The 69,256-nt window shown below is 43.8% G+C and overlaps 2 protein-coding genes across 5 annotated transcripts in view; both read left to right on the top strand.

The window, feature by feature from the left end:
- The first annotated feature begins 48,249 nt into the window (after positions 1 to 48,249).
- LOC109857623 (protein prickle-like) lies at positions 48,250 to 60,529 on the top strand. Its single transcript, XM_020434124.1, has 7 exons — positions 48,250 to 50,844; positions 52,089 to 52,395; positions 55,770 to 56,306; positions 57,519 to 57,838; positions 58,927 to 59,253; positions 59,356 to 59,783; positions 59,890 to 60,529. The coding sequence occupies exons 1-7, from the start codon at positions 50,312 to 50,314 to the stop codon at positions 60,141 to 60,143; spliced, it is 2,706 nt and encodes a 901-aa protein (XP_020289713.1). The 5' UTR covers positions 48,250 to 50,311; the 3' UTR covers positions 60,144 to 60,529.
- Positions 60,530 to 66,579: 6,050 nt separating this feature from the next.
- LOC109857634 overlaps positions 66,580 to 69,256 on the top strand; it is a 24,947-nt gene continuing 22,270 nt past the window's right edge. For 3 of the 4 annotated variants that reach the window (XM_020434137.1, XM_020434139.1, XM_020434138.1), the window contains exon 1: positions 66,581 to 66,968. The gene's annotated coding sequence lies outside the window, so the exon portion shown is untranslated. Of the gene's footprint in view, positions 66,969 to 69,256 lie in introns of all 4 variants that reach the window. The other variant, XM_020434140.1, reaches the window with a different exon arrangement.

Genomic DNA, 69,256 nt, shown 5'->3' on the forward strand with positions numbered 1-69,256 from the left:
ATCTCTTACAGATTTTTCTAAGTGTGACTAATCAATTTTTTTTTATTTCGTGACGAGATAAAATAGAATAAATGGAAGCGCACGGAAAAATTCAATTCACGCAAGCACACACAATAGTTTGGCTCGTCAAGTAAAAAGCTCGTATCGCGCCGGACCGGACTATGGCGTTTCCAGCAAAGAGTTAATATAGTTTCAGCGCGTCGAAATTCCATTCGTCTGCCCGAGCCTTCACAATAGAAACCCTTTGTTCGACAGAACCTTCCAAACGAGAAACCCATCAAAATTCGGCAAACCTTTGCAAACGCCGATGCCGTGTGCAAAGCACGACATTGTACAAAAGCGCGGCAAACGTTTTAAGAGAAAAGAGAGAGATAGGATTTATTCATACCTTAGATTTACATTTTGTTATCTCTGTGTGATTTTTGAGAGAATATATTACACAGAGAGCAAATTCTGTCGGAAGGGTTATCTTAAAAATTTGTGTTTAGCCGATTAAAAATCAAGTTTTGTTTTATTGTTTGTAATTAAACCGACACGCGCGTTTGGTTTATTTTGCTCAGGAGAGTATAGACAAAATCTATTACTAGAATATTATCTGTCGAATAATTTATTGAATTATGTATCTTGACGTCAGTGATCATTCATTGGTGATCAATCATTGACCGGATCTACTCCTTGTACGGAGTGGACAAAGAAAGAGAGAGAGTGAGAAAGAGAGAGACAGAGAGAAGAGAAACTAGACGTGCGTATAGATCGATCATGGCCAGGACAAGCAAACGGGATAAAAGACGAAGCGACCAGAACAACGCGACAGTAACAAGAACGATTGAGATAGTGTAAATATCAGTGTTTCGCGAGATATAAAAACGCAGTAATTCGAAGAGAAAGGAAGAAAGAGAAATGGGCGCGTGCGTGCGAATCGATCGCTCGCGAGAGACAGACGGATGAGATAGGGACACGAGAGGGATAGGGACCCGGTGCTAAATTAAAGGGCGTCACGGCGGACGCGAAGGCGGATGTGCCTCGAGAGTAAAACAGAGCGGCGCGAAGGGAGCGGATAGGACGGGGAGGGGGGGGAGGGAGGTGGCCGACTCCCTGCTATAGGTGAGAGAAGGAACGAGAGATAGTTCGCGCGGATCAAAGCGCGTGGCTCTGTTCTCGGCTGACGGGAATAGAGATGGAAAGCGAGATTCGCGGTGAATTTCAATGTGTTGCGCGATTCGTGCTCGGAAAGCCATTTTCGGGGAACCGGTGGAAGAGAATGAAAGAAAGAGAGGAGAGATCGAGGTCGACGACGAGCTTGACGAATCGTCGAAAGCTCGCAAAGCTTAGTCTCCGTGTTTTTGTAATCTATTATCGATTCTAATTATTCCGTTCTACATCGAAAACGTAAACCGTTTGTTCCCAAAGTTTATATTAGTTTTATCGCTCAACACAATTTTTCTCAAGTCACTATTTAAATCCTCACCTGATTTAAACGAATGTTCTTTGAAAGTATGCGAATTACTAGCGTTGTTACGTATGATCAAACGCGTCACGTTTTTTTATGACACCATATATTCAGCGTTAACTATTTTCATGAATATGAAAAAAATTTTTCTGTGCAAAACTGACGAAAAAAAAAAACAAAAGTGATTTTAGAGATGTGGTCAGAATTGTATATTGAGTGAAAATTGTGGTATGCAAATTACATTTTTTTTTTTTGCGTCGCGTATGTAATGAAATTTAGGGGACTTTTAACCAGGTGTATATACGTATATATATATACATATATATACATATATATGTATATATATCCGAGCATGGTGTTTAAATTTACCTCCGGCATTTATTACGTACATTAAAACATGTACGATGGTTGATGCGAGGTGGGAGAGAAGAGAGAGAGAGCGAAGAGAACTACGACGGGGGACGCATCGCGTATGGCGGGGTGAGAGTCGCGGCTAATAGCAGTATCTAATTACCGGGGTGTTGCTGTCGATTAATTCAAGCAGAATGTACTCGACGGTATCGTTAAACCTTTCTTGCCGTCTTCCTCGAGAGAGTTAAACTTCTTCCCTTGAGCGAAACTATCCAGTTACTCATACGTTTAAAATGCATTCAATAATAAATATAATAAATGAAAGCTTATAAAATGGTATAACATTTGACGATATTAAGCTTCTGAAAGGTGCTAAAATCACACATTTTATATCCACATTTTTGTCGTCGATTCTCCGAAAAAATAAAAAGACAAAGATGTTCTGTTTCAAAAAAACTTATCTCGTTACAATAATTTCTTAGTATGCTCTTAAATGTGCATCAAATGAGAGAGATCGACGACCAGACAGATCGACGTGCCAACATGCGCGATCATTCTCTAAATCCTAAAGATATTATTATTATATCGCGAGCGGTTGCTTATTTGCGCGTGCTGGGCGCGGCGGAGTTTCTTAAGGTAGCTCGCTCGACGCCGAATCACAGGCAACCTCCACCCCCGTCCGATTTACCATAAGAATGGTCCCCATTATCCCGTAGATCCGCGCCGGGAGATATTCCAAGTCGAGAATGGCCGGAGCCGGGGCTAAGGGGCTGGTGACAGATGCTCTGTATGCAAATTCCCGCGAGCACCACCCGTGAAAACCCCATAACACGCCATCCTCTCCAGCCGATCCTGCTCTTGCTGCCTCCCTGTACGCTCCTCCTCTCTCTCCCCCCCCCGTCCCTCACCCTTCGCTCTCACCTGCACCCTCTCTTTACCCACTCGTTTTCCCGGTGAAGTCAAGACGTTCTCGCTTCCCGTGATAAAGACTTTTCTCTCCTCCCCGGGAGTCTTGTTCGTCTTCTTCTTGCCCCTCTCCGAAAGATTCGCCGAGAGAACAAAGAAAGGGAGAAGCGTATCGCTCGGGAAGAGGCGTTAATTGAAAGGAGCCGAGGCCCAGTGAGAGATCTCGTCGGCCTACGTGGCAACAGAAACGTCCGTCGTCAATTTTCTCCGATCTCATCGAGAAAGGCGGAGATTCCTCGTTCTTTTCTCAACTAACTGACCTTCTCGATGTGCTTCACGTGGATCGCGAGAATGTTGACAGCCTCCTTCGTTCTTGATGGAACTCCGTAGACATGTAAAGCGAGACAAAATGTTTTCAATGTATATTTTGTCTTTCTCAATATTCAAGTTTTATTTCTTTACTATCATGTATTGTATCATGTATACGCGTATAGGATAAAACGATTAAAAGTTAAATGTTTTTTAATTTAAAAATATTGAAAATTATGATAAAACAATTCGAACTTTTTGCAAAGTACTAAAACATACATATATGTTGTTAAAACATATTTTCAAAAGCTCGATTTGTTTAGCGATTCGCGAAGTTAGAGCTCACGTCTAATTAACTCGAACTTTGTTATTACGGTCACGTGAAAGCCGGTGCATTGTTAGGAAACGGAGCAGCCTACTTGCACACGCACTTGGTTGGACTAATCAAGTCGACGTCGCGCATTGTAAGTAATTGTTACGGGTGCGGCGTCGGTGGGCGACGTCGACGACGATAACAACGACAGGTGCGATTAACGAGCGTTTGACTAGAGTTTGAGGCTGAACCGACCGCTAATTAAATTAATTTCAAGATACGGTCCTCCCTCAAACTGCTCGCGTGGTACGCGACAGGAAAGGGGATGCGGAGACGAAAGAAAGAACGCGCGGACGGTCAATAGACTAGATTTTCACTCCGGGGCTTGTCGATCGATCGATCGCCAAGCGATAGATGATATTATTATTTGTTTCTCGCTCGATACATCTCGTTGTTATATTTTCAAACTTTTCACGCACGGTTCCGTACATCCGTAAAAGAATATTAAATCTTTACAGCACGCGCTGCATCACCTATTTTTAAGGTTTTGTTTGAATACGCTGTTCTCTGAAAGCTCGCACGCTTTTATACATCACGCGCGTATGTTTGCGAAGCGCGTGGAGAAACACAACCAAAGGTACATAAATTCTCGTGACAGCAAAGTATCTTTCACGATACTTTGAGTCGTTGTATACTTACCGGATGCATTGTGCGCGTGGCGAGAGTTGAAGTGCAAACAATCGTTGAGAACGGCGTATTATTCTAAAGCACATGATCGCGTCTTACAAACCATATAATACACATATGAAAGGTGTCAGAAATAACGCATGAAAATCAAACTCGAAAAATAGAGAAGGAGTAGTGGAAAAACAACACGTGACTAAAGTCACGTGACAGGAAGAGCAAGAACGACAACACGTAATTAAAGTCACGTGACTTTTCTACAATCGCGTGTCTTCAAAAACGTGATTAAACTAAAGTCACGTGACAGGAAAAACAAGAAAAACAACGCGTGACTAAAGTCACGTGTCTTTAAAAATGTCACACTTCCTGTTTTGTCTTTTTTTTTTCTTTTTTCAACGCGCTCGTATGCCATTTGTCAGCAAGCATGCGAACACGCACACATTTTGGTCACACGACGGCGATAACAATGACGTTTCTGAAAACGTGAATTTCTCAATTCGAAACTTTATCGTTGCCTATCTTTAAATCAGAAGCACAAACAAAAAAACGCAAGAATTCTTTTTTTTATCGTTTTGTTCTGGAGCGAGCGAGACTAAAACGTAATTGATCGCCGGTTTAATCGTTCTTGAGATATAGCTTCAGAAAATCTCTTCATTTCTCAATCGCATGAATTTCGCGTATAAGAGGCACTACCGTGCCTCTCGATATATACCTGGATTCCGCGCACGTAGATGTGTTCTCGAAGAAAATGTAGGTATATTTGATTCGTTTCGGAAATGAGGTACTTCTTCGCTGCGACTTCGCCGCGAATACGTTTTATTCGGAAAGCTCGCTTATTCGCGCGAAGGTATGGATTGTCTGCGAGGAAGCTTGACTGGCACAGCTATAGAGAAAAGAGACACACGCAGGGGATGAGAGTCGAGTTGAGAGAAAGCTGGCGAGAAAGGATGGCTGCGAAATAGTCTCTTGACTTAATACAACGAGAGCGAGAGAGAAAGCGGGGATGAAATTTCATCGCGGGAATTCAATTAAAAGTAATATACCGGGAGGGTCGGTAGAGAAGCTTGACGAGCCCCAAGGAAAAAAAAAAGGCAGTCGCGCTGATGGATAGATAAGCAAATGCACAAATGGACGGACGGATTTAGCATCGACGTTTAATGTTCCGCGGTAATCAGCCGATCGTGTTAGCAGCGAAATGACGCGTCGATGAGCGGCTGTTCACTTCTCTCGAGTGGCTAGCAAATCTACGTCTCGAATCGGGCTCGACGTAATGAGATTTAGAGATTGTAAATTTGTTTTTTTTTTTCTTACTTTCTTTCAATGAGCTCTTCTATGTCTAATTATCTGCAGTAATATTAATTAAAGGTCTGTCCGACATTCTGACATCTGTGTGTGTCGATGGTAGTTCAGATTTATTACACAATTAAATTTGATGCGCAAAGTTTCCTCGCGATTTGGCGAAACCGCGATTGTCCCCGATGCCAAATTGAACATCGGCCAGGGAAGTTTTCACAACTCCTTATTGTTTCGATGGCAATTAAGCGACGGTGCAAAGGCGGGGACGAGCGATGAAAAGCTTCTCTCTCTCTCTCTCGTACACAGGTTTTCGGAATAGGGGGAAAGGGGCGAGTCATCGTAAATTCTCGCACCGTGAACCGACGGAAAATTCGATCGGAATGGTTTGAATTCTTGTCTCGCGAGACGAACGGTCGGTGCGATTTCAGAATACTGATGCGTCAAGCCAAGTATCAAGGGAGCGAGAAAGTCACTTGTTTTCTTTATTCCCTCGCGTTTCGCTTTCTATGACCGTGGCTTACATCAAGAACACCGAATCTTATGAATATGGGAAGTCAATGGGAAATCCAGCAGCTAAAATGGTATATAGTCTTAATATTAGAAACGTCATGAAAAAGAGAAATAAAAAAATATTTATTATTATTACAAAAAAATACTGATATATATAGCATTTCAGACTTGTTCTGCACAGACTTCGAACTTTTATTATTAATTTTAATTTGACTCTCAGTTATAATCTCGTAAAACTCCTTTTTTTTTTCGAAAATTGAGAATCGAGTAAATGCTGCCGGTTTAGGTTTATGTGCGCCAAAAAAAAAAATCGACTATAAATTGATCACACACACGATACACCCTCAGATTTCCGCCTGTTCTACCTTAAGGGCACCGTTTCAAGATCTTGTTACGTTGTCTTATTAATTATTCATGCGAAGATCGTGCCGTAAGAAATCATGTTTACATTATTGCAAAAATTTGAGGTCCAATCAGTGGCGGGTTGTTATCTCCTCGTAATATTTGTGTATAAAAGTATTATCGGTACTCGCGTATCGCGTTATCCCCGATGATTTATCGACTATCGGAGCGTTTTTCGACGACATCGTTGCATACAATGAAACGAAAAAAAAAAAAAAAAGAAACCGCGCGATACCGTGGAACCCGGAATATATACCTACCGCAGTTTCGTGCATGAATTTACGAGACAACGGCGACGATGATCTTTCGGAGGAGACCCTGGGGATTTGCAGCGCGAACCCCCGAGTTCTTTTGCGAAGTCCGCCGCCGATATCGAACAACGCGTATAATTGCCGACGTGTTTGCATTTTTATCGAGAAATTCCATTTACGGTTGTACAATAAAACGACGCGTAAATAAGGCGCCACTAGCGGGGCTTAGCGACTAATGATTTGGATCTTTTCGGTCGAAGAAACGGCATCGCTGGTTTCCTCGTCATCACATGAGCGCGGCGATAAAAAGAAAAAAAACGCGCCGATCTCCACGCAAATGAGAAATGACTTCGTGAATCGCATCCAGAAATATCGCGCGCGCGCGATACATTTTTTGTTTTCTTCCGAGAATCGATTCGGCGCTTGTGTGAGTCACACACGAGAGATGCGCGCGGTTCGGGAAATCACCGCGTTTCGAATTCCACCGTGACATTCGATTTTCATACATACATATGTATTATCAACGTAATGCGAAGATCTCTTCGAAAACGGGCTGCGATATACGAAAATCGAAATGTCACGCGGAGCATTTTCCAAAAATTTACAGTTCTCGAAATTGATACATGCGGTAGAACAGCGGCGAATAACAAGCAGCTTGTGCGGCGGATAAAGACTAACGAGCTCCGCGGTTGGCGAAAACGCCCCGGGAAACGTGACAAAATCCTCTTTTTTTTTTTTTTTTTTCGCGGAAATAGCCGACCGAACCGGCGGAAGTCGCCTCGTTTGTCACGTTCCCACCAGGCCGGCGAACCTTCGACTATTTCGTGTGGTGACGACGCAGATCCTCGCGCCGAGAAAGCCCGTGTGCGGTGTTCAATTTGAGGGGAAAGGGAAGTTAAAAATGCGTGTCGTTAAAGGGGAACGCGTGATTATTGTGGGACTTCGCGGTACGCGACGACAACGCGCGAGAAATGACGCGCGCCTCGGCATCGTAGCTTGCTCCTTGCTTCTTAACGAGGACGAAAGGCGCGCGTCCGAAGCCCGCGGGGTGCACATAATCTTCAATACACACAGACAAATCCGCGCTGATGAATCGCGCGCGTATTCACACCCTTGTCCTTCGCAAGCCGTGCCCCGTTGATAGAAACGCGCTCTCACCGCGTTAGCGCGCGTCTTTCGTCGCGCCGAAGTTTTTTTTTTTTTTTTAAAAAAACTCTATCGGAACGAAATTACTTCCCCGTTGAGAAAAGGATGTCACTGTCATCCGTTGAAATTGGTTGATAGAAATCAATACAGTCTCATTATGATTTTTGTGTCGCGACTTTTGGCTTATACACATATATAGAAATAAAACACAATTGTTCGCGCGCGATCGTTGAAGTTAACAATGTAGTTAAGTCGTATTTTACCGATGCACAATTTATCTCGCGGAATCCACAACGTGCAAACTTACGTCTACGACACGACAAATGAATCCTTTCTAATCCGAATCTTTTGTCAGGCCTCGGGAGAGGACCATTACGACGGGAATATAAAGTCTTTGTCGTCGTTAATTGCCTGGCTCGTTAATGACGACCGTGCGATTATGACTGCATAAGCGGCGATTAATAGTTCGCCGAGGGGTTGGCCAAGAAAGAGAGAGAAAGAGGAAGAGTGCATTGACCGCGTTACGAGTCTTAACTCAATTTTTATCATAAGGGGAAAGAGCGTTTTGATTGGCGGTCTCGTTTGTATCATTGGCTTATATTGGCACTCAACGTTGTTTACCGTCAAGGACCAATATACATTATTTTCCAAATATCTCGCGCGGAGAGTCGGGGAAACTAGGGGGAGAAACGTTCACGTACGGTGATTTACGACAGGGAAGGCGAGAATGCCATAAAATCCATTAGAATGCGTGCGCAATATCGAGTGGTCTTTTTCACGAGAATCCGAGAGTTTTGTATACCAATAGATTCATATAAAAAAATAAAAAATAGAAAGTATAATTTTTGTGGTTTCTCGTGGACGTTATACAAGTTTGTTTTCTGAGAGAAACTTTTCTTTTTTTTTAAAAAAAATAATAATTTATGAAAGCATACGTTATAAAATGTACTGATTGAGAGAATTTTATCGAAGTTGTGTGTACAAACGGAAATATATAAAATTACATTGTATATCTTTTACGGGAATTAAATTTAATCGGCTACTTTTGAAAGATGTGCGGTTTTCGCAGGGGTTTTCGCACAAAGGCACACTATGCCGAACGAGCGGCGGTGTATGCGTTCCCGCATAAGTGGCAACACGTCGCACTCGGCAGTATGCGCGGTTGCTACGCTCGCAGGGGCGGCACGAGACCCCTCGTAGAGAGAGAGAGAAAGAGAGAGAGAGAGAGAGGATATACGCTCTGCGTGCGCTTTCCATCAGAGCAAATAGAATTTGCGGTCGTTCGCGTCCGCGCTCGATCCTGCGGAATCGTCGTTGCGCGCACTCGACAGAGATCCCAATTCTGGGGAAAGGAAAAGGGATACACTCGGTGTTACTGGCGAAATCGAAACTGAGAAAGAGAAGGAACGGTCCGACTCGGAACGAGAAGGGAGAAATGGAGAGAGTGGGGGGGGGGGGGGAGAGAGAACCGACCAGGACTCGCAGCAGGTGCCTCCCTCGCTTTTACGACCGGTCGCCAAAGGGCAGTATACCGGATGTCGTTTACATGGGAATCGCTCATCGGGGAGGAACTCTGCGCGAGATAAACTCTAGATTTGCGCGAGCGAACCGCGCGGAAATTTATGCAAAGCCTGGCGATCCGTCGCGTTTCGTCTTGTGCGAGCGGACCCTGTACTGACTTTTCAGTCCCCCTCGGTTTCCTCGGTTCTCATCTGACGGACTGATCGGTCTTTTACAGCGCTTTTATGTTCCACTGTCGCTCGCTGGACTTTTAATAATCACGCGATTTTGTTTTTATGCGAAATCCCACGTGTTCTCGAGTATTGTTTAAGTAAAAACATTCGTCAACTTTTATAATAAATACAAAGTTGAAATATGATAATGAGAAAGAGAGGAAAAAAGGGTTATTATAACTTACCTATCATATTTCTTTCGTGTAGAGCGTAATCGATCGGATAAGAATTTTTTGTATAGTCTCTTCTTATTTGAACCTGTGTCGCGTCTCTCGGTTCTGTCAAGGAGAGACGTAAGAGTCTTGGTGGTTGCTCGAACAAGGGTTGATACGACAGGGCGAGCTCATCAGGCAAGCGTGTATCCGAGGCGAATACTAATGCGGCGAGTTTCTAGGGGCCGCAAGCGCCTATACCGATATCCATAAGCCAAACTACCCTCTTATCCGCCGTATAATGTTCAATAGCAGTTAGTTGGTAACGTCTGTCTTGAATAATTGAAGAACAGCTCAATTCGCTTCATTTCCCACCAAAGCGAGCGAATTTAATGAAAGAATTGGTTAACCTTCATATCAAAAAAAAATTTTTTACGCAAATATGTATATATGTATATATATATATATATATATATATATATATATATATATTGTATCCGTAATTACAATAATTATACAATTTGAGAAAATCTGGGTAACATAAACATTTTATTTGTTCACGAATGAACATTGTCGGAAAACTTTTTTCTCTCTCTCTCTCTCTCTCTCTCTCCGTAATGTAATCTCGCGACAAATTCTACCGCGCGATGAAATCAGCTCGGATCCGCATTTTTGCTCGATTTATCATTCTTCTTTGAGAACCTATCTCGAAATAACGGATGCGCAACGATCCGTTTCAGGATTACGTCGCCGTAATACTCCACGACTCGTCTGTTTCCGAATGACATTGATGTATGCTCTTAGCTAATCTGAAAGAAACGTACCGCCGTCTGTCGCGTCGTGTACCGACGTCATACGATTCGATCACGATGCTCTCTTCAAGTGCGGCATGTAACAAGATCTGTCGCATCATGGTCACAGATAGTGGTTTATAAAGTAAACAAGTTCTGATGGGTTTTACGCGTTACTATTTCGAACACACGGCAGATAAGATCGAACTAAATAAAAGCATAACTACAGTATCAATAAACGCATCGCTTTTCGATTGCCACAAGCGCAATCTTCTAGATGTAACAAAAGAATTATTTCATTATTTTCTTTATTCGATTATTGACAATCATTTGGTGTTTTCATTATTTTCTGTTGGTTGTTCAATAATATTTTCATCTTCCACGAGAAAAACGTTACAAATCACTTTGACACGTTGCATTTTTTACACCGATCAATAGCATTTTTAGTATCATGATGCTTTTAAACTCTGATGAAGCGAACTGCGATGTTCGCGAAACGTCGATATGAAAAATAACACGAACACGGTGTTTTAATTCTGGATATTATATACGCAGGAATTTTTATGTTTTCCGCTTTCATGATCCTGTTTATTTTCTCAGTATTTTATTCGCATTGTCAAACGCGAGCGAGATGGGCAAAGTGCCCGAGAGTCAGGTTCGAGCGGGGGTGGCGATCGGTGCGAATGATCGTAGATGGGAAATAGGAGAGGAAGAGAGCGAAGCGGCGGGCACACACAGCAGCGTGGTCGCGCGGCCACGTGCTCCTAGTCGAACGCTCGCGAGCGGCACCGAGCGCGACCGAGAGCTCGAGATTTCGTGCGCGGACCAACCGGTCGGGATACTTTGCGCCAGTCGTAGGCGCGTGCCACGTACCGTCGTATCACAACCGGATTGTTCACTCCTTTCGCATCGCTTGACGATTTCGTGTTTTGCGTTTGGCGCCGATTGCGCAAATGTAATTTTTTTTAAATCTCCTGTTCGTGAAGATGTCTCTGGTGATTTAATTGATAAAAAAAAAACGAGAGGTTTTGTCACTCGGACATTTGTCCGATACTCGGATGTATCGCGATCGATCGGCAATTTTTGAAAGAGAGTGTCGCGGATTTTTGCGTGAGAATGAAGTGCGGAGACTGTTGTTGACGAGGAGCGTACGAGAAAATTGACAATCTGGCAGAGCTGCGTGTAGCAGAAGGTAACTCACGAAATATTGGCGATTCTCGTCAATTTGTCAAGTACTTCTTTCGGTATGAATCAAATGCGAATTTCTACGCGCGCATGAATTAAAAAACGTAAAACCGATCTAAACTGTTTTTTTTTTCAATTTCAAATTGTCCTTTTAAATTATTATTTAAAACACCGAGCAAACGTAAATTGTATATTCCTTTAATTTTGTAGACGTAAGAGTTTTAGATGTTATTTAACTTAATTATTGTTTCATCAAGTTGCTGCTGTTATTTAACTCAATTATTGTTTTTCGTGATGTAACATTTGATTCAAACGCGTGTGTACATTTATTTAAAATGCAATCTGCGATGAATACATTGCGTTCCGAAAGGAATATATAAGCGGAATTCTCGCTCGACTTGCACAAGTACGCGAGCAAGTACGTAGAAGACCTACTCGCTTAGATCACTTGCCCAAGAAGGAGGGAAAGCGGTGTAACACGAAGAAAAAAATCTCCGGGAGAATGATACGTCGAGAGATGTGCCAATTAGCAGTTATGCTTTTTGCCGCTCCTTGCAGATACTGCTACTGGGGTGCATTTGCTCCAGGAAACGCGCTATCTCGCAGTACGCCCTTTTGAGCGCATCATCCGAGTCTTAATTAAGCTCGCATCCAGTTTCGTCGTATAGAGAGATTAAAAGTAGCGCGCGCGCGTTTGCGCCGTTACGCAAAGGCTCTCGGAGAGTCGAGCAAAAACATTTGTTATTGTTTTTCAGAAACAATAATTGTTTTAATTATTGTTTAACTGCGTGATAATTTTCACGATATGTTTCGAGTAACTTGGATGTTGTTGAAGATGTGAAAGAAATAATCGAGAAAATTTCGAGAAAAAACAAATTTCTCGCTTTATTTTTCTCTAGTTTTGTTAAAATATATATATATAATATATAAACAATATATACGTATATATTTTAAAACACATATTTTGTGTTTAAACGGTCAACAATTTAGAATCCTGATAAAACCGGTTGTGTTTTTATAGCCGCAATAATGAGTGCTCGGAAAACGTGACGAGCAGCAGTGGGATTTAGATTAGGAATCGCAAAGCGAAGCATGCTACCGTCGGACCACTGATAAGAACTTTTACGAAAGAAAAATCGCCGTTTCGCCGGTAGCGACCAGCTCGAATTTCGACTATTTGTTCCTGAAAGACAAGATCCTAATGGGAAAGTAATCCCTTTCGGGTAAACGGCGTAGAGAGATAAAGGCACCCGGTTCCAGAGAGGAGATTCGAAAAGATCTCCGGATCGCATGCTCGTGGCGAGTCCGAACGAGGCTCCTCCAGATGAGGTCGCTGATAAGAATCCCTCTTTTTCGGCTTGGAATTTGTCTTCTGTGAACTCACGGCCGTCGGGATCTGTCTTTGACTCTCCTAAATTTGCGACTATCCGCGTGATAGCCGTTAAAGCCGCGACGTATGAGATCCGTTACTAATCGGAGAACGCGTTGACATTTCAGCCAATCACGTAAGCAGACAGCTTTGAGGTTGTTTGATTTTTTGTTCGATTTCGTTTAGATTAATTAGGAGGGAGAAAAGTTAATAAAAATAGTTTTATATTTGTATATTTTAATATTTTATAATAATAATAATAATAATACACGACATTGTTTGTTTGTCGAATAAGAAAAATAATGATCGTAATCTCCTTTAAATCTGTACGGATGAAAAGGCAAACAAACCGTGAAAGAGTTTGTACATCACGGAACAAGATAGTCGAAACTTTTGAGCTACGCATCTCGTTTCGCTGAAGATTAGTGATTTGGATTATCCTGTTTAAGCGCGAACTCGGTTAGATACTAATAGATACGCGAACTTTCCTGGTATGGAGAGGCCAGTCGCGGTTGACGACTTCGCAACCTAGAGATTCGTCAACGTCAGATCCTATTAGCTGTAGCCCTTCGTCTGCTGTCGAGTCGCTAATTCCCTCAACGGCGAATATACTTTGCCAAGCGAGATACGCGACGCTGCATGTCGTTCTTGATCATCTTTCGCCTTTATCCTTGCTACTTGATTCCAAGATAATTATCTTTGAATTTGGCGAAGTTGAAGTTACAGAGATGATTATCTTCGAATTTGACGAAGTTAAAGTTACAGAAAAAAATATGCGAAAAAAATAAAATTTATAAAGAACCTAAAAACTTTCAAAACTTTTTACTTTCATACACTTTTCACGTTTATGAAAAACGGAAAAGTATCACAAACAAAATAAACATTTGTGAAATTAAATTTGTTTGCAAAAAACTCGAAAATATAACAGTACGCAAAGATCTTAATCAAAGGGAGATGCGTGAATTTTGTGTGTGCTAAATTTTTACTCGCACGACTCCATGTTACAAATAAAATCAGCGCGCTCGATATAGAATTTTGCTGAAAGCGTACACATACACACACACATACACACACATCTGTCGTTCGTCTTTCTCGAAACATCCAGAACAGCAACTGAAAATAATCTTATTTAGAAACCGTTTTTGTTTCCAATTCGCTGAATATATTTCTGGAACTATAAGAGAGAACAGAAATGAATTTAGTTGACCGAACTTGGTTATTGATTTTTGAGGTGAAACTAATTTTGCAATTTTATTGATAAGTCAATATCGAAGCGCGATGGCACAAAAATACATTAATTGTAGGTATAAATTTATAAAACAAAAATCATTTTGAATAAAATAAAAAAAGTGGTCATACGAAAAAAAGGTCTTTCGAGTACTAATACGTGGTAGTGTTATACTATATATAGCGCGTGTCTGTTTTTGAAAGGGTTAATAAACACCACACGCTCCCGCACGCTCTCGAACTTTGACTCACGGTTTATGTCTCGGCATGACGCGTGCCGGCAACCATTGCTGGCGCACGCGAGAGATAAAGGGTTATTTAACGCCTCTGCACGTAGGAAGGCGCGGTTTAGATTTTAACTCTTTTAGTACCGCAGAGTGTGGGTGATACCGCTTAGAATACCGTGCAGATTTCGTTACATGCTTCGTTGACGAATAAGCGCCCGCCGTGCCTGGAGACCCCCCGCTTCGATAATGTATCTCAATTCAGAAACCTTTCTCTCTCTCTCTTTATCACGTTGTTAAAACGGTTACGATTTCATGGAAATTTACATTCTCGGATACGTAACATTTTAAAACCTCGAACAAATTGTTCGAAAAACAAATATATTTTCAGTGTTTATTTTTGTTACCTCATTAACGCGTTGTAAATTTATTAAAAAGAGTTGAGATTAAATATTACGTATCACGTCTACAAAGACCTGAGAAATATTACGGCTATTAGTAGTATACGAGTCCAGATAGAAACCTTGGAAGCAAGAAGAACAATAGAGTTGCGTTTGACGGCTAAAAGTAAGAATAGGCGCCGTTTACGTGCACGCACCTATTCCGGAAGAGAGTACAGTGGCTCGAGGAAATCGCTTTGGCGATTATCGCAAGCGGAGACTTATCGAGAGAGCGCGTGAATAAGCGCGAGCTGTCACGTTCGCGCGGCTCACACACAAAGTGAATTTCATTTGCGTTTATATACGCGCGGAAGAACGAGCACGAATTTATAGCGGCTCGCAGCGTTCGCCCCGTTGCACCACCCTTGTCGTCTCAGATAAAGCTTGATTTAACGCTGTTTTGTTTTCATACGAAATCGTAAAGCGCACGGCGAAACCGCTTGACGATGAGTGGAACTTTGTTGCCGTATTTTTTTTTTTTTACGAACTTCTTTTTTATCTATACGATGATGAAGCAAACAGTGCTTCCGCTGGATGACAAAAAGGGGATGTATAATTAAAACCAAATATATAAAAAAAAACAAACATATAATGGAAACATATTTTGTAGTTAATGAGAATATTCACTTTTCTCTCGCGCAAAACATCTGCCCGCCCATTCGTAAAACTATAAATTTCAAGATCCAGGATGCTATATAATTACATATTTGTCTCATCTCTTTTAACTTACTAAATATTTAAGAGAGAGAGAGAGAGAGAGAAAGAGAGAGAGACGCGCAATTCTCATGTAGCGATAGAATAATCGTAATTTGCATGGTTGATTAAGTTGCAAGTTCTTCTATCTCGTCGAACACAACATGTAAAATCGTTAAGATCGTGATTTACACCGACAGATTATTTCTCAAGAATTTTTTTTTCGTCACAGATTGTTAGCAAGTACCAATCAATTCTTTAATTTATTAAAACCATTAAACGATTTAACAAGAGTTATCTCGCATTCGGCAAAAAAACAAACGGGAATATAAAATATAATTCAAGATTAAATCTACGATCGACATCCAGCGTTCAAAGATATTTCCTTCGCCGAGACGTAATTCTCTCAGCCGCGGCGTTGAGAATTAATATGCAAGCGTAATAACGAGCTTGCTCGCTGTAAAGCGCCAAGATGATACGCTACGGTTCAATTATAAAGTCCGCGCGACCGCCGCGTAGTCGTAAAAAATTAAAAAAAAAATAAAAATAAAAAAAAAAAACGCAAATAAGAGAGGAATCGTCCGTTTCCCGATGTGCGAGTCGGCAAGCCGCCGCGGCGCCGTAAGTCACGACGATGAAAGGCGAGACCGTGAAAATATCGCGTCCCGACGACGTCGTCTCGTCGGTTCTTTACACCGCGCGCACCAGATCTCCCGCACAAGGAGATTCCTCCTTGAAGCAAACGCGCGAATTAGCGCGTGGTACGTGTGTCGTACGTACGGAACGGAAACCTTAAAAATATCCGACGAGACGAGACAAACGGCGTTGGCCACGAAAATAGAAAGCTCGGCACCGCGATACGTGACGAGCGCGAAGGGACTGTCTTCCGATAGGCGTGACCTATCCCGTCAGGACGTAGGACGACACTTCGGACGAGTACAAAATGTACAAGAGAAAATACAGAGATTTCTTTTTCATCTCCAAAAGTACACCTCGAACAACTGAAAACTCGACTTTTTCGATGTAATATCACGAGTTGTAATATCACGACTTTTCGTTCATCTCTGCGAACGAAGGGTGCAGCAAATCATAAGATTGGCCAAGGAAGCGTCCCGAATAAAATTCTTTCGCTGTCACCGGTCGAGTTTCTCTTGATTTGCCGATTTTTCTTGGCGACACCGTGGTGCCCGGCACCAAATGCGGGAACAAATATTTGACGTGATTTTTCTTCCAGCCCTCTGCCCTTTCGCTCGACCCCTCGTTGGATCTTTTCCTCGGACCCTTCCTTCAGCGAATTTCCTCTTCTCGTTACCTCATTTTCCACAAGTCCGGTCGCTGTCTCGTTTTCTCGAATATTTCTGTTTACCCCCCTCTTGTTACTTATTGCCGTTCTTTCATTCCTTATCACCTTCTGATTACATATCGATTTTTTTTTTTTGGTTTTTTTGTCTCTCTTTTAACTTATCTTTATCACGCCGTCGTCTCACGTTTCTTTCACTTCTGCGCGCACTTTTCTTCTGAATCTTGTTTCCTCATTTTTGCACACTTGGGTCTTTTAGAATCTATGTAATTTTTTTTATTTTTGTTTGAAAACTTGTTAATGTTTTATCAGGAGTATGCGCAAATTGCGCGTTAAATTATACACTCGCTACTTCACCTTGGATTCTTTTCATGTCTCGGTTTGTTGTCGTCCTTGATTCTCTCTCGATGTCCTTTCGCTTTCACATCGAGTTTCCCTAAATTCCCGGATCAGTCGCATTTGGACCGGATGGCCATCGATCTGTCTAGTCCGTTTCTCTTTTTCTCGCTCGTCGCAGCTGGCAAATGTGGCGAGCAGAGAGATGCACCTGCAGCACCGTCTACAAATCGACGTTTCTGTCGCCTCCACATCGCGCTTTTTCACGCTTATCGCATTGTCCCGCGTCATCCATTTTTCGCGCGATTCATTGCCCTCGGACGTTCCGCTGACACTTCTGATGTTTGACGACAAAAAAAAAAAAAAAAAAAAAAAAAAAAAAATGCCACCGTTGGCAAAATTTCACGAGGGGAGAGCGTACACTTTCACGAATGGTCACGGAATTACATCGCGGAACACGGCGGAATTATACGACACGCGCGTGCTATTGTAATATGCATAATTAAAATGTCGTGAAACGCGAATTTACTGTAGGTAGTCAACTGTAATACTCACGAGCGAGAAAACATCATTTCTCTTGCTCCCTCGCTTCTTTTTTGTTTTACGCAATTTTACATAACGATTTACAAAATTTACTTGAGATTTTATTTATTCGAAAGAAATTAATACAAGATAAATTTTAAGACAGCGTGCAGGCGAAAAAGACGCGGAACGTATTCTTCGAAAATGGAAATTGTCGCGCGTGACTTCAATATCCCCTTGTCATTCTGGTGGTGTGAGGGGGCAATCTCGAATGGAAATCGAACACCGGTTCCATCCGCAACATTTTTCCTCCAGAGGATCATTATCGGGCGTCGTGGGACACGGCACGAATTCCGATTCGCGTTTTTACATACATCCAAACGTTCCGCGACGATCGCGCGACACATGGGACTCTCTTCCAGGAGAAAATTTGATGTACTAACACTAACCGGGGGGAGTTAGAATATATATATATATATATATATATATAGGATGACTCGCGCATATGGCGCGCGATAAAAACGCGCGACGTCGCTTGCACGCCTGCGAGAGGAAAACGCTAGGGCGAAGCGGGGGATGGCCCATCTAAGCACCGTGGAAAGGGATAAAGGGTGAAAGTCGGTGGGGTTGCGCCCGATGTTGCTGAGGTTACTGCAACGCCGATTGCGATACCGCGTGTTCCCAGAAACGTTGCGGGTCGTGTATATAAAAAAGAATTTAAAAAAAGATAAAAATGTATGTTTCGTGCCGATTGCGCGAATGTTTGTCACACAATTTTCTATGTAACATTGTAGAAAATGACAATCATTACTTTAATAATTGCGTTATGTACTTTCTCATCTCTCGTAAAACAAAACAACAAACAACAAACATTACAGCGCGATAATCTAAAGCGTGTGTCTGGACACTCGTTGTATCAATCTTTACGAACGTGCACACAGAAAAAAAAATGGAGTTGCTTCAATTAAAGTTGACGTCACGGGCTGCCACAAAAATAAATAGTTCATTCAATTGCATATGCGATTAATTTAACATCTAGATTCTTAAAGCAACTATCTGCTGTGTATAGTGCAATAATATTGCATCAACAAGATATATTTCAATTAAACTGATATTGTTGATTCAACATCTTTTTTTTTCCGTGCATGAAACTTCTAAATACCGTGTCTTACAAATTGGATTGAATGTTAATTTAAAAAATTGTTTAACAAGTATTACGTCTAGAAAATATTGTTCTCTACGTTACTCTACAAATTTATTTATTACGTTTAAGTAATTAGCTTATTTGGTTTTTAATGCTCAAGTATAATCCTTATGTGTTTTACACAAAAGTCAATTGAACAATCCATTTTAGAAAACAAAATTATGTAACTTGTTTTTTTATAAATTGAAAATAAATTGAAATTTTTTATTTGAAGCCTGTAAACAAAAATACCTCGGGTTTGATAAAACAACGCTCATGTGTTCGCATCGTTTAACGTGCGGATGCGTCGTCGTGTGACACGGTCTTCTAGTTCTTATTAGTCATAGCCGCGGCAGGGAGGACGAGCTGCGGCCGTAACACAGGCAACGGCAGGGTCGGGGGAGACCCTCGTGGACACGATATCGGATGTATATATACACGCGCGTGCATACACGAGCGCGCGAACGGGCTCTAGTAGCTTACGGGGGGGTCTCGTAACGAGGGGCGCGCCCTTACGACTGCACCCCCGATATCGCTGGCGCTAGTGTTTCGCTCGACGCTTACCCGTTCGCCTCGTGTGTGAACCGCGTTTCGGACAAAAACGAAAAACACAAAAGCCACGAAATGCGCCGCGCGTAAACGTATCCGCGTGTGCTTTTGGTTTCTTTTTTTTTGTTTTTTTTTTTTTTTTGGTTCATTCGCGTCTGGAAAATTCGCGTGCGTCATTCGCGTGTGTGCTCGCAACCCTTGTGAACGTGACGCGCATGTCTACGCATGCCTCGTTCGTGTTAAATACGTGTAAACACAAATGACTAATCCGCGCGGTCATCAGACCCGTGCGTTTTTACTTAAAATTTTTCAAAAACTCATTCACAAATTTGTTGATAATATCAGATGTGGACATTTTTTGTGGCAAAATAAAAGTTTTGTTTATTCATACATCGCATTAAATCTACACGTGTGTGTGTGTGTGTAAATTTGTACCTTCGCACAATATTTTTTACGATCGTGTGTGAACTCAATAAATCTAAGATTGACGCATTCCCGTCTGCGCGCAATATTATACACACGTATAACAGACGACAATAAATTTTGTCCTGTCCTGCAATTCGCGCGCGTATCCATAAATTTGCGCATCCACAATTCACACGACCACAAATCCACCCACGTCATAGGTTGATCGCGCACCAGACGCGCGGTTAATGCAAACGCGCAAATTGAACCGCAATGTGCATCAAGTGCGTCTCCCATATCACTTGCCAACAATAATATTAGTTTGCATGGAAGTGTCGTCGTGACGCGGTCGCGTCGGAGTCGGAGGGTGGACCGCGTCACCAAGGGTTGCAACCCTTGGATCATGGCGCGCAGCGTCACCCTCGCGTCGCTCATGTTGGTCTTTTCGTTGAAACTTCGATCGGAGGTTTCGAGGTATCGGAAAGACGATTCGAAGTGCAGAAAGGATGCGTCGCTTCTCAGAAAGACCGTACTACACCGTCGGCGAGCAGCTGCGATGGCGGATGACGAACGTACAACACTCTCGCATCGCATTCGCGAACGTGAGGTAAATCTTCTTGTGAACGCATTGGCGTAGCTCACGCAAGAGGGAGCGTCTCCTTCTTTATTCGCTTTTGCCAGCGATAAATTTCATGTTGGTTTTACGATCCGTTAACGAATGTAATGTGCGTTGTAGTATAGTACACGTCTAATATGTAGGTATTTGATTTTTTTTTTACATGTATATAATCTCCGACCTTTAAAGAAAACTTCGTTAACGGCAATTAATTGTCGAATTTACTTGTTCGCATTCTCATGCAAGCTCGTTCGTGCGGTAGCTACGCTCTTGCGCCGGTATTGTTTATCGCCCGGCATTTTTTCTTCCGTTGACGCGTTTATATGTCGAACGACCCTAAGCGCGCGCATTATTGCGAAGCACATGCGACGACGATACGCCGATCGTAAATCGCACGGGAGGGAGTTCTAAAGCACCTGATACTAACGCGGTCTCGAAATCCCATAAGATGACGTCGATCCTATTCTCTCTCTTCTTGCGCGTGGTTCTCTCGTCTCGACGCGTCGGTTCCGATTACCGTGCCCTCGTCAAAAGGTGGCGCGCGACGGTATCCGATTCGCTTTAATTGGCTCTTGTGGGTCGTCACGGTTGCCAGTTGTACTTAAGCTGTAGAAAATTCCCGTATCTACAAACTACCTTGCTAATTATTTACTATCTGTAAAAAAAACCGCCGTCTTTATATCGTATACTGATACAGATCTACAAACGTGGATTACGCGCGGATTAAAGATCTTTATATTTAAATAAATACATATATAGATTGGTCTTAAGTATACGTGGTCATATACTTAATGCCAGTTCGTGCATTCAGTTTCATGAAATACATACTCGCATGCGCGTAAATCCGAACAACCGCGGGGATTGGTCAAAGAGTTCCGCGCCTATAAATTTTGCTAGAAATCTATATATATATATAGATACGTTCGCAGATATTCAAATCCGTGTTCAACACATTAACCGCGTATCTGGGAATGCACATACATATTGCATATATTCCCAAGTTCGCGTAAAATTGCTCTTGCGCAAATACATACACCTGCTCTATAGCGGAGAAGCGTGCGTTCGCGCATCGATGTGGTGTATTCTATCGTTAAACCCGTTAATAGATCTATAAATACGCGAGTTAATAGCGTTACACATGCATACCGAAGTATGCGAATTGCTTATGAATCTCCTTAATTATCTCGCAAATCAAACAAAGAACATTTTCCGTAGCGCGTCTTTGACGATAAATTCAACTCTATCTTCCGCGCGCGCGCGCGGATATGTTTGCCGCCGAGAGTCTTCTTGGCGAGACTTGCTGTAAGAGACGCGCGAATCCCTAAATCAGGATTAAGAACGAGCTATAGCCAGTGGTAATCCTCCCGCGCGCGGGCAAACTAATGTCTCGTTCGCGCGCGTCGTATATACATTTCGCGTTCTGCCACAGTTGGGAATAATGCGTATTAACTCGTTTGCGCAAAGGGCCTTCGTTACCGCGTCCCGCTGCCGCTTCGTTTAGGCTCGGCCCTTGCCATTATTCCGATAATCCATCTTAATTTAAACCCCGGATGAAGTCAAAACGACCTATTAATTCATGCCTCTTCGTGCTTAATCTTGTAGATTACTTTTTGAAGGATTTCTCGAATCCGTCACTCGTCGAAAATTTCATATTTGTTATCAGAAACGACGACAAATACGTGGCAATTCGCATTGAAATCGGATTAGGTCTCATTTATTGTTTTTTGTCACATTAAACTTCAACGATCTCGTGATTGTTAATATAACGGAATTTTTTGTCACATAAATTAAAATTTACAGAAGGAAGAGAGAGAGAGAGAGAATTTAATGATATAAATGTTTCGTGAAAACGTGATATTCCGCACGTGTTGTACGTAAGTTTATAAGCACGTTATATCGTCGAAGTTTTCGCAAACGTATAACACACAACAAGTTTGCTATCAATAAAAATTCCCGGTGCTGTCAAAATTGTGTGCGGACGCGCGCGATCGCTTTCGTTTCTAACGGGCGTCTCTAGGGACGCGCTGATCTCGCTGATCCCCTTGTCTCGCTTCCCTCGGGCGTCAGACCAGGTACTTGGTATTCAGACGATAGACTTCCATCGAAACTTGAGCGTTCGCGGGACGAAACTTTCCGCGGGGAAAACGTCTTATTGGATCTACGGGCTCCGTTAAGTCGTGGCGAAAAAGCCGCAGGAACAATATAAAGAACCGACGAGAGAAAAAGAGATAAAGCAAGAACGCGCGGAGAGCAAAATCGATCGACGAGCTGTTCTCTCTCGCTTGTTCGTACGTGCGTGCGTGCGTGCATGCGCGTTTGCTCGCTCGCTCGCTTGCTTGCTCGCTCGCTTTCTTTGTGCGTATGTAAACGTGTATGCGTGCGTGCAAACGAGTGGTTTTGTCCCTCCTAGATAAGTAGACGCTCCGTTTTTCGACGCGTATCTCCCGCGGGCTTGGACTTTCGTTTAATAACCCCCTGTGTGTAAGTCCGTCTCGCTACGATTTATGTTGACTGTCTCGGTGGATAAAATATATGCTTTGCGGTGGTTATAGCGCAAGAATAGGAAGACAGAATGAAAAGTGCGGGCGAGAGTGATATATCATTGTGTGTTTTGTTCTCTTGCCGGACACAATCAAAAATTCCAATTTAAATGTTAATTAAGATACTATATTCCGTACTTTTATTTATCTGCACGAAAAAAAATCGCGGTTATGTTTACTTAGGAATATTTCTCGAGCAAAAGAACACGATCTTACCCACTCGTCTGAAGATCAATAAAAAGTTAATTAGAAGTTTGAAATTACAAAAGTTAAATTAAACCTAATTTACTTTGATTTAATTGCTATCTTCTTATAATTGCGATCTGTAATTATTTTCACCGTGATCACATTTCATTTGATCATTATATTTCGACGAAGTCTTCCGAACGCGTCTTCAAAACGCGACTTGTATAGACGAGACTTCTACGGCGCGCGTTTAACCGGATCCAACAAAAACGAGCGAGGAAATTCGGCCGGGACGAGCGCGGCGAACAAGAGCGCAAGGTTGAATTCCCGGGTGGGAGCGCATTCTCGTCACGATCAAAAAAGACGGGACGCTCTAATACCCGTGGAGCAGCTACGGAAAGAGAAGGTCCGCTTGATATTCGAGACGCGAGTTTCGTCGGTATAGTCGGTGGGGTCGTGATTGAATCTACGCGAGGAAAGGTGGCCGGACTGTGCCCGGCCACGGGGTCCGACGAAAGAAACACCCTCCGGGCGGCATTTATATCTTACGGCATTCGACCCTCCTACCTATCCCACCATCTCCTTTGCGCAAGCTACGACAGGAATAGTTTTATTATAGCAAGCGCGTTGACCATAACGCGCGCCGGTGGAACCCCACAGTGCCCACCTCCGTGCTTTTCCCGCACCATACACAGTCTTGGACGATGTCCTTTCAGAAACGTGCGCACGTTTCTCGTATAATTCCGACAATTTCGCTAGGAATTCGGACTGGTCTGTTAAGTTGTGCCAATAATACAATCTTTCAAGGATAAAGAAAAAAATAAAAATTGTACAAAGAAACAAGATAAAATTGAAGAGATTGTTAAAACATGAAAAACTACATTGAAATTTTATCGTTTAGTTTTTATTATAAATTTGATAAACACATGTACATATCAACAACAATTGCAAAAAAGTTAAGTTTTCGATCAGTTGTATTTTAGAAAGACAATCCAAGTTACACACGATATTAAAAGATACAGAAAAAAAACTACGAAAGTAATGTGTCAAGAGCAAGTCTCGAACTCAGCCCGACACAGTGAACACCCTTCTGTTTTCTCCCTAGCTTTTGCATCTGTTTCTTCCCGTCGCCGGCATTATTTATCTGCGCCAGCATACGGTGGCGTCGGTAAACGCGTAGGCTGCAATAAGCGCGCCCGATTACAACCGAAAGAACAGAACTTTTTACAAGCAGATTATTTAAAAGAAAGAACTGCCAGAGTGAGATAAATAAATAAATAAATATAAATAAGTGAGATAGATTATTGCTGTATAATAGTGAATAAAATTGTAATAATAAGATTTAAAAAAAGATTTAAAAAACCATCAAATTTGGATAAAGTATATAAGTTGATTTGTATTGACCGTTGATTTGTATTAACAGATTGGTATTAACAGATTTCTATTAACATATAGACTGAAATTCTCATAATCTTGTTTAGACCTTGATACAAAACATAGGTGCGCCTGTGCGCAGGCAAACCGCAACTCACGGAAGTATCGAAGTGATTCGCGCAGCAGGCGTCTCGACTACATGCCGAAGGCGCTCTCTTCCATTCTTTCGAGTCCCGCGAGATTTACTTCATTTTTCTTTTTCCGACTTCGTAACGCATCGTGCCGCGTTTGTTCGATTTGTTTTATTTTCTTTTTTTTTTTAGCTTTGCAAGGTCATTTGTCACAAGAATATGACGTACTCTACAAATTGCACATTTTTCGTAGTTATTGCTTCTTCAACGAGCTTGAAATTAATCTTGTCTCAAAAGCAATCTTGTGTAATTTATTTAAAACGAAAAACCAAAATATATCGAAGAAGAACAAAAAATATTATTTTATGTGCCAATAGATTTATATAACTGTACAAAATTATTTAATTTGTCGAGACAAAATTGACAGCGTGGACAAACACGGTTGCCAATGAAAGTCGGTATGAATAAGAAGAGAAAAAATGGAGCTCGCGTATATACATATATATAGTTTCGATAAACGCGGGTAGGAAAAAACGGCGGTAAATCCAGATTTAATAGAGAGTTTCTCGTACGAACTCGTGTGCCCGGTGTCGTTGCCACATGTAACCCCGGGACCTGACGTCGGCATATTGCATTATCGCCCGACTTATGGGATTCCATATTCAATATGATAGCGAGTCGGGGGAGGTTAGAGGGCGGCCGAAGGCTTTCCCAGAAAGAACTCGGGAGATGGAACGTATTTCAAACTCGACGGTTTTCTTACGGAAAGAGGACCGATCGCGACGGGTTTGCAAGAAGTATACTATATTACATAGAACGATATGACCCCATACGTCAGTTCACGAAGGGGTCGGAAACTTTTAAAGTGAGGGCTTATACCGACATCATCGCATTTTAAGTGCTTTTTTTTCATTTTACCACGTCGAACGTATCGTCGCGCAATTTTTGAAATTATAGCAACTATTTGGTAAAAAAATAAACATACGATTTTTTGTTTGAAATATATTTGTGTGTTTCAATTTATTTAGTAAATATACATACACAAAATATTTTTTGTGTACAAAACGTCACACTCAACGCTTAATACGTCAATCTTACTAACAATCTTGTAACGTGACACGAGTGAGTTTTTCATGTGTAAAATCTTCATTACATTTATTTACCGGAGGCTTTGGTCTTTGATTCATGTTTAACACAATGGTATTGCTAACAACATCGCTGAATGGAGTACCTTACTTTCAATGATCCTTTCATCCGTTAATGCGCCTCCACCACTTCCATCGATGTCGCGTATTCAATCCGGCGTAAATAACGACGCCTCCTTCTTCTCTTTCTCTCTTTCTCCCGTTCCTCCGCCACGATCGATCGATCGGAACGTGGCGCTCGTAATACTTTGCTGCTCGTATTTTACGTACTCCGTAAGCAGCTGCCTTTCAATGCCCCGAAGGGAGACGAGATGTCCAACCGGGAAGGGAAAGCGACTTGGGAATACGGACTCGAAATGAATCGAACTCTCGGTCGCGAATTAGCAAAGGGTAGAGCGAAAGAAATCATCGCCATTGTTTAACGTCGTCGACATTCGCGTCAAATTTTATTGATTGATTTTTCACTTTGTTGATTTTAATCCGCATTTATCGGGAAGAGAAAAACGGGAGAGGGAAAAACCAATTTATCTCTCTGGGTGTATTTCTCTTCGACCGACGATCGTGACATGAGGTCCGGCAAATCTTCCCCTCTCTCTGAGATAAATCGATAATACGTATCGGTATCGCACGATGTTCCAATTAAACGAGAACACTTCATGGACGGGAGATGATAGAGAGCGCGGTGCAGGAAAACAGATCAATGACTCTTATTAAAGCGAATATAGACGCCACGTCAGCGCTTGGCTTCTCAGCTGTCCTCTCCCTCCACGCTTTTCTCTCCCCAATCGTTCGATTTCGTACTTCGTTTGACTCACGCGTTCCGAGAAATTCGGTCGTAATTACTGTTTGCACGTTAAACAGCCGAGCGCTTGTTAGAGGTAATTCGAGGGATAACAATGTGTCGCGAGAATCTTATTTGGCAACTTCGTGTCAAACTAATATTCTCACTTATTGAACAAACAATAACTATATCCTTATGTTGGTACACACAGTCAAAAGAGAGAGAGAGAGAGAGAAAATTGTGTGTCTTATTTCGTTCAATGAAACTACAACACGCACGTGATATACGTCTCTTTTTGCGCGAGTAAAAAGAGATCACGGTCGTCGCTAACAGTCGCTCACGTCAGTAACTCTCGGACACCCTTTATATTCCTGAAAGCTCTTACGCACCTGTCAAATTTTATTATACTCCATATTCTATTTAATGAGACATAAGCCGCTGTTAATCCTCTTTAATGGGAACTTCCCATTAAAAGACCTATCTTGGAGCAACGATAAATTCGTGTAATTGCGCTTCCTCCAGAAGAGACAAGCGTGACTTATCGTGTGGTGCTGGTGGACGCCCGCGGGCTACGTTGAGATTTCATCTCGCTAAATCGCGGGATCCCGGGATTGTACGATCGGGAGTGCGCGCAGTTTCGTAACCTCTCTCGGATGAAGACATTAGCACAATAGCCTGCGTGGCCTGCCGATTCGATGATAGCCCGGGCGACGATCTCCGTTCACGAGGGATGTGGTAGTCGCGCGCGTAGTAGGTATAGGTAGGTAAAGCTCCTAATTCGTCGTATCGGGCTTATCTCCGGTCTCGGGGTCTCGCTTACAAGCGCAGCAGTTGGCAGTCGCGATAACGCTTCGACGCTGAAAATTCCGACGGAACACGTTTGCGTCGTGTCGCGCTGCCGCGGGCGAAAACGCGTCGCGGCCTGATTTAAGGGCTCGCCACCGCGCCACCGCCCCCGTTGCTTCGCGAGCGCGTTACGCAGCTCGCTCTCTTGCCGCAGGGGTGGAAAAGCGCCCCAACGTGGGCGTATGCCACCGGTAGATAGTCGGCCGCGATAAGCTAAATGCTCGAGCCCCTATATTACGGCCCTCGCGACCGGGCCCTCGAGCTGTAAACCGAACCGCACCGTACTACTTCTCTCTTTCATTCTCTCTCCCTCTCTCTCTCTCTTTCTCTCTTGTATAGTTGCGGTGAGACAGATCGTTCCAAGCTTCGGAGAGCCGTACCGGGCTCTATGCTTTACGCGCTACTTTCGCGAGATTGCTCCCCCCATGATCCGCGATAGTGAACAGCCACTTGCTGCGAAACGTTTATGCCCTGTCGCGCTTGCATTCGGTAGCAGCCATCGCTACCAGGATTCGGTGAACCGCTTCCAATGAATATGCAATGCCTGATTAAACCGTATGATGATACACAGGATATGGCGATAGTTGTAGTACACGAAGAGAAAAGAAGATGGGGAAAAACAAGAAGAGAGAGTAATTTGCATGAACAGGTTATCGTCTGTCTGAGCTAGGAATAATATAACGCGATATATATATATATAAATTGAGCATCCCTCTTATGTATTTTATTAATTAGATAATTTAATCGCGTTTTATCGCGAACAAACGTGTGCGATATAACCAAAAACCACGCGAGAGATATCATGCCTCCCTTCAAAGGGTTGGAAGTTAATTTATTATTGAAAGCTACATTCGCGTTATAGAGCGCCACCGCCGCTTTTACTCGATTTTTACAGTGAGAGATGGATAGAGAGAGAGAGAGAGAGAGCGAAAGAGCTTACTGTGATTCGAACGAAAGCTCGTGAATTTATGACGCCATGGCGTATATCCCGGCGTAAAACGGCGGAGGCTCACGGCCTTGGCTCAATTTCCGCTCTGGCTGCGCCCTAAATTTCAGATAACGCCACAACTTGTCCCCCGCACATCCTGTTTGCGGATCGAATCTGCCCACGATTCCGGGGAGCATCGTTCCCCGAGGAAAAAGTCTTCCTCCGGGAATCGATGCGGGAGGAGCATCTAAATTTAATTGTTTAACCGAATCAACGTGCCCGTTTGTTTGCTTTATTTTCGCGTCTCCATCGAAGAGTCGCGCGATAGAAGATTTAAAGCGTTTTATTTTTGTAGGAATTTCACAAGCTTCGCAGAGGAGGTTTGACGCGATCGTACACGCTCGTACGTCCACTCCGTACAAGTCGAAACGCCTAATGGAATGCAACCCTTTCAACATCACGGTTGTCTCGCAATCCGGTTGCGTCCAACGCGCGCAGGTTGCGCGTTTAGGTTGAAATTTTTATCTTTCGCGATTCTAAAGTTGTTATTAACAAATCAGATTGGAGATAAATTTTAACAAATCACCGGCAACCGAAACAAAAACAAACAGATAATTTGCTGCTATAAACTGTTTTTGATTTTCATACGCGATATCAACGCGCGCGCGCATCAGATAATCATATCACATCTGTGATGATTAATGATGAACCACAATGATGGTAATTCAACTCCGTCTCGACGTAAATCTCTGTGGAGAGGACCTATCTCTCTTCCTGCGATGGAATCAAAAATGGAATAAATTAATTTAGTAAACATGCCACAGGTCAATCTAAATGAGCCGCAAATGGTATAGCGCACGCTCGTGACGTGTTCAAACCAAGGCTTCAATTATGTAATCGTACATACAAAAAATTTTTTTTTTTTTCAATGCACGATATACGTGTGTCGATTATACGATCTCGAAATATTCATGAATCTGTCATTCACGGTGTAATCTGAAAATCCACATTAAATGCGTTTCATAATTTGACGTGACATTACGGAGAGTTATTATGTCATAATAAATGACTGGAGTGAAAGGCGAAGGGGTTAAAACAATCTCTCACAGCGATTGCGCGCTGTAATTATATAACATTTACCAAATTATTCCCGTGCATACACGCACTGCTCTTGCGTATGACGCGCGCAGCATCTAATTACGCATATTGGAATTTAATTGCGATATGGATGCAGCTGAACGGGTGGGGAATCTCGGGGAAGCTTTTAAAATAAATACTGCTCGAGGCTAATTAATATATACCGGTCGTGTGCGGCGATTATAATTCCGTCGTTACGTCAAGACGTCGCTGTCGCAGAAATACCGAGAGAGATCTCCGGGCGACTACGGAGAGCTAGTTGAATGCATAAAATACAGTCACTAATTGCATCGTTAACTGTAAGCGTTGAATGTTAATTCCGATTCCCGACTCGTACGTCGTCTTCGCGCGCGCGAGGAAAACCGATTTAAAATCCACGCGCGGAATACGACAATTTCACGAATTACAACCGCTCGCGGCAATTTTGTACGCGCACTTCGGTTGACCGATAATTACAAATACAACTCTCTCGCGTGCTATGCAAAACTTCCCGAGTATTCGCTAACAACTGCGAAGTTTTGCGCGACGCTTTCTCGTCGTCGCTCGAGGACTCTCCGTCTGTGATATACGACATGACTGAAATTTATATTGCGTTCAAGGACATAGCGAGCGCACCGCTATTATGAGACGCGATCAGAGCTTATTAAGTAGAGCTGAAAGATGCGGGCACAACGAATGGTGGATCCGCTCGCGTATTGTGGAGGCAATCAGTTAACCTCTTATCGCCTCGCGCATCGCGTATGTCGCATGGTATATAAACGAATTTTTTTCTTATTTTATTTCCTGTACGCACTTACCTGTTTATGCTAATTGCATTGATTACATTCTTTACCAAGTAGTTTTAAGACGGTTTAATCTCGATGGGATATAATTGCGATAGTTTTTACGTTTGCGCCGGAATTAAAGGCTTGCGTTACACAGCGCTCTCTGATATTCTCTCTAAGTACATTGAGTGGTTATTTAAATTTCAGGAAAACATTTCGAGATAAAACTCGAACACATGTACTAACAACCGGCGAGTAATTAAAATATATATATATTTTTTTAGCATTTATAATCTTTGAATGTTATTTGTCCTTATGGGAGGGATAATTACATATCATTGACATGTTAATGTGTTAATCATTCACATTTGACAAATACATTAGCATTACTTAACACGTCATTTCTACCAAGTAGGACTCCGGTAGTTTTCGAAAACGAATTTCGCTCGTTTATCATCGATTCTATAAAGTTTATGATTTGCGTATGTGTGTGTGTGTGTCGAGAAATAGGAAATTCTTAATTCTTTATGGCGTCTCTCCTCTTAAGAGCGTATTTCGAGAAGAAACAAAAATAAACAGTTTTTATTCAAGGAAGAAATATTACTTGTCTTCTCAAATTCTCTTGATAATAAATTCAAGAGATATCCAAAGTTTGTTACAGCTGGTCGGAATCTGGCACGACCAACAAACGGGTGCTGAAAACCTGGGCGTTGTTTGTGAAGTCGAAGTTGCCCGAAAGTGCGGACGCGGCATTTAAGGAGGTATTCCGGACAATACCGGCTCTGGCTTCGCTTCTGTCGATGAAGGAAGCGTGGTTCGAGTGGTCGGAGTGAAAAAAGAAAAATAAGAGGAAAGAAAGAATGTGTGTGTGTGTGCGTGTGTGTGTACCAGGTTGCTAACAGCAGGATTCTTTCTTAAACACTCACGAAGGGTTCTAACGCGCGAAACGTCTCCTCCTCTTTCACGGCCGCCCTCTCGAGTCCGAGAGCTATTTATATAGAGTCGATTGCGCGTATATAAACCGTGTAGTATAGGGGTGCCACACGACCCCCCCGGCTCGGTGTATGCAAACAAGGCGCTTGTTTCTAAATTGGGTTGGAAGTCGGCAACCATCGTTAATTAATATATCTCGTGGCGCGAGCGAATTAACTGTGAAAACGGTGCCTTCGAAACGGACATCCCATGACGAGGGAGCGAAGCTTCCGGCTCTTCGCTTCGCGTTCAACGACCGTCATGGGAGTCGTACCAATCATAAACGGACCGTCAGTAAAACGGCGGTTACGAAACGCCGCGTGGATTTTCGTCAAGCCGACGTGACCAGGTTGCGAAGAACCTCTGAAACGACACGCGTGTCGTGTGCGTGTTGTCAAAAAAAAATCAGGCGCACCGTTTGTGCGTGCTGTTTATCTCAATATTGATAAAAAAAAAATGACACACACATGTCGTAATATATTTACGCACGTATGTGCCGTAAATAATACGGTTTTCCTCATTTTTTATTCCTCTGTATCGAACATAAATTTCATGTGAAATTTTTTCACATAAAACTCTTCGAATAAAAAAATAAACAAACTTAGACGCAATAATATTTTAGGAGACACTGAAAGAAATACTACACTGTAGATATATTGTTCGTAAAGTCGTAGCAATTCAAGACGTGGATCGACCCTGGGTTGGCCTGTATTTTATGAAATCACGGACTTTTCAACTTCAAGCGTGACCAGGTTGCAAAGACGGGCTTGACTTTGAAAAGACTTATCGTTATGTTCCTACAATTCAATTTGATCGCTCGTATAGAGATATAAAGCGCAAAAAAGACCCATTAAAATTTTAAACCTCTGACGCGTTTCTTCACGCGGATTCTTGCAAGAAACACATTAAACCGTGAAAGCTGTTGTGCGGCGGTTTATTCGCGCGCTTGAAAATTCTTTTTCTCTCTTTTGCGCAATATATAATTAACCGCATGAAATATATTGCATCGAGAGATATTGTATCTTGACGCTGACTTCCGCCGCCATTCGCGATTAAGTGTCGCACGAAGATACGGATCTGCGTGAAAGTTGGGTTTTACTTCGAACGCACTCTATACTCATGAAGTTATCGTATATATTATTATGCGAAGTACACGCGCGACATTCGCCTTCGCGAATGGGATAAGAAGATGTGTGTGCACTGTTTCCTTATGAGATCGAGAAACGCGTTTTCTATAGAACAGAAAATGTCGAGTCGCGGCTCTGGCAATGTGTCCAGATTCCAGAACATTCAGAGTTTCGTTTCGCGATTCTCTCTTGCGCTTCTCTCCGGGATGTCGTAAATACAATATTATTGCCGCTTCTGGCTACGAAGCGCGCCACGTGAAAGACGTCGTAATTTAACGCGGTGCGCGCATTTCCAATCTCGCGTTAAAAAATTTATTACCAAGTCCAATAACATTTGTCTGAACGCATACCGTTAGTGCGCGTTATGTCGTCGACGGAGGGGGGGAGGAAGAATCACACGTGCTCGTTTTATGCGATAATGATTGTGGCCACGACTGATAACCGTAATTAGTCCGTAACGCGTTCTCGATTAAGAAACGACTCGATGATAAGAGATGGTGTACGTACGCTCGAATCTCGATCGAGCGAGCACCTCGGCCAACGCAATGAGAGTTAAACGGCCGTTTCCGTTTTTCGATTAAATCGCTATTAAAGTTAATCCTACGCGCGATACTTTGATTAGTATGTACCGAACCGGGTGAGAAGGCTTCGTCACGCGTTCATCCTTGATCACATACACGATGCGATGCTGCTTGAAATATTGACGAGAGACGTGACTTTTGTCGGGTGAATTTTTTCAAACCTCGTTAACTAGCCGAGATGTGATCACGAGATGTTGTACCGAAGGAGAAATAGAGGATAATGTAATATTTATTAGCGCGTATTTTTTTTTTTTTTTTTTCTAACGACGGATATATAATACACGCTCGTTACGTTTTGTTACTATCTTATGATATTGATGGTAACTGCGCGATGCCAATAAGCAATATTGACGTTACGTTATAAACGCAAACTACACAAGGACTTATTTACAAATAACTTATCAACGTCACGTTGCGCAGATAAAACTCGACGCTCGCGCGATCGATCTTTATGTAGTCGCGACTGCGCGAGATACGTGATTTATTTATTCAACCGTCGTAATCAGCAGGACGAAATAAAAAAAAGACAAAAAAAGTGTAATCCGGACCCAAGGCAGGGAAGGATGGTTGTGTTTGAGGATATATAACAGCGGGGACGATAAGGGACAGAGGACGCGTGACGGAACGCGCGTGTTTTGAAATTCCATTACTGCGCGAGATGAGGTCAGTGCACGAGAGCGATTCATTAAGCGTGATATTTTCTCCTGCATCTCTGCCTGTGCGTTAGCGCAGCTCGCTATCGAGGGATGTCGGAAGGACCCCGCGGGCTTTCGTCACCGAATTGCCGGTTTCTCCCAGTCCCCGGTGGATTCGTGCTGAAAGGGGCAATCTGTAAAACAAAGGGCACACGGAGGTATTCGAGATTTCGTGCGGCAAGCAAATTACTGAAGTTGTTTCTTCTACGTTCTTACGTTCTCTCCGCTCTCGCGTTCGCATGCAAAATATTATTATGGGAAAAACTGTTCGCTGTCTTTAGGAGAGAGAGAACGAACTTTGATTTTTAAAATAGAAAGAGTCTCGTAGTTAAAAATTTTTCACTGACGTTCCGCTCTTTTCTTCTCAAGAAACAGAGGAGACATTTAAAAGAAACGGAAAATTAATTAATCATCGTGTAGTCGTTGCTCCCACGAAACCGCGATGTTAATCTTGGGTGTGTTTTTGTGAAGCACTCCGCTGCGAGCGTCTTCATCAAACGGGTTAACGCTTCTCTTCTTTAACGCGTCGCTGCAGAAAGCAAACACCGGTTCTTATCGTAACAACATGACAGTTAGTAATGTATCCGTTGTTTGTTACATCGTCTCCATCTCCCGCGGTGTGCCCTTCGCGTGTCTCCATTTTCGGGACACTTTATCATGGGAGCTAAGACACGCCACCCGGAGGCGTCCATTATATGATAACCAGATTAAGACGTAAACGATGGGATATTAAGCGCTATTTGGCGCGCCGCGGTTGCCTCCGGGCGAGGGATGAAATTAAGACACGAAGACAAGCGGACATTTTTAACGCTTCTCGTCATCGTTCGATGAAAAACTCATCCAACGCCGATTGCGCGTCCCCAAAAAAATCTCCGCTCTTCAAGCGAAATACTTTCCGGAGTCATAAATATCATCCGGGATCCGTTTCTCTCCGGAGGAGGAAGGGTTTTAGCGATCCTAAATCAAGGTCGCCTTCCCTACCGGTCGCTGCCCGCGCTGTCGCTGCCGGTCTTCTTCCTTTGCACCCTCTTCGTCTCCCCCACTCACTCTTGAGAACGTTCTTCGGTGGCATGAGCGCCTCCGTGAGAGATATGATTTAGTACTTTTGACGGGATTAATAATTTCCAACGGTTGAGGGAGGTAGCAGATGTCGAGACATTTTCGCGCCCCGTTCTTCGTCGCCTTCTCGCGCCGCGCCGCTCCGCTCCTCTCCCCGCTTCTGTTCTCACCGCTCTCTGACAAAGGTGAATCTGTCACGACCCTATGACTGATTTACCTCGCCGCGGCCGTACCCCGTGGATTTGCCACGCTCGCCCGCCACGAGAGAGAGAGAAGCCACTTGCTGTCTGCGACGTAACTCATCGACGAAACTCATGTATTATTACGATGTAGGGACGGATGCCCGAAGTGTGTAATGTTAATAGCTTCGGTTTTGCGTGATTACAAAACACGCCCGGAGAAGCCGAGTTGATATATTGAATTTTATCGTTATTAGAAAAGTTTCTCACATTTTCCGACAAGAAAGAACACGAGAAATGATCATCGCTTTTTTTTATACATAAAATATTTTCAAGAAATTATTTTATCGTTAGATACAGTATGAAAAAATCTTTTTTGGGCGAAAGAGAAACTTGCACGAATGAAACGTGTTTATTTATAAGTTACAATATTTGTTTCTTTTCGACAAACAATTCGTGTTAAAAAAAAAAAAAATGTGTAAGAATGCGCACAATAATCAAGGGATCATTGTGATTTTGATGGAAGAGAGGCTCTCTCGGATATTATTCATCATTTGAAGACAGAAAGTTGAGATATAAGTTCGGAATGAAAGACGAGAGGCGAACTTTTGTCATTGACGACGATACCGATCTTCAAAGGTAAACCCGCTCCCACTGCATCGTCGTCGGCGACGAGAGAATCCCTCCCGCGCGTATACAAGCTCCGAGTATTCGTTTTCTTTTATCTCCTCTGTCTCTTCCCTGACACGAATGTATTCATCGTCAGTCTGGTATTTTTGTACGGTGTGTCGCTGTCTTCATCCAGTCGACTATGTCTTCATCTTGAATTTGAATTCTTTCTTTTTCCATCTTTTTGTGGGGAATAAACGCGGCATCTCGCATAAATCTCTCAGAATCTAATTCAACGTGACGTTAATGAATTATTACTTTCTTTCATTTATTTATCCGACTCGTTTAACAAAAACATGTCTCATACACATACACTCGCACAAGAAATGAGAGAAAAATCTGTAATCGTGTGTGTGTGATAAATGTTTAAATATCTTAAGTAAAATAATCCTATTTTTTATAGGAAGAATTTTGAGCTGAAAAAAAATGACAAAAAAAAACAAACAAAAAACGCGGCGTCATGCTAAGATTCCAGAGTTTGAACGATCGATCATTCGGAAGAATCCAAGATCCCGACGCGGTAGATCCCTACCGATAATACAGCAATGAATCTCCAAAGAATGCAACTTACACAATCAATCTATCGTTACATCATTAGGGGTTCTACAACTAGGAATACCTAGAATTCTCTTCATTAAGAGCGCACTAGCTTTTTTGCCGGCAGATGCACCTGCAGCGAGTAGAAGAGCTGAGTGAAAGAACTCAATCATCTCGGGGATCTCGAGGTCGTGCCGATCATTAAAGAATATCTAACTCGAGATTTCTTGCATTAGTAATCTACACGTTATAATCGCGACCGCGAGTTAAGCGATCGTTACGGTTAATAAATAAATTCTTGCGCACAACAAACAGGCGACTTAACGTCACGAAATTATAACCCTTTCGATCGCGTCGCTTTATAATTACGTTTCCGAGCCGGGGAATGTTTCGCAAAACTCACTGTCCCCCCCCCCCCACTAGAATCCTACGGGAATATGCGACAAAAACTGTCTCTCCCTTTCCCGGCGGGATTAACGAACCGCTCTCTTGCTCTTTCGTAGTCGTCTTCTCGGTAAATCTCGAGAGAGAGGGCAAAAAAAAAAACTATCCTTAGCTGCGAGGCTGCATCCGTCGCCTGTGATGCTGCAGTCTCGTCGAAGAAGACGGATTCTCTTCTTTTGAACGTGGCCGCCGCGCGCGAGATTCTCGCTTTCGTTTTATGGAATTTCAACCATTACTGGCACTCAATAAAGCGCATCGCGCATCACTAGTTTTATTCGTTCGAGCGATATTAACCGCCGCACCGCGGCGTAATAATTTTCAGCGATGTATTGAGTTGGTTAAGCTCGGCTTATTGCGTATCCGCGACGCTTTGAAAAAAGGGTTCGGAGAAACCGGCGCTTCGATGAACCGAATTACAGCGCGGTTTAATAACTATAGAAATTTTACGATCGCGCGCCGGCAAAAAGATTTTATATTGTCTCTCTTTTTCTCTCCCAACGATCACGTCAAACCGTAATTCTTACAAGTAATTATTTTATCTCGAGGTTGGGTAAATAAGTAGATATTAAAAAAGGAAAAGTAAAAAGTATTGACAAACACAAAATCATTAAAGGGGAAAGTAAAAGGTATTAACAAACACAAAATCGAATTCGAAGGTTGTGCATTTTGATTGGCGAAATAAATTTTTCGCATTTATTAATTTGCTTTTATCTCAGAGCGCGCAATATAATATAATTGTTTCGCGCGTCACAACGCGAGGTTTCGGCCTCGTGGGATTTTATTTTGCGGCGCAATATCTATATAGAATTTTCCCGATGCGCACAATTGCCAATATCAAATATGATATAAAATAACGATCCGTCTCTCTAACAATAGGTTGGTGGAGTGCGATTGTTGTGAAGGGTAGAAATCATCGAGGCGCGAGCACATAAAATGTAATTTCCGACGAGCGATAGTCCACACCCTTGCCCCTCCGCTCCTCCTCCGTACTCAAACACCTGAAAGTGCAAGAGGAAACTCGCCCCGATGCGTTCTCCCGATGCTCTTCTCATCCCCTTATTGCTCGCGCGAGTAATCGCGGATTGATTGGATTTCTCTTCGTGGCGCGTCTAAGCACATTCGACTCACGCACGAAGGCAAAAGCCAGGGCGCTCGTTGCCATGATGCGCAGCTCGCGCACGAAAGAAGGAGTGGACCCCGCGGGCGGGTGGGCGCGGTGGGAGTAAGGCCCAGCTCTCGAGAATACGAGAGAGAGAGAGAGAGAAGTTGCGGGGTAAGGAAGAGAGAGGTGGAAATGTAGGCTGCTGTAGCTGCTGCCGCGCTGCCGTAGCTGCTGCTCGAACGAACGCGCAGGTTGTTCCTGATCTGGCGCGCGTAATAGAGGCCAGGTAGGCGGATCGGCGGGCAGCACGAAAAGTAGGGCCCCGCGGCTTCTCCGGCGAACGTTTTTCTCTAAATTACAGCTCCGGTCCCGGCTCTCTCTGTCTTTCTTTCTTTCTCTCTTTCTTTCTCTCTCAATTCGTCCTCTCCCGCGGGGTAAGCTCCAACCGAGCTTGAGGCCCCGACTGCCGCCTGAATTGCTGAACGCTCGCGTCGTCGCGCGTTCCGAGTCCGCGCGTGAATAAGAGTTACGTTTCTTTGGCGCCGAGGCGGGCCAATGTGGAAATTCCAGAAAGTCGCGTTTCAGAGAGAAGTCGCTTCAATGTCGCTTCTTTTTTCAATTGTATTGCGCAAGATAGCTACGGACGTTTCTAATATCCGGTTAATCACGGTGGATGAGAATTAACAGACAAATTGTATTTTTGATTTAATACACGCGGCGGCTTCTCTCTCGAGGTTTCCCCGGGAGACGGGAAGCTTAATGCACGCCTTCGGAGAGTATATTATTCTCTAAATTATAGCCGCGACCGACTCGTTCTCTCGGCCATACCACTCTCCTCTCCTCTCTTCTCATCTCTTCTCGTACCTTCTTCGCATCAGAACTGCCAGGGCTCAAGCAGCCAGGGCCCGTTGCTACTACCTGAACCACGCACGAGTTCTCTCCCATGCGCGATGATTCTCTCTCCAGATACGAGCAATCACGGCCGTTATCGTTGGCGCCATTATTTGCGTCCCAGAAAACCTGAAGCTAGAATCCGCGCCCGGCGCGACGCGCGTCGCGCGGTTTCGCTTCGCGATGAAGTCGACATTTCAAATTGCTAGTCTCCGGATCGGATTCACAGCGGGGATAATTTTTACTTTGTCAGTTTTACTTGCTTCAAATCCGCGCGTAAAACAAATATTCTTTATTTAAAAAAATTCGAGTTAATTAAAATATTATTTTTAATATAAATTTTTCACACATTTATATATCGTATGTCTGTGGTGCAGGCATTGCGTACAACTGAGTTAATATTTATGTACATTGTGGTATCACACAACTTGTCGACCTCGTAACCTCCATATAAAATATATATTACTAGATTGCGCTTGATGGTGCGGATTCTAGCGGTGCGCTGCTCGACAAGGCATGTAATTTCTTCTGACATTTCGAAGACAAACACTGGAGGGAACGAGATCGCGAACGCTATCACTCAGCGATGCGCTTTTATTTTCCCGACTGTTTGCCGCGCGCACGCTTTTCACGATGATGCGACAAGAGTCGCTGCTGGCTTGCTTGCTTGCTTGCGCAAAAGGGGAGACTTGGTCAGAACTTTCCATCCGAGAGATGGACCGATGTTTATTGGACGAGATAGGTAAACCGGATCGCAAGCACGCCGGGAGCCATCTTCCAGGAATGAAAATAGAGGAAGAGACTCCCGATGTGCCCGAGGAAGAAGATCAGACGCGAAATTTCCGTCGTTTCTGAGCCGAGGGGAAATGTCGACTCGTTTCTTTTTCCACTCTCGATTTTTCCCGTAACTTACGTTCGGGTTTCTCTTCAAGGATCCGTCTCTGTCTCTCTCTTTCACATATATATACGTATACGTTAATTCGTATAATTCGACGTACTTTTTCTCCCAAGTGTTCGGGAAAAACAGGAAAAGTGACGTGTACGTGCGTTAACTCGGTGCGATTAAGAGGTAGTAATTTTACCGTTAATAACGGCGATTAATTCGCTCATTTATCAAGTCATAATGCTCGACGTGTCGGTGCAACGCGGTTGTGCCCGCGCCGCAAAACACGCACGCGGCAATCAGCATCGGTAAGCGTGCATTAAGCGCGGGCCGCGGAAGGTCGAGAGAGCCGAACGAACGAAAGAACGAACGAATGAAGCGAAAAGCTATAGTAGCAGCCAGTTCGCATAAGCCGTGTGCATCGCCGTGGCGCGGCGGAGCGGCGGCGGCGACGGCGGCGACGGCGGCGGCGGCACGGCGCGGATGAACTCACGTAGGTTCGAGCGAGCCAATGGAGATGGATTCCAACCTGCAATCTGCATAATTCTCCGCCGGGGATTGCCTTATCCCTTCGCACTCGCGCAGAGAACCGATTCGCGGAATCTCCTCGCTTGGTCTCTCACATTAAACGAGTTCTGTCGAGCGTGACCGTCGTCGTGCGTCGCGTCGCGACGACCGAGATTAGAAAACTTCGGTAAAACCGCGACGCGCGAGAACGCATTTTCCAAGTCGAGTCGATCGAAAACCCGGTGCTTTCGATGCGAGACGCGACCTTCGGCCGGCCGCTTATAAGGTGCGAATATTCGCGGAATGCTTTGTTCACCCCGGCGTGGCCGGGGACGGTTCTGCCACGCGGCTAGGAATCTCCGCAACACCGCGAGGAGGTTCTTCTTCTTGTTGTTGTCGTTCCGTGAGCGCCGTTTGTTATCGATTATTGCGATGCATCGCGTTTGCATCGCGCGCCGGATGAATGGCGATGAATAACGGATAGATTTGTTCTTGGATTAAAATGTAAACCTGACGTTCATTGCCTTTAATTATATCGGGAAGCGCATTTTCCGAGAGATTGTCTTTCGCACAGAAGTGCTCTCGGAAATTGAATACAAATAAGCAAATTTGCATCGCGCTGGAAAATAGCACGATAGCTAAAGTAATTTTATTTTATGATATAAATACACACATATATATATATATATATATATATATATGCAGCAATTAAAAAATAATTTATGTGCATATTTTTTTTTCTTAAGAACAAGTTGCAAACACATTACAAGCTTGGTGATGTTGCAGCCATTTCTTCAACCCGTCACAAAAATATTTGCTACATTTTTATATTCTTTTCTTGTGTTACTGTTACACATAAACTAGCTCATATATCTTGTAATTTATATTCATAGAGATCTTTATAGTTTGCGCGTTATCCGATTTGTGTCCCGTAAAAAAAAACTGGCGCACACACACCGGATCCATCCTTCCGAGAATCAATTTATCGCAAATAAGAGAATATTAGCGTTGGTTTTTTTTTTTTTTTTTTGTTTTTTTTCAACGTTACCGTAGAGACTAGAATTTTATACTGGTTGAACGTTCCGGCGATCGTCAACGTAAATTATCGGAGTCGTAAGACTGGGAGATGTGATGATACGGCGGAGGACCTCACGGAACTCCATCGTATAATTGGGAATTCGAAGTCGGCTGCTCTCCACGAGAAGAAATTCGCTTCGAGAAGGCGGCTTACGACCGTAACGATATTGCGGAGAGTGTTTATTGACTGTGTTCGCCATCTGAGTTATTTCCCGCGCCACGTATATACACAAGTCGCACGAAGGAGGGAGTTTGTGATAAATTCTCGCGATTGCAAAATTACTTGCCAGGCTTACAACTTACTCGCTTCGAATTCTCTCGGTATAATTTTGCGAAGCAAAAAGATCGAATCTCAAGTAATTACAGCGTTAAAATTGAAAGTGTTTGCTCAGTGCAATCGTCTTTACGCCGATAAAAGAGAAGAATGAGAAAAGTGTAGGAGAATTCAAGACGCCTTTTACATTGCTCGCTGTTGTACTCCTTCCTTTAATAGAATCTGCTATTACCAGTGTGTTTTATTATGACAGGTGAATAGACTTTTCTCCGCTGCTTGTAAATGCACACACACCTCCCGGTTACGCGATGCACTCTCGAAGGCACGGCACCGTTAAACGTTTCGCACATGCTTATATACCGTACATTCCGTATATACACCGATTCTCATCGAATCCCGGAGATAGACGCGAGCACGTCGCTCCGCCCTTGTTTCGTTTTACGAGCGCATCCGCCAAGCGGCGCGGCTGCGATCCGACGATTACGCAAACGCATCATTTGCGTGGCGCGATATATTCCACGGCGTTCCAACAGCGGCGTCTCTCACGGGTCGTGAAACGGGGCCACAACGCTTCCTCGCACACGCGCGACTCCGCGAAGGTAGCAATGAAAATCTATACGCGCGAATTAAGCGAAAGACGATCCCCGCAATATCCTACAGACACGCACCGGCCGACACGCCCGCCTCGGCGGAATTAAAAAGTCCGACAATTATATTTGTCGGAAATTCTCGGTCGCGGCATTTGCAATTCCCGTAAGACGCGCATCCGCGATCCGAAGATGCAGGCAGAATATGAAGATGCCTAGCTAATTTTTCACGACTGTTACATATTTGTTGCGTTCTCGTTCAACCGATACGAACGTACTTATTTTCTCAACGATGATGCATGTGCCACTCTTCCGGGTCATGATCTCCCTCTCTCTCTCTCTCTCTCTAACTTCGCCTACGGGCGGGTATATACTCCGCTTGTGCTTCCCAAACAGCGACGTCATATCTTACGGTCGAAAAAAACGTCTTTGAAAGTAGCGCCAACACCGGGGCCACCATAAATCTCTTTCACGTGGATTTACGAAGAGATCAAAACTGCTCCGAAGAATGTGGTATAATGAGAATTAGAGAAATATTGTACTCGTACGGACAGCCCCCTCGTGTGGAGAATCGTCTTATGGCGCGGTCCTTGAGTTTTCATCTTAGAAAAAAATAATATATGAATGTGTACTTCTCTCTCTCTCTCAATTAACACGCGGTAGTCGTGTCATTTGGTGAAAACAAGTTGTTGGCTTTCTTTTTTCTCGAGTTATCTTGATCGTTTTCGTTTCGTAGTTAATTAAGTAATTCGGCTTATATATATATATATTTCTCGTCCCACGTCGTTTCGTCGTTGCCTATCAATTAAAAAAAATGACTACAATAATATCTATAATCGACAATTTAAATACAGATATCACAAAGTCTCAAATGCTTGTTGAAATAATTAAAAATACATTTACGATAACTTAGGCGCAACGAACGCGCGACATTAATTCGAAACCAACGCCAACGATACGTTCAACGTTGGTTCGGTGTCCAACTTGTACCAAATAAAAAAAACCTCTCGCTCTCGAAGCAATTCTGTCGATTTCTTTTTTTTATCCGCACGACTCTCTCGGCGTTAAATAATTGAAACCAATTAGTCACGCGAGTTAAATGTCAATTAAAAACAAAATGAGTTGCAAATTACTCGCGCGTCAAGGATATCGGTATTGCCTTTTACGGAGCGCACACCTCGCGCGGCACTGCAAGTTCCAGCTTGCGAACGAGCGTCGTCATAAGAGGCGAATCAGTTCCCGGTAGTTGTTCTCGAAGCCGGTCAACAACAGCGGCTTTAAGTTGCTTCATCCGGATCTGGGGAACATGTTTTAGAGCGCAAAAGCCGGATAGTGTGCGCGCGCCCCCGCTTACACATTCTAGTACAAATATTGAAACAAGTTCCCCGGGGTTCTACGAACATGTCCGTCGGGTATTATGGCCGGTGAAGAAGTCGAGTAGAAGGCGCACGGGGAACCTCCCCGTGAATGGTGTTCCGTTCGGGAATGCCACGTCGTGCCACGACGGCGCAGCAGGTCGGGAAGTCGTAATGAGCCGTCGTGGGAAACGGGGGGAGAGAGAGAACGACAACGTCCTCCTCGTTCTCCTTCTCCTTCTTTTCTTCCTCTTTGCTCGCTGCCGGTTCTCGCTTCCAGAAGCGCGGGAAAGAAAGAAAGCGAGGAGACGAGCGCACGCGCGACGCGTCCGGTCGTCGCCGCGTTTGCCGCTTTTCTCGCTCTACCGCATCGCCGCGATGCACCTGCGTCTCCTCGAAGAAGCCCAATTCCGTTTGTCTAGAGATAAACGTGAAAATCGGGGCAGCAGGTGTTGGTTATACACGCGGTGAATATAGACGGGAAAAGCATTTTCGGAACGTATATGCGTGTATTCTCGGTTTTCTCAGTTTCTCGGTAATATAAATAACTGGTTTCTCTGTTTGGAGCAAAACAATTTTAGAAATTGAATAACAGTTACGCAAGAGAACGGTCAGTACTACTAGCCAATTGTGTGAAATATGTTAGCTCTTTTCCAATTTTTTTTTTGTTTTAGAAATTCATAAAGTTGTCGAACGCATGTGCGCGCACTTTACAATTTTGTTGAAATTGAAAATGTTTGCCGATGACGTGTAAATTTTTTACGCGCTAACTAAAAAAGTATGTTGTAATTATTTTGTGACATACAGCGCGGAATGATTCTCGTAGAATAAAACTTTCGCGAAACACCTTCGCGAATGAGCACAGACAGGTGATGCGCATCGTGTGCGACTATTTACTACCGTACCGGTACTTTCATTCATTTATTTGTAAACGTCTGTTTGAAGTTGAATCTGCGCGGATGTAACGACGTGACAAAAATAAAAGATGGAAGAGTCGTCGCGTGTAATAAGAAATATACAAAAAGAGTATTGATTGCACATATTGGATTTATCTGATCGGTATTTTTACAAGAAACGAAGCGATTAACGAATAAAGCTAAATTGGCAATTTATACATTCGGGAGAAAACTCGCTGTATATATATATATATATGTATATATATATGTGCACATAGTACAAATCAGATATTTTCAGACTTTACGACTCACCGTAATTTCCAAATGGATATAGTCATTCGAGGCGATGACGCTAAGTATAAGCGATACATCAGCCTGTATAAGCGAAAATCTATTTGATCGTCGACGTTGATGAACGCGTTGTAAGCGGCAACGTGTATGACCGTATACACCGCTGAGCTATTCGAGCGCGCGGCAAGACGCGCAGAGGTACTCAAACTTTAGGCGAATATCCGTATTAGAGCAGCAGTCTCTTTGGTGTCTCTTACGTTGCCACTTCGATAAAAAAAAAAAAAAAAACACTTTTTCAATTTCACTTCGACGATACGTGTTTCAATGCATATATTTCTCTGACACGCAAATTGCGGTAAAATGCGCTTTAACTGTTATACAATCTCTTTGATTTTTATCGCGCGCGTAATTTTCCTTACGTGCGTTAAAGTGAACAGTTGCAGCGTATATTTGTGTCTACTTAGAGGTATCTCATTTCCCCCGCGAAATACGTTGGCGTATTTTTTTCCCGCGTACGGTCAATTAAGACACACAGACGGATGCGGAAGTAGCATGAAAACTAAGATCGATTTGTCGTTCGCAAACGTTGCGGTTCTCTGAGCGCGGTTTGAGAACCCTGGCCCGCCGGTAACAGCCCGGCAATTCCGTCGTGCGACATTGGCCACACCGCAGTTGCGGTACCAACGTCGCTGAAGACCCATAGCGCACGATTACGCCGCTGCCGCCTCGCTTTAAGAGAAGTAATAGCAATTTCTATCACAGGCAGCCGCAAGAAGTATGCCGATCGCGCTACAATGTAGTTTTACTCACGCCGGAGGCGGATGAGCGCGCGTTACCGGATATCGCATTTGCCTGTCGGGTCAGAGAGGGCAGAAGCCCGCGATTATAACCGCGCAGGAAATCGAGTCTGCGAGAAAAATGACCGCTACGCGAAATTCCGCGTCGGGTCGCCCGGCGGATGATAACGTCGGGGATAGAGGTGAGGTTGAGAACGGGAAAACGGTTAAGTAAGAATCGCTCGCGCGGTTGGAATCGTAAAATCTTACCGATCCACGGGAAATCGTTCTGTTGTCGGCGCACTCGATGTCATTAACGAGTCGTTAATTTTTTTTTTTTTTTTTTTTTTTACGACATTAGAGACCTAATGTCGCTGTAAAACTCCCGGAGAAATCTGTCGTGTTGCGCGCGGGAATTTGAAACGATGTGCCAAGAAAAAATAAGAGCGAGCAAGAAATCTTTATCCGTGTATTAGAGTCATTATTTTTTTTTTACGTATCATCAAGTCGGTTATAAATCGAATAGACGATGACGATGGGGATTGAAGTTCAGAGGCTTTGATTTAATTCAATTTGAGTAACGTTAAATTACGTCTTAAATTTGACTGACTTTAGGGTTACGTGTCACGACCTTGTGTTGAAGCGAACATCACGCGTGTGTGAGAAACTCGCCTGTCTCTCTCTCTCTTTTTCTCTTTCTTTATCTCTGATGAATACAAATTGTGTATTCATTTGTATCTCAACAATTTCGATAAAAAAAAATCCCGCGTCATTATCAAAGTTTTAATCGAAAACAGCAATTAACATAAGCTACTAAAAGTTGGGCCACATTCCATCGGCGAACTTATGGGTATGGTACACGGTGGTATCTCGAAGAAGATTCAAGAAACACAGCGGAGCATTCGGATCGCTGTTGTTCCTTTCCCCATTACGAGTGTTATTTACCGCCGAGTGCGCCGGTATTTCTGTCGACGGTTTTTGCACAATTGCCGCCGTTCGTTTCCATTCATCGCCTTTGAGCGAAATCTTCGTCTCGCGTGTGACGTGTTTTGCGGCGACAACTTTTGCAGAGAGAACGTGTGCGTTCCCGACACCTTTTTGATACGAAAAAATGTTAAGGTCCACTTGTGAAGCGACGATCATCTCCGGGAGGGTCCGGAGATGAGTAAAGGAGGCGTGTCGCGCACGTACGGACGAGTCGCCATGTTATATCCCTCACGAATAGGCTTCCATTGTACGTGGGCGCAATTCGACGGGAACGTAAGTCCCGTGCTTTTCAATCGCACCGCTATATCCGCAATGGAGTGACGCCTCTAAGTACGGACGGGAGGCTGGAACTGAGCTTTGAGACGTCGACACGGCGCTAAGCCGTTGCTCGAGTTGCCGACGCGTGCTCGCGTCTCCACGAGTCGATTATGTTAAATACCGCGGACAAGAGACGTAACTCCGCATTGTGTGATTGTTTCGAGCATGTGAAAAGATGGTCAGATAGAACACACCACTGTTGTTCCGTAGCAATTCTCCGTGAGAATTAAGGACACACAGAGCAAATAAACCGATAATGAACCGCAATGAACACGATACGATACAGTTAAGCGGTGATAAGAGAAAATTAACAAATTGCACAGTTTGTATGTGTATATACGTGCCTTACACAAGTGTGTGCGCACATATATACGCGTATCTGTAATTAAAAATAGTTAACGACCTCCTAGTTGTCAAGAGAGTTTAGCTTCTTTAAAATTGCCGTCAATTCAGCTGCAGGCTATCTGCAGGTTAATAGGATTCAATTTAACGGAGCATCGAATTTTGTATAATTTTTTTTATCTTCACGTAGACATGTTGTTGCTTTTTTCTATAATCTTGGAACGAATGATAAATCGTTTCTATTAGTTACGCTTTAATAGAGATCTAATTAATAACACGCGCATCTCCTGTTGAACATCTTACCATAAAAGATTACCTCTATTTTGACGATTAATCTCGCTTCAATCGATGGCTGACGATCGCGACACCTAAGATATATAAGTATCTACTTTGATTCCACAAAAACAAAAAGAGAAACGAAACTAAAATAAGTACTGTGTCCCTCGTGTATCACACGTATATAAGGCTTTAATTTTATCATGTTATCATATTTAATCTATTTTTTTATAGGCGTTAATATTAGCAATTAATTGTTCTGCTGATTTCTGATAAATGTAAATGTGAACCACAATTGTGAAGATTTTATGTAAAAAAGTTTTGACGTTAAATACTTAAAAAAACAAAAAAAACTCATCTCTGAAAAGAGATTTCAGAGAATGGGAATAAATGAAATTCAAGTCTAATAAATTCACTTCAACTCGCAAGGTCTAATTTAAATGTGGAGTTGCTTCCAAAACCGGATGTTATAAATTATATCTTTCGTTCTCATTACACGTATATCTCACAAACAGAAATAAATATCCATCTGTTTGGAATCAAAGTTAAGAACATGAACGTGTTATTAATTTTATTTGGTGCAAAAAAAACAAATATATAAACGATTGATAAAGTTTTTATCTTTTCTTGATGGTTTTCGCGAACGAAATTTCTTCTCAAGTGGCAATTAAGCGCAGCAGCAGAAACATCTTTATCTTGAACCGCCAACCGATAACCGGCAATGGATGTATATTCCGCACGATGAAGAAAGATGTGATGTGTCTTTTAGAATGTCGTTGTAGAAGTTGCTCTTCGCCAAGAACAGAGTGAAGCAAAGCGGAGCAGAGCAGAGTGACGTGCTCCGTTCGCTCGCTCGCTCGCTCGCTCGAGGGCCTGAGGCCCGTCGCGAGCACGCATACGCGGAACCGGGCCTCGCGTATTCCGACGTAGGCCCACGGCGAGAGGCGTCGGGCCCCGACACGCCGCACGTATTAGAAACGAATATAAATATATCGAGAGAGTAGCGGGACAGAGAGAGAAAGAGAGACGCGACAGATGGGCGAAGAGGGGGGAGTTTGCGCGCGTATTGGTAACGTTGGAGTTACACGCACCGACGCGACTCTCCTCGCTTGCTCGCTCGTTCGCTCCGTTCCTCCTTCCTCGCGCGCTCGCTTGCGAGCCCCTTGCCCGTGTCCTCCCTCTTCTCCTTTCCGCCCCGCACGGGGGCCCGCTGAGTCCCAGAGTATGCTCAGTGTCCGCTCGGCCTCAGCACGCCCCGTGCCGGCAGGACGAGAAACGGGATGTAACTTTTAGAAGTACGTGTAATGCGCGTCGCGCGTACTTCACGAAGTACTTCTGCGTCGTACTTCGGTATTTTCCGCGGATGGCCGCGTCCCTCGACGATGCGAGAAAATTTCGCACTCGGGTGCGCTCGATTAAAAACTGACGCGAGATCCGTCGTGACGACACCAACCCGCGCCACCCGGGTCGCGTCACAAGTGCTCCGAAAACAAGTGTCAAGATGTAATATAACGTGCTCCAAAGTTCATTTGAATTCGATAGTGAAATTTCATTGACAAGTAAAACGTGTGCGGTTGTCATCAGCGTGTGAATTTCCACGCGCAGTGCATCACAATTGCGTGGTTTAAGCCGTTGGTCGGGCCCTGGGATTCCGACACGCGAGCTGAAGCGCGATCGCTCCATCGCGTATCATCGGGCCCCGCCGATCGACCGCCTTTTGTGCCGCGCGATAGGTGTCGCATATTAAAACGTTAATCCGTGCTGTACTACCGGTTATACGTATACACAGAGATTTGTTCTCAACCCTCCGATCCGCTCGTCCTATCCTCTGCGTCCGTATTTTTTCTTTCTATTACGTTGCGCTCTTTCTTCTTCCCTTTATCTTTCGAACTTTATCTTCCCTCTCGTGCTCCTCATCGAGGAGCCGCTTTCGTCGGAGCGCACTCGATCTTCTCCCTTTCCGCCTTGTTCTCTCTCTGGTCATTCCCTCCTCCTGCCCTTTGCGCGTCGCGTACCTTTCTCTCTCATTCCCCTTCGCCACTTCAGGCCGCCCTTATTGCTCGAGACCGAGGCCGCGGCGAGTAGGTTCGCGTTTCGCGAGCGCGCGTGCCAATCGAGAAATGCTGAACGAGCGACGCGATGAATCCGATGCTGCCGGCGGCGGCGAGACGCTCGCGAGACGACGAGGATACACGACGACGGCATCGCGCGATTGAGTCCTCCATTCTCTCACCGCGGCAACGAGTCGCTCCGTTCGGCGACTCAATCGCCTCTCTATCTCTCGCGAGAAAGAGGTATATTTCGCGATACGTCTCTCGCCGTTCCGCGAGGAGGAACTCTTTTATTTCGATTTATATCGATCTCGTATCAATGCGAACGAAATGACATCTCTGAAGCACGTCGATGATGCGATGCCGACACATAATGTTCTTTCGCGTGCAGAACGATCGATATCGCGAGATAATGGCGGCAAAAACCTCAACAAAAGATGCATCGACAAACGGCAGACGTAATCGTCTCTATCATTATTGCGACTGACCGCCTCCTTCAAAAAAAGAAAAAAAAAAGAAGAAAAAAAAACACTTAACGAGAAATCTCGCTGAGTGAAATGTTCGAGTGAAATGAAAAGAGACGTCACTCGGAAGACGAGATAAAGTGTGCCGATTAGTGCTTATCGATCAAACGAAATTGACGTCGGGGAGGAGGATATCGTTGAGAGAAAGCGCGCTTACCTCTTATTAGCCTCTCTCCGATACACTTACCGAGCGAGTATCACCGCAAAAACAATTGCGCGAGAGAGGCCAAGGCGGTCTTCTTCGGCTTCTCCCATCACGGAGCTCTTCCAGGAAAGCCGGAATCTCAGGCTCCAGACGCAATCAAGAGCGTATACCACGACGAGAGGCATTTAATACGCTTACACTCCGCACACGAGGGTCTCCCCGCGGAGAACAAAAACCTCGGTGTCTCGAGTGCCTCGAAGCGTTGTCTTATTAGCTTTTGCAAGAGAGAGAGAGAGAGAGAGGACGACCGACGCGGTCGCGAAAAGGGTCATAATATACCGACGCGGAGGAAAGAAGAGAAGTGAGAGGGAGGAAAGGAAGAAGAGGACCCCGCCGGCGTTTCCTAGATTAGAAGGTCTTGCCACGGCGATTATTATCGTCGAGAGAGGGTACACCGTGAAGCCCAGGGTAGGAAGCAGAAGAACCGCCGGTGGAAATCGATCTTAACGACCGCCGTCCTCGTCGTCGGTCGGGTCCGGATGTTGTTGCCCGTTCGTGATCGTCCTCGTCGTCGGTCGCGCAAGAAGAACCATGTCGAGCTTAGCGCGAAGAAGACGCACCGCGGTGCTGGGCTCGAAGCGATGGTGGCAGGGTGGATGCTGGGCGACCAGAAGCCACCAGGAAGCGTATCTGCGCAAACTCTACGGCAGAAAGAACAACGACGGGGCAAGAAACGTCATCGGCGCTCAGAATGACGAGGACGCCGCGGCGCGATCCGGAGGCATCGACGCGCCCTGGACGACGACGCCCGGTATCGTTTACGATCTGCCGGGTACCGCCGACGAGCATTACCTGGACGCGTTTCTGAGAAATCGCGGTAACGATGGGACGAACGATGACGATGTCGACGACGTCGTCGTCGCCGCGGTGGTCGGCTGCTCGGCGTTGGCGACGTCGCGTGCCAGCCCGACGGAGAAGTGCGTGGAGTTTCTGAAGGGCGCCCATCACGACGGCGGGACCAGTTTCGATCGTCGTACCGCGGGAGACGCGGAATGCGGCCGTGTGGCCGCCGACTGCGGTTGTTCGGTGCATTCGGGCTACGACGTGGCCGCCGGTTGTTCGGAGTAAGTTTGCTGCCGCTTTGTGAAGAGAAATGTTGAATGTTCCCAAACGAATTTCTGCGGTCGCGTGACGCAAATCTTTCTCTATGGTTTTTCGAAAAAATTAAACGCGCGTTGCGCGTGCAAAAATACGTTCTGTATTTTTGAACATAAATTTGATTTTTTCGAAATCCTGTTGTAAGAAATAACAATCGATGTGTTTTTAAAAATACACAACACGATATTTTAATCCCCCTCAAAAATTGTGAGATCTTCTTGATACTGAAATATCGACATTTTTTTAATTCTGTTAAGAATCCATATGTCGTATATATATATATGTGACACGTTTTTTATTTTTATCAATTTATTTTGTCAGCTTTTGCGTGATTATGCGGAACGCAATTTCCCACTTAACAAGCTCAACCTGATTCGCGCTAGAAAACGGCATCTTTATAGCCTACAGCGCGCGAACCTTGTATTAATCAAAAATCGTTCCGTGATTGTGGTGGACGTTACATCGCGCGCGATCGTCTTCGCTCGAAGACGTTTCGATAAACTACTTACCGCTCACTGAACCAGAACATGTGGAACAGAGCACGCCCGATTTCCTTACATGCTCGAAGCGCAAAATTTTAAATTGAAACATGTCGATTTATTCAAGCGAAGAATGAGAGACTGTCGACAATTACGTGAAATAATTACTGTTCTATTTTGTCATCCATTGTGTTCCATTTCCCTCATTATGTCTAGTTTTTCCGATGCTATAGACATGTGCTTATTTACGCAGAACTATTGTATTTGAAATCCGATATGTGTGTGAATTGTGTCGCGTTTTTCTAATTTAATGGTTTCTCGGAATATTTTCGGATAAATTGGATTGGACACGAATCTCAAAGGTTGGACCTATAATTAGGAGATTTCAGGTTTTAACGCGCTCATGGGAAGAGATGTAGGTCTGTAATTTAATTCGGAAAAATGCAAGAACAAAGAAAACATAATTATGTGACTCTACAAGGATTTCGATGTTGCACTTTTTTTTGCAGCTATTTTTAGAAGAAAAAACTTCCATCGGTAAAATTTATATGAAAAGACGGAGTAGCGTCTCGATGTCATATTACCTTTAACTTTTATTAGCTTTAACTTTCAATAAAGAAAGGGCGCCAGAAGAAAGTGAAACTTTTCTGACAAGTACAATTAAAGAGATTAAAAGAGATTTAAATTTCAAATTAAATTGTTCTCACGGAAGATAAAATTTTTTCTTACAGAAAAGTGTGCAGAAGCTGCAGGTGTCCGCGAGAGGAGCATCAGCGAGCTTCGACGGAGGCGGGCGGTCCATCGGGACTCGGACTAGGCCCGGGTCCGCCGATGGCGATGGCCATGGCGTTCCCGGGCGGCGCCGGCGGCGCGCCTCATCAGGAACCGTTTAAAAGCCCGGTCCAAGCCGCGCCGGCCGGATTAGCGCTGCAGGAGGCCCTGATGCAACACCAACAGAGGCACTCGCAGAGCGACGACGATAGCGGCTGCGCGCTCGAAGAGTACACATGGGTGCCACCCGGGTTAAGGCCCGATCAGGTAAAGTGGAAAAAGTAAAGATTTATTGTACATTATACAATAATACACGTCTAAAGCACGTGTATCGTTCATAAATCTCTTGAAACATGAAAAATGCAGCGTCTTACAAATAGAAAGGGAAAATTATCGTTTTAGAAGAGAAAATTCCGCTGAACTCTTGATGCGAGTTTATTAATAAGCGGTTAAATTGGAATGTGACAAGCAAATGCGCGTAGAAAATAAACTTGAATTCATGAGAATCAAGAGTAATTCACTGTGCTGAGAGAAAAAAGAGAGAGAGAGAAGAAGAGACGGTAAGGCCTTTTTGTCTGTCGCGTACGCACCTAACGCGAGGGTGTTCCCGGCGATTCGTCTCGCCGGGGACGACCGGTAACCGCGACAAGCGCGGTCCGTAGATCGCCGCGACGATTACCATCGTGAACGACGACAGCGCAGTGAGTCATCAGACCGCGCGTCGGTGAAAGTTCTCGCCGGACACGATGATAAAGCGCAATCGAGAGCTTCACCCGAAAATGGGCACGGTTGAAGAATGCAAGAGGATGTAAAATGTATCAACCGCGCGTGATCATATTTTTCTTTTTTTCTTTTTTTTCTTTTTTTTTATATTCTATCTCTCTGTGTGTTCGCGGGAAAATAGGTTTCTAGATTTTGTAACGCTAAAGAAAGAAAACGACTGAAAAAAATTTCACATCCTCAAGCTTGTTAAAGTATTTATTGTTATTCGAATATGTTTGTTATTCTTTGAATTATTAGCGCGCGTGTTTTATTTTTGTTTGACACAAACAAATAACTTCATTAATTAATCCGCTCTGAGACAAAGTGTCGTGCAGCGTCAGAGACTCGCGATTTCATCTCTCGAATGTATTGACAAAAATTTAAGACACACGCATCTTCTCTCTCTCTCTCTCTCTCTCTCTTGCTTTCGTAAGACAAAAATATATCGGTAACTGGGATGGGGAGCAGAGCTATCGGAGGCGTTGAAAAAAAAAAACTAAAGCTACACACAGATGCATGTCAAATCAATCTTTCGTGTGGGTCGGCAGACTTTTGTCAACCGATGCGCATTAATGCGTCACGACACGGCGACGCATGTCGCATCGCGGATTACGTCAAATTCAAATTCTACAACGATGTAAAACGGATTGTACAAACGAGTTCCCGATTCGTTCGTCTCTTCTTCTTTATCAGCACGTACTTTAGCTGCGACACTGATCCTTCTACCTGTTATCTCGCAGTGTCTTTCACAGTTCATCATCTCACACAGCTACTGCGAACGCGAAATCTTTTTTTTTTTTTTTTTTTTTTTAACATCAAGTAGCTCTTCTGAAATTATCAGTGTCGTGAAAATTAGTGCGATTTTGTTTTTTTTTACAATAATTTGTATTTACATCATCGCGTAGAGTCACGAGTGTTATTTTTCTTCAAGATCATTTCTCGCGCATCTCTCTCGAAAAACGAAATCATTTTATTTAATTAAACGCACGGTAATGATAAATTGTTAAACGTTAGAATTCTTCTCGTCGAAGAGGAAGGGGCTAACTAACGTGCTCGCGTCGTCCCTTTAATTGGTTTAAGCGGGAGCGTTTTGCGCCGGCACGCCGTGAAATAGAGTTCTCGGTTTGCCGTTCGTGCCGCGTGCGAATATCGTCGTTTATTTCGCGACTTCGCGGCGTGGCGGCGAGCAAATCCTCATCTTTCTATCTTTCTCTGTCTTCTTATTCACCTTCTCGCTTTTATTTCCCGCTTTCTCGCCTCGTCCGCAGCCTGTCCCAGCAACGTTCGTCCGCGCGTTTTCTTTACTCATTTTAAGTGTCATTACGTCTAACGCGCATTATATATTATGACTCGGCGTTCTCGGCGAGGAGAGACGGTAATCCCGCGCAACAAGCTTTTCGCGCTCTCGAGCCACCCCGCGCGCATCAATTCGCGTCTTCGCGCGAAGATCTCGAGTGTTCTCCCGAAACTCAACAGTTTGCTGAGACTGTACTGTACATATCCTGTGCATTCATAAAAACTGACAGACCTTGGAGCGCGATTGACTTGTGTGGTTTTTTTTTTGTTTTGTACAAATCGAACGGTACATCGACACACTCTGGTTTAGAAGAATCGGTTAATCTACGTGCTATTATGTAAAACATCTGGAGTTTTTTTTTTTTTTTTTTTGTACCACACGTAATGATTAATTGTGCAATTAACAATTTTTGCGAAGGACATCAATTTCTTTTGCGGCGGCGCGCGGAGCGCAAGAGAAATCTCGTGTGCGCGAGATTTGCGCGTGAAGCGTTTAATAGCTCGCGCGGAACATCGATGCTTATTGCTGCTCGTAAACCGGCGCAAGGCGTAGCGCAAAGAAATTTACCGCTAGATTGTGTTAGAAACTCGATTATGCGTAAATGTGCCGATGGCTATTGAGCGAAACCGCGCGCGCGCGCGCGCGCGCAATTTCACTCTTTCGCACAGGCATGTATTCTTATGAAAATAGTCGCGATAACAGAATCTCTTTCAAGCTGTGTGTGTGCGTGTGTGTCGTGAGAATACTGAATACCGCGTATTTTTTTATAGCTTTTATATTTCGCGCCCACACTTTTCTTATTTTCTCCATCGTCGTCGGGGACTCGTCCTGTAGCAAGTTTTTCAGCAATATAAACGCCAGTCAGTGTTTTCTTTCGAAAACTCGTTTCTTCGGCATGTTGACAGTACTCATTCTGATACTTATCTAAATTTGCGACGGTCAGGGCGAGTTTCAACGGCCATCGGTTAACGTCAGCTGCAGCGGTTGACACTAAATTCTTTTCCCCTCTCTATATTACAACCGGTACGACGGATGAAGACATGAAAAAAAAAAAAAAAAAAACAATCAGTTACGAACTGATCTAAAACCTTAGACGTCAGTTGTTTGATCAAAGTCGGTGTAGTTGATATCTTGTTTTTCCATATGTGGAAAAACGTGTGTGTGGTAACGTGAAAAATTAAATGACGCGCGACTTATCAATTATAGAATTGACATTACAATTATCTTCGTATTAAAAAAAAAAAAAAAATTCTTACAAAAAGTGTCACAAAAGGAAAAGTGTTGCTCTTCGAAATACTCGTGCGAATATCATATGGGTTGGTAACTCGGAGAGAGCCGTTAGAGAGAATTTCCTTAATATCCGTAATATGCTTGAGTGCGGTAAAGTCCCACGTTTGACGTAAAGTAACCACAGGTTGTGTCGTCGCAATTTTCACGATAGACTCGCATTATTATTATTTCGCACACGTGACTTGGATGATTGATGCTCACGGCGGTGCGAAACGTGTTATCGCGAATTCCTATTCCTATTTTCACCTCCGGATTCACGAATTTGAATTCCGCGCTTTGGCTTGTTTTGCAGGTGCATTTGTACTTCAGCGCGCTGCCGGAGGACAAGATCCCGTACGCGGGTAGCGCCGGCGAGCGAGAGCGTGTCAGGCAGCTGCTTCAGCAGCTACCGCCGCACGACAACGAGGCGCGATACTGCAGCGGCCTGTCCGAGGAGGAAAAACGCGAATTGCGGGTGTTCGCGGCGCAACGGAAACGCGAAGCGCTCGGACGTGGACACGCGAGCCAGCTCGAGCGGCCGCACGGCGCCGGTTGCCGCGAGTGCGGACGCGCAATTGCGGCCGGCGAGATGGCTGTTGCGGCGAGTCGGGCGGGCCCGGCCGCGCTCTGGCATCCCGCCTGCTTTGTCTGCTGCGTGTGCCGCCAGCTGCTGGTCGATCTAATCTACTTTTGGCGGGACGGCAGGCTCTACTGCGGTCGTCACCACGCCGAAACCCTTAAACCCCGGTGCTGCGCTTGCGACGAGATCATCCTCGCCGACGAGTGCACCGAGGCGGAGGGCAAGGCCTGGCATATGCGGCACTTTGCCTGTCTCGAGTGTGATCGACAGGTGAGAATGCTCAGATCAGTGCGATGATAATGACGATGATAATGCACAATGAACGATTTGCATTCGACGAGCATAATGTAAATGAAATGAGAATCCGAAAGAATATATCACACAGTTGTCGGAAGAAAAGGGAATAAGACTGTTGACATACTTTTTCTTTTTATTGTTAATTTTTATTAATTAACACGCGGAAATTCTTTCAGTAACGAGTTATGGAAATATTTACGCACGATTGCAAATGTGGTGGATGCGCACGTAAATGCAGTTTGACGACGGTTGTACGTCGGTTCTCTTTGCACGAAGACGAAAGTGGCAATGAGAGAAGCAGGTTTATATATTTGTAAACCGTGAAAAAAATATGACTTCTTTTACGGAACGCGAGTTCTCTTCTCGCCGCGACGAATTGGTTCAAGTTAACGGTATTCGCACGATTGTACTACATCGGAAACGCGCGCCGCCGTCGCGGAGTTACTAATGATTACGTTCGCTATCAAATTTACAGCTGCGTAGCAATTCATAATCCCGCGCCAGCTGACTCTATCTCCAGATATGTCTTCCGACTTAGATAGCGCGCTCACGAGCGCACAGAAGCAACATGCTTTCCGCGTTACTCACGTTACATCGGGTGTTCACCGCGGTGTGAACTTATGAATAGATGCATCTGAAGAAGAAAACTTGGAAAAAAAAAATTCAAGACGGCGAGCAACTTTGTCTTAAATCTGTCTGAATGTGTAATTTCATTAATTAACAACGAAAAATACATACATTTTGCTAGCTTAAAAAATGTAAACTAACATAACACTACGTTGCGGACACAAGTGAAGCGCGAAGAGTCCAAGAACCTGCATCTTATCAGATTGCTGCTGTGTGTAAAGTACATGCTCCAGTGAATAACCGGTCACCGTGGTATTCTGCCATTATCGCTAAAGTCACGCCCGTTTCTCTTACATTGAAATATCACACCTATATTTTGTCAAAACTTAAAAACTAGACATATATTATCGCGTTATAAAACTTATACATTATTGGATAGAGTAATAAAATACTGCTTTGTGTTCTTCCGCTGCTCTTTCGTTTTCCAATTTCCGTTTTTTTTATCTGTAAACAATGTATCCAACTCTCGTCGCGGCGAGTTGCGATTGTAATCGTCTCTCCCGCGATTGACGTCCTGTACAATAAATTCACACGACCCACCCGTTCTTTTGCCCGCAGCTCGGTGGCCAGCGGTACGTGATGAGAGAAGGCCGGCCGTACTGTCTTCGGTGCTTCGACGCCTCCTTCGCCGAGTACTGCGACAGCTGTGGCGAGCCGATCGGCGTCGACCAGGGCCAAATGTCGCACGAGGGTCAGCACTGGCACGCGACCGAGGCCTGTTTCTGCTGCGCGACCTGCCGCGCCTCCCTCCTGGGTCGGCCGTTCCTGCCGCGACGTGGTGCCATTTACTGCAGCATAGCGTGCAGCAAGGGGGAACCGCCGACGACACCGAGCGACTCCTCCGCCGGGCCGCCGCCGCCCCCGCCGTCTTTTCTCAGGTGAGCACTGCTTCGTCGCATACCTTCTCGCCAAGGTAGAGGTCACGAGGATTGCTCTGGCAATATCCTACCTACCGGCGGCTGCGAAGCGACGCGGAGACCGTGCCGGATTCGTGCGCAAAAATTTATAGCTGTCGGAACGTCCCGCGATTACGTACGAGCGCTGCGCTGCTCCCGACTAGCGCCGCACTTCGATGAATTATTACGGTAGCGATAAATTACTAATGTGGCTTTGCCAACTAACTCATTTCCTGCTAAGAGCAGTAGCAGAAAGAGACGAAAGAGACGATTAAAAACTTGAGATTAAAGTTTGCACGCGTTAGCAAAAAAACTCACCCTTAAAGTTTATGTTTTATCTCAAATGTTTAATAATCTGGAAGAAGGACGATTACATATTTTAAGAAATAGAATTATATTTAATTATAAAACTATAATTTTATTTTATTGTGCGTCTTAAGTTCTCTCTGAGTGCTTTTATTACGAGGCTTACTGCAGCTATATCGATTATGCGTAATTCGGACGAAGTGAGCCTTTAATAAAAGTTTGAGCATTTTCGTTACGAAACTGATATGTAAATTTTATTACGGCTCGAGCAGTGTTTCGTTCTACAGGTGTAACTGAGCTGCTGATATTATTGCTAATAAAAATCAGTGATGCGTGTTGAATTATTTGTGCCCCGAGCGCTTGTTAGAGTGTTGTTTATTATATATCGGCACTTTGCGTCGTTGAATTTAAATTTGGCTTATATCCATAGGCGATTTTCATTTATGGAAGCGCGTGTGTAAAGAAGTATTGAATACTATAAATTTTAGTATCTTTTAATTGCAGGTTTTTAGCATGCGCGAATGTAAATATTATTATTATGCAAATATTTTGAACTCCGTAACAAAAAATAATTAGCACCATTTCGTTTCGTCCGACAAAAACATTTCAGCAATTTTTATTTCTCTGATAAATTAACGTTACATTTTGAATAATTGCGAAACGCCAATGAGACGGATAAAAAAATACGTTAAATTTATTATAATTATTTATTCTGTCTAAATAAAATTAGCGTCTGTGATATGATGATTTCTTGTTTACACAAGGAGCGGCAGAAGGCAAACGGTGGCCACAAGCGAGGGTTCGTCTAGTCCACCTCCTCCACCTCCACCTCCGCTTCCTCCGGGCTCGAGGCATACTCTCGGATCTCCAAGAAATTCGCCTCGAATGACAAGAAGGCACCAACAAGTTTCTGCTTCCTTGGCGACGACACCGACCCAGAACACTTTGAATCCCGAGTTTGGCACGGAAAGTCTCACCTCCAGCGGATCTAGACCGAGCGGCCTAGACAGAGTGCTTCTCGAGCGAAATCTTGAGAGATTGCTGCAAGAACGCGGATCTCATTCTGACGAAAATCGCGGCGAATTAGGAAGGTACGTTAACCAGCTGTTATTGCACACACATCTCTGTCAAAAGTTCTGATTAATTTCATACACGCTAATTTCTCATCTGTTGCAAATCGTATGTATTGTTAGACTGATGCAAGCGCGGGATCGAGAACCTCTTAGATGCGTGCAAACCAACACGCCTTCTCATGCGTCGAGTATGCCGGAGTTGCCGCCACCGCGACCATCTTCCGGAGCGTCAGCGTCGATGTCGATATCGACCGGTGGCGTGGCGGCTCCCGGCGGTATGTTGACGGAAGAGGCGACGACGTCGCCGGTCAATCCCGGACTCGGAACCAGTCAGACGGATCCGCCGACGCCGACGTCGCGACGCGTGCGATTCCAGGGGGATTTGGATGTCAACGACCACGGCGCAACGTCGCGCATTCCCCTTTCGCCATCGAACGACCACAACTCATCGTCATCGTCTTCTCCACCGCCGGTCTCGCTATCGAAGACGAACGTGTCTCGATCGAGAAGTCTACAGTCCGACGAAGCCGCCAGCACGTCCGCTTGGGGTACGTAGAGTATTAATTTTATGTAAACAAAAGTTTGCGCGCATATGGGAGCGTTTTTATTTAAGTTCATACTAAAAGAAGTGCCATTGTACGTTTGTCTTTTCAGGAATAGCGAGTACGTCTAGATCGAGAATGGACGGCGAAGACGACGACATCGAGAGCTGTTGTTCGACGTGCAGCTCGTCCAGTAGCTCGGACGAGGCCGCTGCTTACGCGCTGCCTCCTCGAAGAGCTTACGGCGGCGTCAGGATCTCTTACGTGCCGAACGACGCGGTGGCGTGCGCGCGAAAACGCACTCCAGCGTCCACGTCATCGTCCAATCAAGCTCAGCGGGACACCGAAAAGTGCGTCATATCTTGATGACTCCTCCGATGCTCTATGAGTTTTTGTATCGCTTTGTCGTCATGAGTATTAAAAGAGTAAATAAAGGGAGAAACACAAACGGGAAACAGAGTTCCTACAAAAACGGACGTATGTCATTCGATGTCTTTCGAAGCGCCTGCGACATCGCAGCACGTCTCGCACGCGTGAAGCATGCGCGCATATTGTGTTTCCTGTTGAACGGCACATGGACACGTTCGTGCGACAACGTGTAAAAACGAAATACTCATTTTATTATTATCGTGTAAATATTTCGAGCTCTCTTCCGGGACGATTGTAACGCGTCATCTCGTTTCGGCTAGTGCGCCCGTCCCTCTATTTTTAATACCCCATTAATGTATTTGATGATAATAAAAAAAAAAAACGATGATGATAATAAAACCTGCGTGTATCGCTCATGTCATTGATTACCCATTGCGAAAGTACGATGAAAGCAACGGCGCGCATTACTATTACCAATAGGTAACAGCCGTAATAACTCTTGTCTTCTTTCTCCGCAGTCGATTATTTGCGTGCAAGACCGACGCTGTTTAGCATGAGTGTGCCTTCTGATTATACGCTATTATCCTCTCGAGGCTATAGTTCAATTGCTTATCGCTTGCCTGTGCGATGATTCGATAATCGCTTTTGTTAAAGGATCGTTTCTCCAACGTGATGAGATGAAAATTTCTTAAAGTAACGGCGACTGTGTGTTGCAAATGAAAAATACAAAAACAAACTTTACGGTTTTTCTTACAATTAATTTGTTTCTCCTGGTGATTAAATAATATTTTTTTGTTTATTCATCAGTCTTATGAACTGTTACTGCATAAATATATAATTGACATTTACTCCTGTTACCAAATAACAATTTTTGTCCAATTTTTTTAATTTAACAATATAAAAAGCAAACGCTCTTAATTTATTACGAAACGCGATTACAAATAATACGAATTATTTTTATCTAAATTTTCGATGCGGAAATCGGCTGTGGTTTTGTGCGTTTTACTCGCAAGAAATTCACGAGCAGGTGAGAACTCGAGGATGTACATGAGTTCGTCGGATCTCGGTCTAGTCGAACAAATTGACCGTCCGCTTTCATATTTATTAAACGCGCGCGGTATGGAAATATTCAAGTAAAAGCGGCGAGACAAGAGCGAAAATTGAAATTTACGGTCGAGCGGCGAAAAGAGCGAAAGCCAGTAGCCACTCTTAGGGACAATCACTCGCGGCATGTTCGTGGAAGGTATTCGATGCTTTCTCTCATCCGGCGAGAACACATTACTACACGTTCCCGAGACGATATTGCATCTGACGGCATGTCAGATTAGCCATTAGCCCTCTCTTTTTCAAACTTTTCACTCTTTGATCTCTTCGCATCTCTCTTTCGAACGATAATCATTAGCATACGCGCATCTACAATCGTGCGCGGTTGATACATTACCTAGCCGACGAGGACGGCTTGAGAAATGTCTGCCTCGTTTGTTTGTTGAAAGACAGAAACATTTGAGACGCGCGATCAGATAAGTCGGATCTTCGATTAAGATGTAGCAACCTTGACTTGCGTGGGTCTGGAACAGGTGAATGCTGCTCACGTTTGACCTATCACAATTCTTCTCAACAACTTGTTTCTTTTTTTTTTTTTTTTTTTTTTACAAATTGATTGTATTTTCAAAAATTGTTTGAAGATAATATTTTACGTAATCTATGAAAAAAGAGAGAGAGAGAAAAGGATAGAGAAACAGAATAAAGAACTACGAGCAAATAACAAAACAATTAGCGTAAAATAAGTCTACGGATAAAATTCGCGTTTCACAACAGAAAAAGGTACAAATAAATACTATCTATCAGCAATAAACAGAATTTTTTTAACGCATGAGCACAACTACGAGCGCATGTAGGAAGTGCGATGCAATCGTGAGGAGAACGTTGGAGGATCTAATCAGACATCTCTCTTGACGCGCCTTTCTTTCCGTGCCACGAAAATTGAAATCGCTATGTGTGTGCGTGAACTAGGCCGTGATTGCGCAACCGCACGGTAAAGCGTGATTTCCGAGTCGGTAGCCGCCCGATAATTATCGCGTCCGAAAGAGAATGCACACTTTTATACACAACATTCTGTCATTTCTTATCTCGATAAATTTACAGTTCCGCGAGTTATCGGAGAAACGGCAACGGCATAAACGATCGCAGAGTTGTTGCATTTGCAATGCGTTGTTAAACCGTCGCGACACGGCAATTTGCACTCAAATCCAGAGAGAAACTGAAATCTTTATTAAGTATGCGTGTGTGTGTGTGTGTGTGTGTGTGCAAATTAAAATTGAACTCTCTCTCTCTCTCTCTCTTGCGGAAAAAGTCAGAGAAAACAAAAGAGTACATTTATATAACACATGGATATGCACAAAGTTGTTCTAGTTCTCTTTCCTTTGAAAGTAGAAACACATTTGTAAATGTGTTTCTACTTTTTAGAAAAAAGTTTCTTTTAAGAAACTTTTTAGAAATAAAAAAAAAAAAACAAAACAACAAGATTCAAGAAAAGACAGTTAAAAACTGCAAATTATATTCTGAAATGTTGTTACGTATTTCTGGATAAAATCACTGTGTAAAAACAAAAAATGTCTATTACAATAATCTGTCCATTCACCGCGCGACGCAATAGGCTACTCGTTACGATGATCGATGGTAAACGTGTCGGTGCCTCCGCGATCCGCATCACTCTGCCTGGCGTGTATTCGCGATTGATCGATGACACGTAATATGGTCGCAGTTCGTAAGTTGTTATGATCGGCTAGCGAAAGAACGAGACAAATGCCGATTGTAGGAGCCGGAGGGGGCGAGAGAGAGTCACGGGGAAACGACGGATAGGAAGGACGACGTGCCTCCGCGATTCTCCTCGAGGCCGACCAAGGGAGAGGCCGCATTCCGAACCGTGCTCGGGAGAAAGCCCCTCGTGTTTAAAGCCGCGGGACGACAAGCGAGGAGCCTTTGGAGGTCGGGAACGAACAAACTTCTCTCTCCTGCGTGTCCGTTACGTCGAGCGTTTCATCGTCTTGTCAACGTAATTTCTCGTCAATCAGGAATGCAACACGCAGTTATTTATTTTGCCAACAAATTGCCGTCGATGCTTCGAGGTAATAAAATTTTTGAGCTTGGGAGTTGTCGTGGCATATTTAATCTTCTTGTAATTCTAAATAAAATTCACGTTTAGAATATAATAGTTGCAATATCTGCTGAATTTTACTTTAATATTTGTTATTTAAAGTTTTCATTTGTAATAATTGTATATTTTCTCGATAATATATATTTTTATTGATATGTAATGTCAAATCTATTGCCAGATATCTACATATAGATGTTGTTCAATAATAAATATGTTTAATAATAAATATCTTGCCAGCGATAGGAGGGTCCAGGCTATAATCTCGATGTGGAATTCACAATTTTGAGATTTCCAGTTTGAAAATCCCAATATTTTTTTCTATTTTTCAGGGTTGAGGTAGTTTCCTCACTACCAACAGACTGAGTATAAGTTGGAGGACATAAGGAGGTCCCTTACAGCAGCCTATTCCGCAGAGAGAGAATATTATTCTATATGTTAATCTATTTTTTGTATTTTGTAATCTGTTTTAATCGTATTTTCTATCTGCCATTTTGCGTCTTCGAACTGCTGACTGAAAGTGATTTTCACGAAAAATATCTCCAAGTATCTCGATAGAGATGGCCCTCTTCCCCCAATACAAGGGTGTTTCAGATTTTAAGTCCTAGTGATAATATTTTCTGCAACGATGTTTTTTTTACAAGTCAGCGGTAAGATTTATTAACTATCGAGTTATTCACGCAGATAAATTCGGAGGCACGGGCAAAATAAGGTACGTTCTGTAGCTCGTTCACCGTCAGACACACCCTTCTCGCAGGGTATTATTATTATCCGTTGAGAATACTTGACTGAACAAGTGTCTGTAAGTGTCTACAATGCGCGTTCCGTAATATGAATATACAAAAAGTCCCTTTGAAGACGTCATGTTGAATAACTTCCGCGATAGTTCTCGCAGTTATGTATCTAGAATCTATGTTTATTTTGTTTACTCTGTCTAAACAAACTCTTTTTTATTTAATATACACTTTTTTTAAATAGCCCCATCATTCACCGATTTCTGCTTTCGCCTCGGTGAAGGCCGTAAAAACGGCCGAAGGTTGCGCGTCTCGCGAAGAAGCTCCGTGCGGTGCGGAGATGCGAGACAATGCGCGCTATCTCTCTCTCTCTCTCTGTCTCTCTCGTCCCACTGCCTACTTTTCATTCCGATCTCCCGGCGATCGGCATTGCCAGTAAGGAGTGACGCCGTACGGGTAAATACGAGAGCGGGCGCACACCTGCGTACACCTGTGCGTATCGGTCCAATCGCCTGTCTAATTGGATATAACGATATTGGGATTGGAGCACCGCTAAACGGTACTCGCGGTCCGCTATTTTATTGCCGATGTATGTATACACACGTATCGGGGTTATGGCATTCCTCGACAATTTTGCGCCTCTGAAAAAAAAGAAGAGGACAGAAAGCCGAGATCGAGGATGGCACGCCGCGATTCAATATTACGCAGCAAAGTGTGATAATACTCGTTTTGCATTCCGATCGGTTGGCGATCGGTGCCGCGCGCGCGCGCGCGAACTGCCTCTCGAGCGCATACCAACGTTCGACTACGCAATGGCTGAATGAAAGCTTGACTCGAAAAATTCGCTTACTCGAGAAGAAACGTCAAACACGATAAGTCAGTACGCGAGCCAAAGCACGTTTGGCTTTCGAACACCGCCGCCTGAGGATATTTTGGATCCGCGCGTGGATAACAATCGAAATCGCTAACTTCGGAAATCGCCAAGTACGGATTGCGAAGAACAATCTTCTGAATCTCTCACGGAATTTTCTGCGCGATCTTGCACACGATATTGCGCAATGTAAATTTGTTATTCGCGATCGAAATTCAGATCGCGAACATAATTGCCGATTTGAAGGTCTGATTTCGCGGTGCCGCGCGTGAATACTACGGCGCGATTTACCAACCTCTAACGCGAAACACTTGCATCTGATGTGAGATGCGACTCTCTCGCGAGAATTGCGTAACGCGAGTTTTATTTACGCAACGTGCCGTTTTCAAGGTAACTCGGGATTATGAAAATAGCGCAGCGCAATTTTCATTTATAAACATATTTTGCAAATAAGACACATTTGTCATTTTCATATACATATATTTAAAAAAAAAAATATCATAATTTAATAGATTAAATGTTTTAGTGAAAAAGACACGCACACCATGTATTTTATATTTTTATATAACAAACAAGTTACATAATAGTTTGTTGTATCAGCGATGCTATGTTGCACTATATAAATAATTAAATCCGGTTTATTTCTTCGGATGTTTATGATTTATCCGGAGAATAAAAAAAACTAGGATACATATTTCTCTATTTCTCAGTTATGTTTAGATTATAAACTTTCGCGATGTTGTCACCATCGGTCGTACTACATCTCGTTGGTTGTTTTACAACATATGTTGTTTTTCTTTCGATGCATATTACGCAATCTAAATTCCTAGGGAAACTAGTCACATGTTGCGAAATTGTTTATTCGCATTTAATTCATATTACTTGATCCGAACACCGGAACAGTTCACAACCTTCACGCCACATTGATAAATATCTCTCTCTCAGAGAAATCTTCTCTCATATATTTTAACTCTGACGTATGACATACAACTTTTTTGTTTCATCTTCTTAACTTTCTTTCAGAATCGTACGAAAAAAAAAAATTAATTATTCTTTGTCGCGATTTTTTTTTATCGAGAATAAAAATCTACACATAAATTTACATTTATTTGTTGTTATTTATTTGACATTTTTATTTAACAAGCAACACACATCTGTGACTGCTGCTTTTTTATTTCGTGTTTTTTTATTTGACACGCGAAGAAAAAGATTAATATCTACTTCGACACTTTTTTGCGTCATGGACGTTCTCTTTTATTTGTATCGTCCTTATTTTTTGCAAGCGCGCAATTGAAAACACGCTTTTTACGCGTTCACCAACAGAGAGATTTGCGAGTTGATTTGCTCGAGTTTTTTGCGGTTTGAGCCGCAGCACATGCTTCCTCAGGCAACAGATATCGAATTTTATTGTACTATCGGCGCGTAAAGATCCGGAGACACGAACTATTCTTCGATCTCGGCGTAATTCATCCCGCAGTTTTCAAGCTTCGCGCTCTCTCGCTCGCACGCGGAGAAGACGGGTGTTCGAGCGAGTTCTCCAGCAGGCGCGAGAGGTGAGACGAAAGGGACAGGCGACCAGGTAAGAAAGCAGGCAAGCGAGTCTTCGGCCAAGGAGGTGGGAGAAAAAGGTAGTAGTAGTGGAGGAGAGCGTAAAGTGAGTTTTCGCTTGCGGCGTTCGTTCGTTCGTTCGCTCGCTCGCTCGCTCGCTCGTACGTACAAGCGACGAGTTCGTCGTCAGTCGACTACGCGATTTCGCGGTGCTCGTATCTTGCGTCTTCGCAAAGTAGTGCGCTACCTGTCGATCATCTCGCGATCGCGCGACAACGATCAGTCTCCTGCGGTCGTGTTTTAACGCAAGCATCCGGTCGGCCCCTGGCAAAATGGCCGCGCGCTGAGGAGAGTTCACCGAGTTGTATCTCTCTACGATCGCGACTTCTTCGACGCTCACTTGGTGTTGTTCGCGTTTAAAAGGGGTTTATACTCGACGATGATGTCGACACGGGGACGCCTCGGATAGAACCGTAAGAAGACACCGAGGAAGACACCAGAGAACTCGATCCAAGGTAACGTGGATCTCAATTTTCACTTATAAACTTTGGATGTGCGTATATGCAATTGAAAAAAAAATTTAAAATTTGTATGAATAATACTTCGAGACTTCGGTTCTGAATGAAAAGGCGCAGCGCGCGCCGAGAGATAACATCTCGTCGACGAGGTCGACGGCATCCACCATCGCTTGTTACGTTCTTCAAGGAGGAATGTATGTTGATGTTAGGTAGTCGCCGGAGCGCGTCAAACATGACGCAAATGTGAACAATAGGAATTGATTGTGTGTGTGTGTGTGTGTACTGTTATTTTTTAACAAGAACTAATTGTTAGTTTCTTCATTTTTTTCTTTCAAATAGCGCCTTTGATTTGTTAAATAAGTACCAAAATATTCATCAGATGACGTTAAGGAAGAAACAGAGGCCGTTTGCTGTAACCATGATCGTTGAAGTCTCCAATACTTACTTGTGGATTGAAAAGAAAACAATCGTCACGGCTTTTACTTAGTTAATGTATTAAGCATAAATCGAAGATAAATCAACGGGTAATGTGGAACCAATCGAATTGGTCGCACTCCAATTGTCTACTTCTTTAATGGCGAATCCCGCGTCGCGGATGTGCAGTCTATTACTCGCGAAAGAACACGCGCGCATACACTGCCGTTCTATTCAGCTCCGCGTGTCGTAACAATCTCAAGTTTTGTTTATTTCGAAAGAAAACGGCGCCCCGTCAACAAGAACGGGATGTTAATGAGCGTTCGACGACGCTCGCTGGAATGTTCGCTTTCCATAATACGTCGCCGCAGCGACGTTCTCCATAAACGTCTCCCCTACGTCGTTGCGCCTCCTTTCCCGTGTACGTGTATGCACGTATATAGTACCTCCTCTCGCGCGAGATAACATCGCGCCGGTCCAGGTACGAGTTGCAAACGCGTACGAAGTGCAAACGAGTGCGATCGACAGGAACGCCCGACCGGCCAAGGCCGCTCGCGGAATATATCGTTAGATCGTTCGATATCGGCGTCGACAATCGGCGTCGCGTAGTCTGTTCTTTTTCAGAACAGTCTCGTCTTTTCCAAGGGTAGCTATTACCACGTGACTTTTCGGAAATCAATTCCGATCGGAACGATATCGATTGCGTCGAACGATCGATTTGCGTCGTTTTTTCTCTTTTCCTTCGAAGGAGAAAAAAAAAGAAAAGTGACAAATGTCGGAGTCATTTCGAAAAGTTACATCACAGTTATTCCAATAATGTAGTCGTAAACGTGTGACGATTTATCACAGGCAGAAGTTTTTACTTCTGTCTATTTACGTGCGATGTGCATCTAACGCGCATCGCAGCGCTCGACATTAATTCATAAGCAATTAAGCTGTAAATCTCCGCAGTTGCTAAACTGCTGTTAGAATTTGCAAAAAAGGTTCTCACGGACGGATTAATCTGCGCCGCCGGTCAGACAATGGCAAATGCGTCCCGCCGAATCCCAGCAGTGTTTCGCGACTAGAACGAAGGACACCTGGCGCTTCCGGCGTCGTGACGGCTTCCGTGTTCTTTTCTTCTCACCTCTGCCTTCGCCGACGTGTACATACCGCACGTTAGTTAAGTAAGCTGGCGCTGGCGCATTAGTGAGAACGGGAAGTCAACGAGATCAACGGCATCGCGCGTTCGCCGAGAATGCCAGCTTTATTTTCCAGAAAGTAACGAAGGGGAACCACGTACGTTGCAATCTTAAACTCCCGTCTTTCATTGCTTCGTCGTGAAACACACGCGCGAACTGATGTATCAATGAGAACAATCGCCTTCCCTCTCCCACGATTTTCAAGCGTCACCTTCAGAGCAGACAGTGACGGATTTGTATTCTGTCAGAACCTTCGAGGAATCGTCTCCCCCGTGCGATTTAAATGCATCCGCACGTTTTCAATTAGTATATTTTTTACACAAGTTTCTTTTCATTTCAGACTATATATGTTTTGACTATCTGACTTGTTTTCAATCAACGTCGTTAGATTACACATTTGTATGCTGAAGAGATTAATACAAACTGAAAAAAAAAAAAAAAAAAAAAAAAAAAAAAACAAGTTGGACGTTCTGCCAACGCGCCGAAGTAGATCGTGTCCTTGACTAAAGTCGTTTATCCTTTCTAATATCTACGTTGGATATGTATATACATATTTAAAAATGAATTTTTGGTGACTAATCGGATTCGCGTGCGTCAGTCTGAATGTTTTTGTGCATTAGTCAACTTATTTAGAAGAGTTAAGTTTAAATGGTTACCTCAGATCCTATATTATATATATATATATATATA

Source organism: Pseudomyrmex gracilis, unplaced genomic scaffold (genome assembly GCF_002006095.1).
Source record: "Pseudomyrmex gracilis isolate BER0280 unplaced genomic scaffold, ASM200609v1 scaffold_167, whole genome shotgun sequence".
Lineage (NCBI taxonomy): Eukaryota > Metazoa > Arthropoda > Insecta > Hymenoptera > Formicidae > Pseudomyrmex > Pseudomyrmex gracilis.

What these genes read in the sequence shown, in the direction of transcription:
- LOC109857623 (XM_020434124.1), top strand. Translation starts at nt 50,312, where the DNA reads ATGTCGAGCTTAGCGCGAAGAAGACGCACCGCGGTGCTGGGCTCGAAG. An exon ending in CCCCCGCCGTCTTTTCTCAG is followed by an intron (nt 57,839 to 58,926) that starts GTGAGCACTGCT and finishes TGTTTACACAAG; the next exon opens with GAGCGGCAGAAGGCAAACGG. An exon ending in CGCCAGCACGTCCGCTTGGG is followed by an intron (nt 59,784 to 59,889) that starts GTACGTAGAGTA and finishes TTGTCTTTTCAG; the next exon opens with GAATAGCGAGTACGTCTAGA.